At 37.8% G+C, this 72,089-nt stretch overlaps 2 protein-coding genes, 1 long non-coding RNA gene and 1 pseudogene across 6 annotated transcripts; 3 read left to right on the top strand and 1 right to left on the bottom strand.

The window, feature by feature from the left end:
• The first annotated feature begins 7,107 nt into the window (after positions 1–7,107).
• On the top strand, positions 7,108–11,862 carry LOC120082409 (universal stress protein PHOS32-like; annotated as a pseudogene). Its single transcript, XR_016531072.1, has 6 exons — positions 7,108–7,265; positions 7,456–8,247; positions 10,239–10,327; positions 10,429–10,517; positions 10,595–10,696; positions 11,429–11,862. The product of XR_016531072.1 is annotated as a universal stress protein PHOS32-like (transcript).
• Positions 11,863–20,692: 8,830 nt separating this feature from the next.
• LOC150034663 (uncharacterized) lies at positions 20,693–21,277 on the top strand. Its single transcript, XM_090316812.1, has one exon. The coding sequence runs from the start codon at positions 20,693–20,695 to the stop codon at positions 21,275–21,277; it is 585 nt and encodes a 194-aa protein (XP_090172938.1).
• Positions 21,278–26,398: 5,121 nt separating this feature from the next.
• LOC120083862 (uncharacterized) lies at positions 26,399–28,631 on the bottom strand. The gene has a single exon (XM_039039762.2). The coding sequence runs from the start codon at positions 27,613–27,615 to the stop codon at positions 26,539–26,541; it is 1,077 nt and encodes a 358-aa protein (XP_038895690.1). The 5' UTR covers positions 27,616–28,631; the 3' UTR covers positions 26,399–26,538.
• Positions 28,632–31,303: 2,672 nt separating this feature from the next.
• LOC120083883 (uncharacterized) lies at positions 31,304–52,143 on the top strand. 3 transcript variants are annotated; one of them, XR_016531067.1, is made up of 4 exons: positions 31,304–31,515; positions 31,725–31,848; positions 42,012–45,699; positions 51,740–52,143. It is a non-coding gene; the product is annotated as an uncharacterized LOC120083883 (long non-coding RNA). The 3 variants fall into 3 exon arrangements; XR_005483572.2 differs by having other exon boundaries at positions 50,204–52,143; XR_016531068.1 differs by lacking the exon at positions 42,012–45,699.
• Positions 52,144–72,089: the final 19,946 nt, after the last annotated feature.

Genomic DNA, 72,089 nt, shown 5'->3' with positions numbered 1-72,089 from the left:
TCGTTACTCATAATTACACACTTACATTCAAAACATTTTGACCATGAGGAAAATAAATTTCATTAAAATAATAAAGACAGTTTTCCAAAATAAATAACAAATAAGTAAAACCTTTGTTCGGGGCCCCTAAAATAATGAAGAAAAAAATAACTTAAACAAATAAAATTTTGACCAACATTGAGTCTCAAATCAAAACTTTTAAATAGCATGAAAACGAAAATTGAGTGAAAGCGATTTACATGTCTCATATGGCACGATCACAAGTCCCTCTCGTCACTCGTCGGTTCGTTCCTATCATTACCTAAAAAACATAAATTAAGAAAGGTTGAGTATAAAATACTCAGTAATTGATCCCATTACCGGGATCAGACTATGCATCCACGAGCAAAGAAAGATAGCCCGTGGGTCATACAGCTGCATCGGTTTTTTATGATGAAAGGAAAACCAAGAGACGTACTATCTTGCTTTGAAATGCATGTCTAGCGGCCCCTAGGCACACAGTCAAACATGATAATAACATGAACGTGAACCCATCAACTCACGCATGTCTAGCGACCTGTAGGCACACCATCAAACATGATAATAACATGAACGTAAACCTGTCGGTTCACGCATGTCTAGCGGCCCATAGGCTCGCCGTCAAAACATGAAACATGAAAATAAAAGTAACATAAATGTAAACCTGTCGGCTCACGCATGTCTAGCGGCCCGTAGGCACACCATCAAACATGATAATAACATGAATGTAAACCTGTCGCTTCACGCATGTCTAGCGGCCCATAGACACACCGTCAAACATGATATTAACATGAACGTAAACCTATTGGTTCACACATGTTTAGTGGCTCATAGGCACACCGTCAAACATGATAATAACATGAACGTAAACCTGTCAGTTCACGCATGTCTAACGGTCCGTAGGCATACCGTCAAACATGAAACTAGACCCATAGGTCTTTGAAATAAAACATGTATCAAGGTGAGACAATAAACCGCTCTACTAGTCTATTCATGCATCACATATATAATATCAGTATTGATTATAAATTTGAACATGCTCATAATACTTGTAACTGCCATGCAACAAGCAAAACATAATGACAAACAAAATCATGCTCTAGAGTCCACCAAGTAATTTTATAGGTCTAATCTAGGTCGCCTGGCACGAAGACACCAGTAATAGTATCACTTACCTCAACTTGGTCACAAAAGTCCACAAAAATAATTCCTTAAAACCTTTGGAAAACTTGAATCAACCCAAAGTTGTGGCTTGGTCCAAGACAAATTCCAAAACTTGATTCAATTAACCAATCTGATCAAGAATTAAATCTAAAATCAATAACTTACTTTTTCCACTATTACTCTCAATCCAAAAGAATAACCAACCAACAACTTACCCAAAACTTACCGATCTTTACCAATTTTCTGCAAAACGAAAAATGGTCTCTAGCTTGATGGTCAATGCCTCAAAACTTTCAAATCTGGAATCTAAGATTTTTCTCAAGATTCCGGCAAAGATCGGGAAGTGGCGGCTAATGGTGCATCAGCTCGTGGCTACCATAGATAGGCAGCGGGTGTTTCTATCAGACGACATAAATTGTTTAGGCTCGCGACTAGTAGTGAGGGTCTTGCATGAGGAGGGTTTGTGAGAGTGAGAGAGAAGGGGAATTTCTAGTTTTACAGATTTTATTCAGTAGCAATTACGAACAAACCAGAGCTTCAAACAACGATCCAACCGTTCAAAATAAACTCTATATGTCCCGAACAGACTGGCCAAATTTGAGCACAATCCAACGGTTCAAACTCCCGCAATCGACAATTTTGTGAAAGCTGCCGCTGAAAAACCGAATTGCTCTTTCCCCAATTTTTGGCCTTTTTCACTCTTATTTAATTTCAAAAAAAATCTCAATTCTTTTTTCTTTTTTCAAATTTTGAAAAGATAAATAAAATATTTATCACAATATCTCTAAAATCTCCAAAGATTCTATTAAATTTATAACTCAATTAACTTTTTAAATTATCTTAATTTAGGCTTCAAAAACCAACATTAAAGGGCAGATCCATCAATTTGATACAAATTAAATCCTTTCAAATATTTAAATCAATTCAAAATCACATGAAATTAATTATCTCTTTTAATTTTTTTTTTTAAGTTGGCCCTAAAATCCAAAATTAAAGGGGAGCAAAATTCAATATTTTCAAGATAATCAATTCGAATATCTAATCAATTAAATTCAATTTAATCAATAAAAGTTTTTCAATTATTTCAATTTAATCTCAATTTTCCAAATGAAAGGGAAATTTAAACTCAATAATTTTAGATAATTAACTTAAATTTTCCTAAAATTCAGGATGTTACATTAACAAATTAATTACAAATAGCTCATGATCTGTAGGTCCATTAGATCCCTTTATTAGCTCTTAAATTTAAATAACAAATTGAGTATTGATGTATGAAATTAGGATTATGAATTTGAAATGTTCAAATTCAATTTTTAGGGTTTTCAATTCATTGTATATGATACAATTAAAAATGTTTAATTTAAAGAGTTTAACGAATTAATTTTGACCCAACTATAATTACGAACAACCTATTAGATGGAATTCACTCATACCCATTTTAAGATTAGCAGATTGGTTGTTCTCTTAAGTGCTAATTTCAGGTCTTGAACAATCAAGGTCTCGTCTTCTCATAATAGAGAGACATGATTCATAAATAGTATTATGAATCAATTGTTCGGGTCAATGAGAACTTAAGGAACAAGATGTATTTACAGGGGTAAAACGACAATTTTGACCCAGTTGTAATTACGAACGACCTGTGAATGATCGACTTATTGATTATGGTTTACATGGACAAAAATATATCTATAGTGAGAAGAGTACAACTATCGAGCTATAATGGTGTGTCTTGATAGTTAACAAATAGTAATTAATTCGATTAAAGAGTGTAACGAATTAATTACAAATCCTTGCAGCTCATGATCTGTAGGTCCTTTAGGTGCCTCTATTAGCTCTTAAATTGGAATAATAAATTGAGTATTGATGTATGAAATTAGGATTATGATTTAAAATGTTCAAATTCAATTTTTAGGGTTTTCAATTAATTGTATATGATACAGTTAAAATGTTTAATTTAATTGAAATTAAACGAAATTGAAAAATCAATTAATTTTTAAATTATGATTTAAATATGAAACTGATTTATATCCGTGAACTTGGTGTTTTATTTAATTTAATATTAAGATATTAAATAAATATTCTTTTAATTAAAAAGTTTAATTAAAAATTAGAAATTAAAATTAGTTTTATTTAAATTAATTATATAAAACTAATTTTAAAATAAAATGAAATATTGATTTGAAATCATGTTAGTAGATTTTTCCAAATTTTGGGAAAAATCCAGTAACTTCATTTTAATGGATTTTCTCCAAAATCCAATTGAATTATGTAATAATCACCAAGTAGGTGGTGACATCCATGCAACCCTATTGGTTTGCATGATTTCTATCTATATATATAGAAGCTCCATGCAAAAAGATTATGGATTTATCTGAGTTTACTTGCTCAAGTGAAAAATCTGAAAATCCTACTCAACCTTCACTAGTTCATCCTCAATTCAACTTGATTTAAGTGTTTAACCACACATTCCTTCTTGTGCATAGTGCAGAAGATCTTGGTGGTGGTCATCTTGAAGATTCAAGCTCAATCTTGATGAAATTCTGCTGAATTCATGAAAAAGATCCTCAAAGGTAATATGTGTTTCAAACCCTTTTATGAATGTCATATGAATAATATGTTTTAAACTCAAATTTAATGTAGTTTAAGTGCTTATTGATTCTGAGGTCTTCCGTTCTATGTTATATTACTCCTTCATCATGTGCCGGCATGATTTTTTGGTGTGGGCTGGGCTTTCTTGGTATTTCACTAGCTATAGTTGGTTTCAACCAAATTTGTTAGATTTTGCTATGTTTTGTAAATAGTTTAGTTTATTTTTCTATATATGAAAAGTCATCTTTATATTTTGTGTTTTCCTTTATTTAAGGTAGGTTTGAATTTTTTAATTAGATTTTGCATTTAAATATTATTTAATTCTATTGGTTGGCAAAAAAAAGTACATATGTTCACATTTTTAAATAATTCCAGTGCATTTCATTTATATATTATACGTTTAGACATTTTTTAGATAAAAATTGGGGTTATTTAGATAGGGGTGGTTTTGAAAATTAATGGGGAAAATGGGTGGTTTTCAACTTATTTAGGGAAAAGGGGTAGTTCTTTTGTCCCCATCCGAATGTGCCTCTTGAAGACACGCATTCGATAATATTTTATTATTTTTTTACTCGTACGCCGCATTAAAAAAAATTAAACCAATAATTCAGGAATATTTTATTTTTTTCCCCGTATGCTGCATTAATGTGTCTGTTGAACAAGATCGTTTAGTAAATTATACACGATCACTTAGTAATTTATACACGATCGCTTAGTAATTTATACACGATCATTCACCTATCGATGATTTGTTTATCCAATTATAGATCAATGGCTCTACTTCACATCTTTGTACGATTTTGGTGGGGATTGGGATGAGTCAAGAAGAAATTATGTTGGTGGTCATATGAAAGGTTTGAAAGTCAGAAATGATATAACAGTAAGTGAATTAGTGAGTATGATGTTCCAACGACTGAATATTGATCTGGATATGTTTGATTTACACATCAATTGTAATTTTAGCACCAATTTTTGCACCAATTATATTCTGTACAACACCAATTATATTGTACAATATGTAATTTTAGCACAAATTTATCTATACGACCGCTTAGTTATTTATTTGCTTAGTTAAATGTACAACACCAATTGTATTCTACAAATTTAGCACAAATAATAGACATTAGGAACATATTAATAATTTTACATTAATAGCCATTAGGAACATATTATATTATTTTTATTAATAACTTTTTTAATATTTCTAAACTCTTACCTGTTAACTTTTTTATATGTTTTTTTTCTTTTCTCCACAAAATAAAATAATATCACTATTTTTTAAAATATCACTATTTAAATAAAACTTTTATATAACTTTTACATTTAAAAAGATTTATTTTTCCATTAAGACCATATTTAAATACCTATTTTTAGATTCCGTTAAAATTTTCTTTCAACGTGAATTAAGGATAATTTTTTATTTTTAAAAATTTGTGCTAGATTATTTTTACTAAAAGTATGAAAAAAACAACCATTATTTTTACTATGTAATATTTTTTTTAAATAATATCACTATTCTTTTCTCCACATATTCTTAATTTTACATTAAAAATTACTATAAAATTTTAAAATTTTGGTAAAATGAAAAAAGATTTAAATATAAATTTTACATTTAAAAAGATTTATTTTTTTCATCAAGAACATATTTAAATACCTATTTTTAGATTTCGTTAAAATTTTCTTTCAACCTATTTTTAGATTTATTTCTTTTTCCATTAAGAACATTAATTTTTTTTTATTAATGACTTTTTTATATGTTTAAACATAAATAATTTGAGACTATGATGTTATATTTAAAAAATCTAAATATCAACCAAATACCAACCAGAAAAGTAATAACAGAGAATATATCGACTTATTAAATATATCAACATACATACAGATATTGCACACTGTAAAAAATATATATTAACGGTAAAAAATATATCGACTTATTAAAAGAAAAATATTGCATACTGCCAAAAATACTTTGCACCTTACCAAGTATTCCAACTTACCAATAAAACTTAGAATAATATCCACTGTAAACAAAATAAACATTAAAAAAATCAGTAAAAATTATCAAAAACTTAATTCAAAGTTAAATAACAAAAATAAATCAACTTACCAAATAAAATACTACACTGAAACAAACGAAGGTAGAAAATGATCGGTATTTGAAAATAAATAAAAAATGTGGAAGAAATGAAGGAAATTTTGTTTTGGATGAAGATGAAATGAGGGCTTCGATGATGAAGGGGAGGATGAAATGAAGGTTTCGGTGAAGGAGAAGATGAAATCGGTGAAGGAGGATGAAATCTGTGAAGGAGAAGATGAAATCGGTAAAGGAAGAGAAATTTGTGAAATGAGAAGATGAAAACGATAGAATGAAGGTAAAATACGGGATTTTTTATGCTAAAACGGGGGGAAATGCCAAATTTGGCAAGAAACAAACGCATTCTGACTGCGGCGCATCAAAGTGAGTTGTCAACTCACTCTGACGTGTGCGTGCTATGTCAAAATGCGTCTGTTCAACAGACGTATTTTGACCGATTTAATTTTTTTTTAAATGCAGTGTACGGGGCTAAAAAATAATAAAATATTCACAAACATTCGGATGGGGACAAAAAAAACACCCCTTAAAGAACGTAGAGATAGAGAAGATCGATAAACAGATATATGTAGTTCACTAACGGTGTGTTAGCTACGTCCACGGGCAGAGGGAGAACTGAGAATGTTTTCAGAAAATTACATCAAAATGGCGCGGTTAGAGAGTTTATATAGCGCACTACTTTAAACCCTAAGGTCAAAATCGTAAATAACTACAAATAATTAAATATGCTAAATACGAATTCTGAATAGGTTTCGGGGGCGTTGCAACAATAACACTACAAATTCAAGGCATTCCAATATAACACTACAAGAAAATTAAGCTATTTCGACAATCTTTTATCGGAGGCTATAAAAAACATTCGAAAAAAATGTACATTTATTGAAGGTATTGGAAAAACCTTTGAGAAATATGTATTTTTATTGACGGTTAATAAAAACCTTTGAGAAAGACATACATTTATCGGAGGCTTTGATAAGTCATTTGAAAAATATGTACATTTTATTGAAGGTTAATAAAAACCTTTGAGAAAAATATACATTTATTGAAGGCATTGGAAAAAACTTTGAGAAATAAAAATATAACAATGTTATCATTTATCAAAGGATTTCAGAAAACATTTGAAAAAATTTATTCTTAATAAAATTATTAAAGATCAGATTTATTTTAATAAAAAATATATATTAACATTTATCAAAGGTCTTAAAATACCTTTGGAAATACTTATTTTATCAAAGGTTAGTAGAATCCTCTGAGAAAAATATGCATTTGTAATAATTTAGAAAACAAAAAAACCTCCATGGTTAATTTTTATGGGTTCGTGAACCTATTCTACAGTTTGCCATTTTCTTCATCATCTATTGGTAATCTCTCTGAGTTTGTGAACACACAAAAAAAACCTCAGGCATGGTTCAATTCTCACTTTCAATTCTCAATTATTGTGATTTATATCGTGGTTGTTCATTGTTTTTGGTTGATGAAAAAGGCACATTGTTTTTGGTTCTTCAATTCTCCATTTTCCCTCTGCATTTCGAGTTCCCGTTCTTCATTTCCCATTTTCTGGTGTATAAAATCTGTTTTCGATCGAATTTCAGTTTCCATCAACCGGCGATCACACCATAATTCCAAATTTCCCAGTATGAGTCTTCAACCCTCACGATCGGAGTCGGAGTCTACTGTTATCGACGGCGTGAAACCTAATGCCGTCGGTCAAATCCAACCGTCGTCTCCGGGCTCCTTTTTATCACCGCGTCATTCATTGGATTCTCAGCGGAGAATTGCAATTGCTGTTGATTTAAGCGATTAAAGCACATACGCTGTCCGCTGGGCTGTTCAGAACTACCTCCGTCCCAGGGTGTTTTTTCTTCACGTGCGACCTACTAGTGTTTTTTATGGAGCTGATTGGGGATCAGTTGACCTTCATCAAAGGAATAGCAGCAGCGATGAGGTTAGCGCTGAAGAATCGCAACGAAAGATGGAAGATGATTTCGACAACTTCACGACGACCAAGGCTAGTGACTTGGCTCAACCTCTAGTGGAAGCTAATATTCCTTTCAAGATTCACATAGTCAAAGACCACGACATGAAGGAAAGACTCTGCCTCGAAGTTGAACGATTAGGGCTTAATGCTGTTATCATGAGGAGCAGAGGATTTGGCGCCTCAAAGCGAATTACGAAGGGCCGACTTGGAAGTGTTACTGACTACTGCGTTCACCATTGTGCGTGTCCGGTGGTGGTGGTTAGGTATCCGGATGAAAAGGTTGGTTCTGGTGGTGGAGATTCTGATACCGGCAGCTCGGTGAAGAGTATTATTGGGGAGGAAGTGGAACTTGATCCTGTGCCTGAAGATGAGCAGGAGTATCATGATGCTGACGAGGAGGTCAAAGGTTCGAGTTCTTGAACATTCTTTACCTTGATCTTATTTGTGTTATGTTTGTGATCGGGTAAATATTTTGTGTTCATCAATTTCTTGATTTTTATGAAGCTTTTCCCCTGAGATTGGATCTTTCCATCTTTTATGTTCATCATAGGATTCTCTTCCTTTTCTGTTGTGAAGTAGATTGTATCTATTTCTTAGATTTCTGGGTGGTGAGGGTGATGTATTGCAGTCTTTTCAATGGCCATTTCTTAAGTGGGTCTGTCCATAATTCTGGACTGCGATGGACTAGTTTGCTTGGAATATAGAACATCAGATAGCATCTCATTTGTGTTATGATGTTGTTCTAAGCAGAGTTGAGATGAAATCAGGGGAATTATAGTACAGCTAATATTAGACTGCCATTTTTATAAAATCATGAGAAAATAAGAGGTGTATAATACCTAAAAAGCATGAGAAAATCCAATACTCATCCTCAAATTGGTTAAGATGTAGTTCCACATTCTGATCAAAGTAGTTTACTCAAAATGTAGATGATACCCAGTTTTCAACCACTCCTCTTGGGATTGCCACGATCTAATCATCAATAAAAATTCTTCCTTTCGAGAATATGATGATCGTACCACCCATGTTGAAACTTAGTACATCTTCCCTCTCATCAACAGTTGATGAAGTAGTGTTCTATTGAACACCAAGTCCATGTCGATAAACTGTCTGAAGATAGTTCTTCTGAACATATCAAGCTAGGTGGGTGTAAACTTTTTCTTTAGAATGTTGTTCACAGTACCAAAATGTGATAGACTCGTGACTTATTCAGGAAATAAACTAATGACAGGTATCTTTAGAACACATTTTATTTCAACACTTTAGACAAAGATAATAGGGTTATTTGTGAAATTCTAGATATATCACATCTCTCTTGTTCCCTAAACCATCCCCTAACACATACAACAACAAAAATAAATAAATAAAGCAAGATACTACCATTTTTATAACAATGAAAAATCATGAGGAATACTTATATTATTTAAACTACTTTTAAATACATTATTTACTTTTCTTTTATTGTCATTCTCTTCCTTCATTCTTTGAATTGTAAATTAGTTTAAAGTAATAATTTGAAGCTGTTAGATGTAATAATTTGTTTAAAGTAATATCTAGCTAAATGTGGATGGTTTTTTGAGGTAAAAATACTTCTTGAATCTCTATCTTCCCCATTTTTATTCTCTTACTATTTCATATTTTGAAGTGCATAAAAGTGTATAATGCAGAGTAACACTCTTTTGCCAACATCAACCCAAAAGTATAAAAAAAGAGAATAGAATGAATGATTCTCTATTTGTATTATGATAATCTTTATACTACTTTTAAATACATTATTTACTTTTCTTTTATTGTCATTCTCTGTCTTTTATTCTTTGAATTGTAAATTAGCTTAAAGTACTAATTTGGTTCAGGTAATCTCACACTTTTTAGAAAGAAGTGTATAACATGGATAGAAGTTGGATGCAAATTAGAAATCGAGTATTGCAAGAATATAGAAACAGAGTTAGAAGTTTTTCGGATTTTGCATTTATGCATGCAATGACTAGTCAAATATCTTATCCATGTAATAGATGCAATCATGCAGTACTTAAGACTCGAGATGATGTTGAAGCAAATTTGTTAATGTTTGGAATAGTTCCAAGTTACACTAGATGGACCATGCATGGTGAAGAAAGTTTTACTTATGAAGTAGGAGAAAATGATAATGACACTGATGATGAAGATGTTTTTTGAAATACTAGAGGATCATTTTGGTATTTTTAACACGGATAATTGGATTGATAAAGGAGAATCAAATAAGCATGTTTATGATGAAGAGCCTAATGAGAATGCTTCTCAATTTTATAGATTGTTGAATGATGTAGAAAAAAAGCTTCAGTATTGCTTCAAATTCACCGATCTTAAAATAATTAGAGATACAGTTTAAAGAAAAATGGTTGTATAAATATGATACAGTTGCAGAATCTTTAGTAAATAATCCACCAGGAATTACAAGAGAAGATGCAGAATATTTTTCAAAGTTGTGGAAGTCAACTGAATATCAGGTCGTATTCTAATATCTTTTTTTTGTACATAAAAAAATTGTACTTATTGTTTTTTTTTTTTTTTTTTTTATTGATGCTCATACTCTACTTTTAAAATACAGAAGATGTGTAAAAGAAACCAAAAGAACCGTTCTAAATTGAATGTATATCACACGTGGTTCACAAAGTATACAAAAGAGTTGAAAAAGTGGTAATTAGATGAAAGATTACATAAACTTCTTTTAATTTAGTCAAATTATCTAATATATAATATTTTCACTTAAATAGGTTCGAATCACTAATGAAGAACCGAGTCGAATTAGAATTTGAGAGCTAACTCACTTGAGCAATAATGGATTGGCTGTAAATGAAACTACACAGAAGAAAATGGTAAGTACAAAATAATGGATAGATGTGATGTTATTGGTTAGAGTTTGAGTAAAGTTCATTAATTTATCATCTTTGTTGCTCTGTTTTAGAAATGATTGATTTAAAGAAGTCTCTAGCTTATTTCCTCAGAATTCTTAGACTATTGTCTGATGAGCTATAGAACATATTAAACAAAGTCTTATCTATAGAAAACTCATATCATTGTCCTACCATGTTTAACATTGTGAAGTATGAATATTTTAAACTAGTAGTTTCTAAGTTTTCAACTTGTAGACTAATAAAAAATTATAGTTAGTTTAGACTATAGTGTCATTTTAGAGTTCAAGATTAGGAATTGGATCAAACTGATGCAGTCCAAGATCATTCTATATTATGGAGGTTTAAAACTTCTCCAAGATCTTATTTGTTTTACTTTCCATTTTCTTTCACTACTTCTTAGGAAAATTGCTTGTTATTTTATTTTTTGGTTTCAATTTTTCTTATGGTCTTCCACAAAATCTAACATTCCATAGATTTATGATGCAATTCAGATCAATAAAAGGAAAGAAATGAAAATGGAATTCCTAGAATTTGGTGAATCTGAAATGGGTTTCAAAGACATGTATTTATTTGTTATATAGATTTCAATCTATCAAATATTATGGTTCTAACAAAGACCGTGTTTGTTTGTTGTAAATATTTGAATTTATGTGTGTTAGTTTTGAATTATAATATGTGAATTTGTATTTGTAGTCGGAACTTAAATTATATGCTTCTCAAGTGATTGATGGTACACTTGACATGAACGAGGATGAGATTTTCGTACTAGTATTTGGACCGGAGAAACACAAGCGTGTTCGTGGTTATGGAATAGGTGTTACCCCTTCTGAGTTGTTTGGATCATCGTCTATTATACGCGATCTTAAGCATCGTCTTAATGAGTCCGAACAACAACTTCAAGAATCTGAACGACAAAGAAGAGAATCTGAACAACAAAGAGAGGTTGAGGTAGAACCACTTAGGCGTCAAATAAGCGAATTAGAAAATGGTTTTGAGGATAGATTTCAAAAAATGATGGTAGAGATGCGTAAAAAATTTGCTTCTAGTTGATCAATTGTAATTTGATGTTATAGAATTTCAATAGTCGTTTGGTGTACTTTTATGAATATAAGTTTACTTTTCATCCATGTCATTGTTTATTTTTTCTATTATATTTTTATACTTTGTAATTCATGGTATTACATGTAGATGAATTAGTAAAAATAACCTTCTAAGATTTGTCAATAAATGTGCTAAAAGATTTTTAAGGGAATTTTCGAAGGATATACAATTGTTGATAAATAAGTTTTTATGAAGATTTTAAAAATTTTGAAAATAACATGATAAGCCTTTAAAAATAATGAAAACTTTCAAAAAAGACTACTTGATAATAGATAATTATTGATAAATAATTTAACAATTATCAAAGATATATAACCTTTGAAAAATAATAATTTTCGAGAGTTAATTAATCTTTGAAAAATAATACTTTTTGAAGGTTAGTAACCCTTTGAAAAAGTTTTTTCGACGGAATCTATTTTGACAGTTTTCAAAAGTTGAGATAATCTTTGAAAAAAAAAATGTATCAAAGGTCTATTAAATAATTTTCTTGTAGTGTAAGTTGAAAACCACCCCTTTTTCCCAATTAACTTTCAAAACCATCCCTATCTAAATAATCCTAAAAATTGGATTGAGACATTTTTCAATATTATCTTTTAAAATTAGAAATTTGTCTAATCACCTTTTTTTTTTTTACATAAACTTTATTTAAACTTGACACAAGTTATTGTACTAAATCCTAGGCTAACCTAGTTTTCGGTTCAATCACCATGTGAAATAAATTGACGGGACAAGTTGCATTGCCCGATGAACAAGTGACACTAATTTGATTTGTAAATTGTTGTCTTTTAATTTAATTCAAGGGCATATATAAATTTATAGATGGTCTCAAATTTATCAATCATTAACTTTTTTTTCAGAATTATCAATCATTAATTTAAATTAATGACGTAATTTAAACAACATGTCAGATTTTAGTTAGAGGTGATAGGTCTCTAATTATGTTGCAATATCAAAAAAGAAAGAATAAAAGAGAAAAGGGAAAGTCGGTGGTTGAATCGGTTAAGGATTATTATCAATGTTGTTGGGAGAAGTTGAGGTTTAAAAAGAAGGAAGAAACCGGAAAGGAGGGCAGTGAAGTCTGAAATATCAAGAGTGAGGAAGGGGAGCTCTCGAGAGTGGGAGTTCGGAAGTCTCTGTCGTGGAGAAGTCATCGTAGTGTGTTGCCCATCGTTTTCTTCTACTAAGCGATCATGTAGCATTTGGTAGGCGATCGTGTAGCATTTGGTAAGCAATCATGTAGTAGTTAGTAAGCGATCGTATAGTATCTTGTAAGCGATCGCGGGGTGTTTGTAGGTGATCATCTAGTGTTACTCAGCGATCGTGTAGAGACTATAAACGATCGTATAGAGTTTTGTAATGATCATGGGGAATTTGATAAGCGATCATCTAGTCATTGTTTTACTCTTATCATTTAATAAAGAAATCGTTCATCGTCTGATTGCTCTTCTCGAAGATTGAACCAACTTGTTACATTAATAAAGACTTTCAAGAATCAATATCCTAACAAATTGGTATCAGAGCATCAGAGACTTCAAATCCTGTCTCCGCAAAATTTTTGTGTCTAAAAAATTGAGGTTTGATCTTGGTAACTATTAATTAATTACTATTAATATTAGCTTTTTTTCTTTCCAGATGGGAGGATCATTAATCCAAGACCCGAATAGTCGGAGGACTCTTCTGACCAAACAAACAATTGGCAGCAAAGTTGTTTCTTTTTTTTTTTCTTGAAATCCAAAGAATTTTTCTTACTTCAATCACCTGGGCAAGCATGGTTCAGAAACGTTTTGAGGAGAAACTGGAATTACTAGAACAAGAGATCTTGGAATTCCGAGTCGAATTACAGAAATTGCCAACAATGGAGGAGAATTTGGCGTCGTTAGCGAAGAGCATTAAGAGTTTGGGATTGCAAGCAGAGAAACATCACCAAATGCTCATTTTTTATGTTACGGAAATGGCCAAGGGAAAGGCAAAAATGATGGAAGAGGAAGAAAGATCGAATACTCATAATGTGTGCAAAGCACATAGTTCGGTGAAAGCTGTTAGAGAAGATGCAATTTTCGACCGAAGCAAATTCAAGAAAGTAGAAATGTCAGTATTTAGCGGAAGCGATCCAGACGCGTGGTTATTCAAAGAAGATCACTATTTTTAAATTCATAAGTTTACTGAATCTAAGAAGATGATGGTAGCGGTTGTGAGTTTCGATAGTGCCGCATTAGATTGATTAGGTAGAGAGTCATTCAAAGATTGGGAAGACTTAAAGAAAAGGATGTTAGTGCGATTCCGATCTTTAAGAGAGGGATCGATTTGTGGAAGATTCTTGGCTATTAAACAAGAAACAATGGTGGAGGCATATCAAAATCTGTTCGACAAGTTAGTAGTGTCGCTGCTGCATCTACCGAACGAAGTTCTTGAGGAGACATTCATGAAAGGTTTGGCGCCATAGGTAAAGGCGGAAGTTGAAAGCTAGGATCCCACTGGGTTAGTGCAAATGATGTCGCTGGCACAACGTGTTGAAGATAGAGAAAATGTGCAAATCGAAGCGGGACGAGCGCGAACATACAGAAATTTGAACTCTTCAAAACTCAACACTGAAAATGTGAGTAAATCAGTAAGCGAAAGTGAACCGAAAGAGGGAGAGAAGACCGGAGAGTCATTTCCGATGAGGACCATCACCTTGCAAGGAACATCGAATAATGATAACCGGAGAGAAATTCTGGCAAGAAGATTAATAAATGTTGAATTTTAGTTGAAGAGAGAAAAAAGGCTCTATTTCTGATGCAATGAAAAGTACACTGTTGGACATCGGTGCAAAGGGCGAGAGTTAAGAGAATTGAGATTGCTTGTGGTGCAGGTGTCCAGTGAGGAGTAGGAGTTGCGTGAAGACGATGAAGCAAGAGAAAAGACGTTAGAATTGCGTATGCTGACGTTGAGTGAGGAAATTTCATCTATTGCTTAATTGCCCGTGAACTCAGTTGTGGGATTGATAAACCCACGAACAATGATGATTAGAGGAGATTGATAACTTATAGAAATACAAGTTATTTATGCCACCTTATCTAGATATTGCGGCCAAAAGTTAGTAAATATGCGTCGATTGTATGAAAATTAGCCTAGTATTACAATAATTATAAATGTTTGCAATTACACCTACTAACACCATAAAGATGGAAGACAAGCTGATTGCAAGAGACCAAGTCACCGCTTGCGCTCAAGGCTCACAAGAAATTGATCAACGCATCTCTGTCACATTGTGCCCGTCAGTCAACGCATCCCTCCATCTTCGAAATTACCATAACGATCAAGTGGGGACCACAAGGCCGGAGTCAAAGATCTATACCTATAAATACCCTATTGATTTCAGAAAAATTTATGCTACGGGATACGAGGTAAATGCTGCAAAACTGTTAAGAAAAAAGGCTGAGCTAAGTGCTTAAGTGAAGAAATCTGAGAAGAAGACGAGATAAGGCCAAGAGGTGAATCTCATATCTAATCTGCCAAACACCCGATCGAAAGCTCTGTGCAAAGATCCCTGCTACGGTGGAGTAAGCCTGAGATGGAAGCTCTTCCTACCATCAAATCTATCCTATCCGACAAGCAGATTTCCATCGAATCGATGCTAAGACATTGGCACTTGTTTGTATCTGTTCTATCTCGTTCATCATTGTATTTCTCGTTTTCTTTATCTCTTCATTCATACCACGTATCAAACACTTAATAGAGATATTAAATGTTTCGATAGCTTTCATTTACCATTTTCTGTCTATTTCCGTTCACCCATCAATCACTTTCTTCATGATGTCTTCTTAATTCCCTGATAAGCAATATGAATTAACTAAGTACTTAGTCTATGTTAAAGATATAAAATGCGTTATCTAAGGCATGCTAGACGGCATCTTCACCTATGAAAGCAGAAGTGAAGATGCCATTCTAATCTATCGAGAGAAGGTCAGAAGAATGCGTTAACTAAAGTGAGTAGTACTTCCAGACATGGAAGAAACCTTGCGTTCATTATGTTAGTCTCTGTTTCACCACAGACATGTGGGAGCGCGGCCGATCACTGAAAGGTGTATGCTAAGAGAAGAGCGGAACAAAATTTGTAGCTTCAATGCAATTGAGAATTTGCGTTGTTTATATTATTTGTCTTTCTCTTTCTATTCTATTTATAAGACTTGCCGCCGCATCCCACGTCTTTGCATAACTTTCACAGCCAGCCTTGACCCCAGCATCTTGTACATGAAGCCTGTATCTTGTATCATTTAGCTTAGGTTTATTGTATTTCATTTTATTATCGCATCTTTACTTCTTTACTTTATTTTATCGCAATTTATATACCTGTACAAACAAATTTTTAAAGATTGAAAACCTGGTCGCATATATCATGAACATACCACAATAACCTAAATCAGTCCCCGTGTTCGATCTGGATCACACCGAGAAACTTGCGGTGGAATTACACTTGGTTCTATCGTAAGGAAACTTGTGACAACACATGGCATACTACGTGAACACCTATCATTAACGAATATCTAGCAGTAGTATCGCATCATTTCGAGCATAGAACATCATCAACTATACCTATCAAAACCTGTGTTACAAGTTTATGACGCCGTTGTCGGGGACTTGATTAACGGTTTATTGTTTGAGTGTGTTTTTGGTATTTTGCAGGACATGTAACACCCCGCACATTTTTTAGTAATAATGTAATTTCAGTAACTTTATTATTTAGAATTTCAGTAATTGCTTAGTCAGAGGGCATTTTTGGAATTTTGGATCTCAAGTATAAATGCGGGAATTTAAGTTTGGCGAAAAATTATTCAATTTTGAATTTCAATGTGAAAGTTATGGCAGAAATTAATTTCCCTTTCGAAACGGAAAGAATTTATTATAATTATATCTTCCTTTTTAGTTATTACATTTATTATTATTATTTTTTTAAACCCCCACCAACCCTTCTCCTTCTTCTTCCTCGCACCGCACGACAACACCACCATCCCCAATTTTTCTTTCTTCTTTCCTCCTAACCACATTCCGCCTCCGTCCAAACCCACGAACGCCGCGTCTCCCCTCTTCTGACCACGAGCATCTGTTTAGCAGCGTGTCTCCTAAGTCGACTCGACTCCCTTTAGTCATCTGGGCCACGAAGCAGTCGCCGCCACTCGATTCACGAGATCACTTGCGTCTCTGATCGTCGAACCTCGATGGTATCGCTCGCCAACTCGCGCTGGTCTCCGTGGGTTGCAGGTCGTCACGTAGAGTCTCGAGATTCCACAGTCACTCGCGCCCAGATCTGAAGATTCACAACCCGACGGCCAGGTCGCTCACCGTCAGTCACGTAAGGGTGCTTCGAATCCGTCGTTTCTCATCGTTTGTGCTGCCGATAGTAAAGGTCATCGAAACTTATGGATTTAGGGTAAGATTGTGCCATTTTTTTTCATTGGATTTATTGGCTAATGGTGTTCTGCTTCAATCTATTGACATATATTTGTTTGGGCTTTAAAAATCAAGTTTTGGAGAAGCTTTGAATTTAAAAGTGTGTTGTCAAGAGCATTTGGTTGTGGTTTCGACAAGCTTTTGGGCCTAATTCAAGATCCATCTAAGCTAGGAGGAAGATTAATTTGCTTGTCACTTAGACATAATTTTGACTTCGAGGTAAGTAATCTTACTACTGAAACTGCCCACAGGCCAGGCATTAGATGTATGCTAGCATGATAAATGAATGTTATAGCAGAATGACAGTATGATAGACTGATAGTATGACCTGAATCAAAGTATGTTCTGGTACGAGTTCTGAATTTTTTAAATACACACCTAAGCACTTGATCGTTAGTATGTGATGGTATGTGTTTTCATATGTCGACGTCTGGTCTGCTGGTGTTGAGGCATACTTGTATGTTGTAGAATTATGATGTAAGATTTACATGAATATTGTATAATATGTTGTTGAGGATTAGGTGTATGTGATGGAGACATGGTACCAAGGATTTCATGTATGTTTTAGAATTGTACGGTGTTGATTCTTTGAACGTTGAGACTATGTGAATATCCTCATTGATTAGTTAGATGCTCACCAGTTTTGTGTTTCCTTTGGGATTCACCAGTTTTGTGTTTCCTTCAGGATTCACCAATTTTGTCTTTCCTTCGGGATTCATCAGTTTTTTGTTTCCTTCGGGATTCACCAGTTTGTGTTTTCTTCGGGATTCACCAGTTTGTGTTTCCTTCGGGATTCACCAGTTTTGTGTTTCCTTCAGGATTCACCAGTTTTTTGTTTCCTTCGGGATTCACCAATTTCGTGTTTCCTTTGGGATTCACCAGTTTTGTGTTTCCTTCGGGATTCACCAGTTTTGTGGGCATACTTAACTACAATAGGATGGGACTCAGTCTCTTATCTATTTCATGTGTTTATGTGCCATAGGTGGGTACCTAGAGGACATAGATGCCTAGCCTGACCCCAATGGTGGGGTTACTTACTGATTATTTCATACTTATCCTTTCTTATGTTGATGTTTCAGAAAAAGGTAAAGAAGCACCGGTGATGGCGTAGTGACATTCGTGATCGTGTCACTGGGACTAGACTTTTTCGCTTCCGCACCTTAAAATTTGAGTCCTTATTTTCTCTTAATATTTAGTTTACTATTTAAAATGTATTACTAAGGATTATTTCTTCTTTTGTTAGTCTTTAAGAATTTTGGGTACCCTATTGTTTGTTTTAACAATTGCATTTAATAAATATCTTTTGAACTTCTCTTGTTTAATTAGCATTTATTTCAAATAACTGAGTGTCGTTTTAAATTCTATGCATGCATTTATTTTAGTAATGGCCTTACCTAAGTCCTAGGGGGCCGGGTCATTATAGGACAGATCTCTTTGTATTGACTGTTCAACGCAGAGAGCAGTCTGACGGCTTATGAGTGCTAGAGTGATCTGGTAATTCTAAGCGGACCCAGAGATCAAGTGTATTCTTCGCACAGAGTTCATCAGGGCTAACCTAATTGGTGAAGAAGTATGGCTAAAGAGAATGTGGCACCTGCTGGAAACCAGAGGGGAGATTTGCCAGTGCAAGATCCCGTTTTTCTTGCTGCTGACCAGAACATCCCTATGAGGGAATATGTGGCGCCAAGATTCTATAATTTTTCACCAGGAATTTCAAGACCAGTAGTTGAGGGGATTGCAAGCTTTGAAATAAAACCTATCATACAATTCGGTGGATTACAGGGAGAAGACCCACACGCACATTTGACAAATTTTGTAGACATGTGTAGCGCATTCTCCATGCCTGATATAACTCAAGAAAGTCTTAAACTATACCTATTCCCGTACACATTGCGGGATGAAGCAAAGAGGTGGGCCCAATCATTAGAGCCAGGCGAAATTAATGGATGGGAGCAGTTGGATGATAGGTTCATGAACAGATTCTTCCTTCCGTCTATCAACGCAAAAAGGTGGAGGGAGGTTTTGAATTTTGAACAAAAGGGTTATGAAACCTTGAGTATCGCCTGGGTGCGATTCCGGCAGTTAGTAAAGAATTGTCCGCATATCGGGATTCCTGATAGTATATTGATGAAAACCTTTTACAATGGCCTCGACCAATCGACGCAAGCAGTTGTCGATGCCTCCGCAGAAGGGGGATTAATGAATAAGTCATATACGGAAGCGAAGAACATATTGGATCACATCTCGTGATATTCTGACGAATGGATTGATACCGGGCTTAAGATAAGAGGTCAGGAGCAAGAAAGAGTAGAAAAGGCCAATGTGCCAACGGACACAATAAGCGTATTGGTCGAACAAATGACCACAATGACCTCGCTCCTCCAGACGATGGCTAATCAGCAGAGAACTCTCTCTCAAGGAACAGCGTAGGTTAAGGTGGTGACTCATGAGTCTGTAATGGATTGCATTCAATGGAGAGAGGTAATCTGGTAGACGTCTACCCATGGAATCAACAACTCGTATATGCTATTTATGATGAATCATTGGGCAATAACCACAACCCTGGTTGGTGGGGTCACCCACTTTTTGGTCTGGATGAGAATCTCAATCAGGAGGGCCACAGTTTCTATCAATTCAGCTATCAAGAGGATCGAGGCAACGTTCTGGTCTTCACTAATCCGGATTGCAGCCCAAGTGATTCGCAAGGTACGCCACCCTATGACCAACTATTTGCATATGATACCTTTCAGTACCTCGTCTCTGGAGACATCATTAAAACATTACATTGAAAAGAGTGAGGCAATGAGACAATCGCAAGCTGACTCTCTTAAAGAATTAGAAGATCAGATAGATCAGCTTACGAGGGAATTAAAGAAGAAAGCGCTTAGTACGTAGCATGGAAACTCAGGAATGCTGGGGCCAAGAGGAAAAGTCATGCAGTGACATTGAGGAGTGGCAAAACGACAGCCCCTATTATTCCAAAAGTACCAGATGCGGTAACAAAAGTACCAGCAAATTTGACTATTGCTTAATAATGGGAGCAACCCAGTTCAGAAGTAAGACCATCTACAAAAGATGAAGCTCTTCAAGACATGAATTCTCAATCAACACAACCTCCAATCAAATGATACACAGCAAGTACAGGACCTCACCCGACAACAAAGTGAATAAGAAACATGACGAGATCCTCCACCTTTCCCATCCAGGATGAAAAAGAAAGACGACAGCAAGCAGTTTCAGAGGTTTCTAGACGTTCTCCGATAGCTACACATTAATATTTCCCTAATAGAAGCATTAGAGCAGATGCCGAGTTATGTAAAATTTCTCAAGGATATTCTTGTCAACAAGAGAAAGATTGGGGAAAATGAAACAGTTGCACTAACATATGAGTGTAGCGCTCTGTTTCAAAATACTCTCCCTACTAAAATGAAGGACCCTGGGACTTTTACATTGCCCTGCACCATAGGAGGGAAGATGGTCGGAAACACACTGTGTGATTTAGGGACAAGCATAAATTTGATGCCCTTGTCAATTTTTAAGAAGCTGTATATCGACGAAGCAAGGCCAACCATGATCACATTACAACTAACCGATAGATCAATAAAGCTTCCGGAGGGCAAGATAGAAGATGTTCTCATGAAAGTGGACAATTTTATCTTCCCAGCATACTTTGTTATATTGGATTATGAGGCCGATAAAGAAATTCCTATCATCCTGGGATGCCCATTTCTCACCACAGAGCGAGTTTTAATCGATGTGCAAAAAGGAGAGTTGACCATCCGGGTCGATGATCAAGAAGTAAAATTCAACGTACTCAATGCATTGAAGTACCTAAGAGATATGGAGAACTGCCAATATATCGAAGAGCTGCAAGAAGAACAGTGGCATGAATCCCTAAAGGAAATGGAGAAGGAGGACTTTGAAATCGGCGCAATGTTGGAGGAGGATTACACTACAATTCATGCTGAATCTAATTTTGAACCGCTCAAGTTATCAGAACGGACATCGTAGTGCATTAAGCCATCTTTAGAAGAGCTACCTATGTTAGAGTTAAAGTCGTTGTCAATGCACCTAAAGTATGCTTACTTAGGAAGTAACGACACGTTACCAGTTATCATTTCTGCATCATTGAGCAAGGAGAAAGAAGATGCTCTCCTACGGATCCTAAGAAATAACGCAAAAGCCTTAGGATGGACCTTGGCAGACATTCGAGGAATCAGTCCCTCGTATTGCATGCACAAGATTCGTCTGGAAAAAGGAAAGAATGGATCAGTAGAAAGGCAACGTCGCTTGAACCTTGCCATGAAGAAGGTTGTAAAGAAGGAAATAGTAAAGTGGCTGGATGCCGGTGTCATCTACCCGATATCTGATAGCCGTTGGGTGAGCCCAGTGCAATGTGTTCCGGAGAAAGTGGGGATGACAGTCATCACTAATGACAAGAATGAATTGGTTCCCACGACAACTACGGGGTGAAGAATCTGCATGGATTATCGCAAGCTGAATTTGACCACTAAAAAGGACCACTTTCCACTCCCGTCCATTGATCAGATGTTAGACATACTTGCGGGGAATGAATTTTTCTACTTTCTTGATGGCTATTTAGGGTATAACCAAATAGCAATTGCGCCAGAGGACCAAGACAAGACAACCTTCACGTACCCATTTGGTACGTTCGTATTCCGATGCATGCCATTTGGACTTTGTAATGCACCAGGCACTTTTCAACGATGCATGATGGCAATATTTTCGGATTATTTGGAGGAGTTAGTCGAGGTATTCATAGATGATTTCTCAGTCTTTAGCAGTAATTATGACTCCTATTTGTCTAACCTTGAAAAAGTTTTAAAGAGATGCATGGTAACAAATCTTGTTTTGAACTGGGAAAAATGCCACTTTATGGTGGAAGAAGGAATAGTTCTGGGTCACAAAATCTCCAAGACAGGATTGGAAGTTGATCAGGAAAAAATCGACGCAATTTCCAAATTACCCCCACCTATGAACGTAAAAACACTTAGGAGCTTTCTGGGGCACGCAGGGTTTTATAGAAGATTTATTTGCAACTTCTCCCAGATCGTAAGACCCCTAAGTGCACTTCTTGAAGCTGACCGCGAGTATAATTGTGATGACGCCTATACCAAAGCATTTAACACATTGAAAGATGCGCTCATCACCACACCTATTTTGATTGCACCCTATTGGATGCAACCATTTGCATTGATGTGTGATGCTAGCGAATATATTGTGGGCGCAGTCTTGAGTCAGCACCGGGAAAAGGTGTTGCATCCTATTTATTATGCGAGCAAAACACTGAACGACGTGCAGAAGAACTATACGACCACAGAAAAGGAAATGCTTACAGTGGTATTTGCACTGAAGAAGTTCCGATAGTACTTAAACGGAATGAACATGGTGGTGTATACGGACCACTCTGCGATTAAGTATTTAATGACGAAGAAGGATGCAAAACCAAGGCTGATACGGTGGGTGTTGCTCCTACAAGAGTTCGACCTAGAAATCAAAGATCGGAAGGGCACCGAGAACCAAGTCATAGATCATTTGTCAAGATTGGAAAATTGCAAGGTTCAAGGGATAGAAAAAGATATTGAGGAAAGATTCCCCGATGAGCTGCTGATGGCAGTAGACATTGATGTTCCCTGGTATGCGGACATAGTAAACTTCATAGTTTGTGGTCAACTACCAGATGATTATACATACCAGCAGAAGAAGAAGTTAAGACATGATGCCAAATTTTATTTCTGGGATGACCCCTTCCTGTATTGACAAGGACTTGATCATATAATACGTCAATGTGTTCCTGAGCATGAAGCAAAGCACATTTTAGAGTTCTGTCATGAGTCTCCTTATGGAGGAAATTTTGGGGGGCAAAGGACGGCAATAAAAGTCTTACAGTGCGGCAACTTTTGGCCAACACTATTTAAGGATGCCCATGCCCATGTTGTGTAATGTGACAGGTGTCAACAGACGGGGAATATGTCTAAAAGAAATGACATGCCATTGACGTTAATCTTAGAAGTTGAATTATTTGATGTTTGAGGAATTGACTTCATGGGCCTGTTTCTACCATCAGAAGGTCATCAATATATTATGGTTGCAGTTGATTATGTATTGAAATGGATTGAAGCCATCGCATGTGCCAAGAATGACATGGCCACTATGGCAAAGTTTCTGAAGAAGAATATTTTTCCTGGATATAGGACGCCTCGGGCCTTAATCAGCGATGAGGGCTCTTACTTTATCAACTTCATAATTACCAACATGTTGACTACATTCAACGTCAGCCATCGAGTTGCAACTGCTTATCACCCCCAGACTAATGGGCAGACAAAGATTTCTAACAGAGAGATCAAAACTATCTTGGAAAAGGTAGTTAATACTGCTAGGAAGGATTGGTCACCCAAGCTTGATGAAGCACTATAGGCTTATAGGACTGCCTACAAAACACCAATTGGCATGTCTCCGTGTGCCCTGGTCTTCGAAAAAGCTTGTCATATGCCGCTTGAGTTGGAACATAAGGCGATGTGGGCATGCAAGAAGCTGAAGTTTGATTTAGCCAGTGTGGGGAAAGTCTGAAAGCTGCAATTGAATCAGTTGGTTGAATGGCGAAGGGATGCCTATGAAAATGCTAAGATATACAAGGAGAAGCCAAAGAAATGGCATGATGACCGCATACACGACCGGACATTCACCTAAGGTTAGCAGGTATTATTATTCAATGCATGTTTGCGATTGTTTCTAGGAAAGTTGAAGTCTCACTAGTCTGGGCCATTCCGAATCAAGACAATATTTCCTCACGACGCAGTGGAACTAACAACTTTAGATGAGAACAACGCATTCAAAGTCAATGGTCAACGGATTAAGCCCTACTATGGAGGCGACTTCGATCGACGCCTGGACACCATTGACTTGGGCAAGCAGGATTAAACTGCTTGCAGGGAAAGCAATTGCGGTAACTCTAAGAACTTCTTTCAATCGACTTTCTATCTATGTTTACTCGCTTTCTTTATAGCTTTCTTTTACCGTTTTCTAAATTCTGTCAATTACTGTCTAGTAGAATCAGTCTTTAATATTTTTGTATTTCCTTCCAATTTAATTTCGCATGTTTCTCCATATCTTAAATTTAGTAGCACCGATCATATAATTGTTTCGAATGATTGGATAAATCACCGCAAGGTCTTTTCGACTGGCGTTTTTTTATGAATTAAGAGGACAGGAAAGTAAACTATGAGGGGGGGGGGTGTAATAAGTAAGCGACATTGTGCATCCAGTACACCCAAATGTATTGTGGTGAGGGGTGTGTTGTACTCGCATATGTCCCTTGCCCGTCCTTAGCCAAATGCACTATGTTGAGGTATCCTCTAGAAATGCGTTCGTTAAGGGGTGTGTTGCGGGGATGTATGCGTGTTGCCCGTCCTCGGAAAAAAATGTATCTGCATTTATTGGAAGTAGGGTGTGATTTCTGAATCATGCACCCTTCTGAATTAAATTTGTAAAGTAATCAAATTCTTTGACTCTTGTACAGGAAATAGAAAATTTTGTAATGCGTTCATTTGTAATTTATTTGTATACTTTGTTAATAGTCAATACAATCAGAGTATATATTCACTCCCTTTTTACCTGTGCCTCTTTCTTTATCTTCCTTTGTCAATTTTTGTAATGTTCTAAATCTCTTATTTTTACGATCTTCATTGCGTTGCTATGATGTATTACATGTTTATACTTAGAAACATTTTCCACACTTAGTAAATTTTGACTAACACTTAGTTAATTTTTTGTTTAACAGTACTTTACCTTTTATCTTTCAAAGTTTTACTCAAACCTTCTTTTTGAAATTTTCTTCTAAGCGTTTGTCTATTCTCTCCAAACAACGCAATGAGGATCTTGCTCATCTTTAAATTTTGGGGTGGGGAAGGTCTGAGTAGATGAGATCAAATTTATGTTGTATTTAAGAAAATGTGTCCGTTTTTGGAAAAAAAAAATTATGCAAAACTCTAATGTCAGCGCAAGGGAAAACCTCAAAACTATCCCAACCTGATAAGAGTTTAGTTGCGAAAGGAGCTTGCTCATAGTTGGATGTTCGTATGACACCCGTAGGAGCAAGCCAAAACGAAAAGTGTAACCATGATCAACAGTCTCTAAATAAAGAAATGACGCAAATTTTTGCTCACCGCATATAGAAACATCAAGTTGTTTTGAAAAAGAAGAGATAAACATTCTATTTTGAAAACTAGAAAAGCAACTTTGAGCAAAATTTTGTCATGTAGAAGAATAAAGTAGGGCCTACTAAGAATTAGCAAGGATAGAAGGAAATTGCGATGTCAAGTAATGTGCCTAAGTGTAGCATTCGGAGCAACCAATCGTCGCAAAAATAGAGGATAGGAATTGAGCATGATTGCCTTAGTAGAAGATATGCTTGAGGAAAAATATATATCTAAATTTGGGGGTGTGATAACTTGTAGAAATACAAGTTATTTATGCCACCTTATCTAGATATTGCGGCCAAAAGTTAGTAAATATGCGCCGATTGTATGAAAATTAGCCTAGTATTACAATAATTATAAATGTTTGCAATTACACCCACTAACACCATAAAGATGGAAGACAAGCCGAATTTTAGTCTGTTTTGCAGGAGACCAAGTCACCACTTGCGCTCAAGGCTCACGAGAAATTGATCAACGCATCTCTGTCACATTGCGCTTGTCAGTCAACAATGAAGAGACGATTACAACAATGACGGCGCAATGCGACAGTCGGTCCAGAGCTGTGTTTCAATCGCATGCGGTAATAAAAACAACACCGCATGCAAACCCATGATCGAAAGATGCAGCTGAGCAACGCAAAAGCTGAGGATTGAAACACGTGTACAGCTAGTTGAGGATTAAGAATAGATATCAAAAGATGCATATTAGTGTATATGATAAAAGTTTATCAATATTTTGATAGATTTCTAAATTTTATTATATTTATAAATATTTTGATTTATTTTTACTATTTTTTAAAACAGCCTTACATATATAACTTTCTCGAACTTCGATTCTGTCCAAAGAGAACAAATCGATGATCAACGATGTAAGATGAAAAAAAAAAAAGAAAATTCAGCGAGAAACAAGCATGTCCCACAAGAGAATATTAATCCCTATCATTACCGGAAATAAATCCACTTATTAATAATTTTACATACAAAGTGGATGAGACAGAAAAAGAAATTACAGATCTTCTACAATTTGATACACATAAAAATCAGATCATCAGTATCAAACATCTTCACACCCATTGAAGTCATTTTGATTCAACCAAACGTAGCCATAAACAGGCTCCCCTTGAATCTGTCTTTGATAACCATAAACAGCATCTCCTTCCCCCCTTCCATCTGGATATGGATTATGGCTTCCGAACAGATACTCCGCCGCCGTCTGCCACTGGTTTCCGTAATTCCCATAGCAATAGCAATGGCCGTGGCAACGCCCACACCCGTTCTTGGGTTGCCTACAAGGTGTTTGTTTTTTTACCCGTGACAGACATGGCCAATACCCAAATAAACTTTCACAAAGATCCATCGCTTCCAGTCCATACCCACTTGGAAATTGATTCGCTTCCCTTCCATTTCCATACTCAATTCCCGGATCTGCCAATTGAATCGCTTTAACTTCCTCAATTTCTTCAGATTCAGAAGCTGTGTCGCTCTCACTTGAAGAACTGTGGTTAACTTTTTCGATCTGGGTCGGCTTGATTTCACTCGATGGCTTTGTTTGTTCTTCAATTTTTCCCTTTGGTGGTTCTTCTTCCTTGGGTATGGTGAAGATGGGAATGGCGGTGGCAGTCGGCGGTGAAGAAGAAGACGGTGGGTAACAAATTTCAGTTGAAGGTTGAAGGGGCTTACCGTAGGTTTCAGAAATGTCATAGCCGCCGCCGTAAGGGGTTGGATCGTACTCTTCAAATTCTGTCTCGTTGAATTCGGAAACAGAGTAAGAGATCACAAATTGGGTCGAGACCTCGCTGTAAAAGTCAGGGTCGTATTCGATTACTTTTGGCACAGTGAAACTCGGTGCAGAACAAGCATTGGCCGAGTAGCTAATTGCGTAGCCATAAGCGCCATGGTTAACGGTTTCACGTTCGATCAATTGGGGGAATTCATAGAAATTTGATCTGTAGGGAGCATTGGCAAAGTAGCCGACTTCAGAATCATAAACCTGTTCCAAATAACAAGGAGGTGGGTAGTCAAAGAGATTGTAGAAGGTCGGTTCGTTGCTGGATTGTGAAATTGGGGGTTCAATTTGAGCAGAATGGTAGTAGGAATCGTTGTAAGAATCATAAGAGTTGTAGACGGCCATTGTAGATCTGTTCTTAAGCTGGAGCAAATTGGGGTTTCTTCATATGGAAAATTTGTTTCAACGCTATGATCAAATGCAACACAAGTTCTTCCAACCACATAGCACTTATCTAATTGGGATTTTGGTAGCAAGAATAAATGCCACGCAACTTTTTGCTGCAATAGCAGCAGGGTTCAACATGTAGTCGTGAGTGGGGATACATACGACTCTGCCCTTTTGTTCTTTTGGGGTGTCAGGGTTTATCTTTGTGATTATGTAAGTTAATTAAGATTAACTTGATTAAACAATTCAAGCCAAACCACCATTAAGCATAGCTCAGCCCATCCCCTTTCTTTTTGGCCTCTGTCTTATTGAAAAATAAAAAATACGGTTGAAATGTCAAAAAGTACAGAGTTTGCTTTTTTAATGTATTGAAGCCATGCTTGGATAATCAATAGCACTAGAGATAGAAACTAATGGCACCAAATAAGGGGTGGTTGATGTTACGTAAGAACAAACGTTGATGTGACTGAAAAAGAATCCTAGGCAATAAAGCATGGAAAGTTACTAGTACTATTGTTACAACTAGTAGATATATTATTTTGATTTATTAGCCTTGTTGGCATTCCAATTTTATCTGTATTGGAAGATGCCTTCATGGCTTGACTTTTATCTGCTTCTCCTTGACCAGATCTTGAGTTGCTTTGTGTTGATCTGTGCAAGAGATCTTGCACCTATATGGTGACAAATAAAGAGGAAGCAATTGTTGCCGCGGCGATTGTGACGAAATACTAGTTGGGGATTTCGATATTGGGAGGTGGCTAAGACGAAGTGGAAGGAGAAACTGACAATAGAGATGATTTAGGTGCCGATTTTAATTGTTTTGATATGTTTAGTTGGTGGAATAGTTCGACCACCTTTGTATTGTACTGAATGCTTTGGTTATTGAGAAATAAAGTAATTTATTAAAAAAAAGTTAGTATAGAAAGTGTATAGTTCAACAAAGCTTATAAAAAGTAAAGTGAGGGCTCTCCTTTAGAAATTACTTACTCTCTTTCTAGGATCATCGATTGGGGCTATTCATATGTTTTTTCTTACTAACTTACCTCTGGTTACGTGTGATACTGACAATGTCATAGTTATTTTAGATGTTCAAGGATGTAAGGTGCCAAATTGAACGTAGCTCGATGATTTCTTGAGTGGTATATATTTACTAAATCGATTGGTTGGTTTGAACCTCGAGTCATTGACATTCCTCTTTTAGGACATGTGTTCCTCAATGCCTCTCAATATCCTATGGGCCTGGGTCTTGCCATTGGACAACTAACAACTATTTTTACTACGAAAATATTGCTTGTGTTGTATGGTTAATTTGAGGTTTTTATGTTTATAATCGCACAAGTTATATCACCTATTGCATCAAGGGTAATAGCAACTTTAAGAAAAAATAAATTGAAAACTTGGAGCATGTTCCCAGTTTATATTTTTTTGCAAACATGGCAAATCCCACCCATGCGCCCATGATTCACTAACTTTTATCTGAAATTTGATTGCTATTTGATTTTCATTTGATTGTTATATGATTACTATATGATATACTAATTTTCAATGATCCTGATTGTTGTTTGATTACTATTTGATTGCTATTTGATACTTATTATTATTGAATTGCTATCTTATATTGATTTGCTATCTAATGGTTGTTTGGTTACTATTTGATATTGAATGTTTTTTATTGTCAATTATACAAATTGCTATTTGATTGTTGTTTGAATACTATTTAATACTGGTCGTCAATGATACATATTGCTATATGATAATGATGGTAGAAAATTGTCAATACTGTCTACTGGTTGTCAATTAAGAATGGTTTGTATTTGGTCCGTGGGGTTTGAAATTTATACTGTTTTAAATACTCCTCAAAGACTCTTTCCGCTAATTGACTAACAGTAAAATGAATTAGCTGGCTGATTTAGCAAAAAAAAAAATTGTTTATTTAATACTGTTTTCTTAATGCGGTGGCTTCCTCCTCTTTTCATCTTCTCCATCTCTCCTTCATCCTCTTCGGTGAACCTTCGGCTTCCATCACCACGACCTTCCTTTTCTTTTCCTCTCAGAAAGCAATTTGTATTCAGTTATAAGGTACAGATCTTGGTTTTCAGCAGCGGCAAACTGCTCCTCAACCTAGTTGGAGCTTCCTTCCAATCCTCCAATTCGATTAAGCCTCTCACCCACAAAAGTGCTTCCCTGTGATTTAACTCTCAGCCTCATCGAAACTCTGTTCTGACGCGATTAATTTCAGATCCAATGCATTCGCCACTTCCGCTGCTCATCGCAGCTATTGATGATGCCATGAATGTTTTCAATCCTAGCCCTCGTCTTCTGCTTATCCTTTTGTTGACATTTCAAACATTCGCTGTGGTCTTGAATGATTGGAAGGAAATTATGGGAGGACAGGAAGTGTGGTGGTGCGAATTTCTTCGCCTAAATTCGGAGCAAATAATTTTAAATCGTCTCCATTAAAATTTGTTTTGATGCAAGAAAATTTAATTGTATAAAATAAAAGCAAAAAGTAAAAGTTTGAGATTCTATATGAGAAAGCCTAGTTTCGATTCTAATGGACTTCTCGTATTCATAGTATTTTCATTACTGAAATTAAGTAATGGTTTATACTAACCAACCAATGAATTCGTCGTAATCAATTAATTAGTCCAATTCGAATTTGATGAAAAACATATAAATTCAAGTTATCTTAATTACATTAAAATCTAGGGCAAAATTAGGTTGAATATCTAATTTTCAAGCGTCTAATTACATATTTGTTTTGTTTAGTTCTAGGTTGGTTAGAACAATACTAGTCTCATTCGATCACAAGCTACCTTAACCTATTGCTTTTTAGCAATTAATATAAAATTAAATGTCACCCATCCAATGTCAATCTAAAGCAATAATCATAAATCACAAAAGTGTTTGATTATTATGATCATAATATAAATTAAAACAAAATTGAATCTAACAATTATAAGAAACTTTGTTCGAAAACTCAAAAATACGTCATAATATCTAATTTTCAATCACCTAATTAAATACTCGTTTTGTTCAATTCTAAGTTGGTTAGAACAATACTAATATCATTCGATTCGCAAGCTACCATAACCTATTGCTTCTTAGCAATTAACATGTCGCGCATCCAATGTCAATCTAAAGCAATAATCATAAATCATAAAGCGTATGGTTGTATGATCATTATATAAATTAAAGCAAAATTAAATCCAACAATTACGAGAAACTTAGTTCAAAAACTCACAAATACATTAAAATAGGAAAAATATCCTAAAATCCAAACTAGAAAATGTTACCTTAACTCATAATCGACATGCCGATGAATGGATTTAAGTTTGTATACATCCATTGAACAGAAATAAGAGGAAAATAGAGAGAAATTGAGTTCCAATCGTAAAAAATTCTAACCTTCCTCCCTAGACGGCTAACAAACTATTTATAAAATAGAGAATCGCATAACATATTCTTTGAACACTACAACAAACATGGCCTTCCATGACTTTTATAAAACATGCTATGAAATATAAAAGGGAAAAAAAGGCGCTGAAGACTAAAAAGAAAAAAATTGGTTCGATACCAAAAATTCGGAAAATGAAGCTCGCCTTCAAAACCCTTCCTTTTATTTTGTTTTTTTCCTTTTCTTCTCGCCTGCCCTCCTCATTGCCCCTCAAATAAAAAATTGGTCTCTTTTCTCCTTTCCTTTTGCCCACAAATTTCTCATCAATAGTCTAAATTTAGTCTTCCATTTTCGCCAGCTCCCTTGTTTTCTTCCTCCTCTTTCTTCCATTCTGAATCAACTTTACATTAGGAAGGATTTTTTTTTTTCAGTCTTCAAGTTATGAGATACACATGAAAGAGGTATTTTATTTTCTCATCTTCCTCCATTATTACTGTCTTTCTAAATAAAAAATAATAATCGGCACCTTCACCTTCACCCTCTTCGTAACACCATACCCACTCTCTTCGCCTTTTTCAATCATTCTACCTAAATCTTCAAAACCGAAGATACAGGGAATCGATTTCTGATTCTGCTATTTCGACTATTTTTTTTCTTTTGGTTTCGCTAGAATGAGATCAGGAAAGTGCCTTTTTATTGGGTAATCACTACCATGCATACTTCGTATTTGCCGATGATGCTGGTCTTCTCAAAGGTGCTTTTTGACGATTTGGAAAAATTAGGCACAAATTCAGGTATATCGTTGTTTTCAATTTCAGAATTTTCTTCTCTACTGTAATGGATAAGATGCTATTATTGGGATTGATGTCCTAAATTTTGTAGGATCTTATACTTTGTAATTATAATATACAAACATCTTATTTATTTAATAAAATATATGATATTTTATTTCGATTTTAGTTAACCACAAACAAATAAACTAATATTCAAAGTTATATGTAGAGACGTACGGGTGGATCATATTTAAGTGATAACCTAAATGGGTTGTAGTAGATGTAAAGGCTGGATACCTTATCCTAGTGACATTATAAGTATGACCTACTTTGTAGATGTTATTATTGTTATAAAGTGCTACAAATGATCTGATCCTAATCATTCGTGTGGAGACATGTGAGTGGGAACATTCTATACAAAGGAGTTTGTATAAGACCGGACCATGAAATGTTTAGTATCATTATATAACGTCGTTCATAATAAAGACTAACATTTCACCAAGATAACCAAAAGTAACATGACCTAAATCTTGAGTGAGTTATGAACTCCTGCCTATGAAGCCGGTCCTTTGAATTGTATAGGTGAGAATGGTCAGATCACTGACTCAATAATCCTACAATTTTGGAGATTCATCTGATTGGGGAGCTGGTAACACAGCTACACACGAAATTCTCCCTTAAGGGCTAATTTCGGGGTTTGAACAATATGGTGTCACACCCTCCCCTAGCCCGAGAAGGGTTCATTCAAAGTTGGACTATGATTTATTATTCATTAGAGGGATCAATGGTACTTAAGGAGTTAGATGTAACTATAGAGCCAAAACGGTAATTTTGGCCTACCTGTATTTACGAGCAATTTGTGAAGAATCATCATACTGTTGACTGATTATATCCAATAAACATAGAAATATATTTGTAATGTGAAGAGTGCAGCTGTCTATCTTTATTGGAGTGTGATAACGGGCAGAAATGCACGTTATCATAGTACTAAATTCTTAAACAATGTTAGATTGTGTTGATGAAATATGTTAAATTGCGTCCATTAAGCATAAATTCTATAATACTGCAGTCGCACGCGTCCAACGCATTAGAGCAGTTGATCTTTATATTTTTGTGCAGAATATGCATTAACGCAATGTAGAGATTGCGATCATAAGAATACATTGGTCGAGCGCAACTTAACCACAAGACTTTACATTGATCGTGCTCGCAAACATTCGCCCAAGAAGAATTACTGCAAGTTGGTCGGCGCAACATGGTGAGCGCATCTGGGTGAAAGGATAATTAAGATCGATGGGACAGAAAACTGACGGTAGTCGGATCCAAATTAAGTTGACAGCCGATAATGGTCACAAAGTACATTCAGCTTTATCGGTGACAATTATCTGGTGCATTAGTCAGGAATTAAAGCTGTCCCATCTATACAACGAGAGAGAGAAGCCGCCTTTCACCATGGAAACTCTATAAATACCAAGTGCATTCTTCAGAGAAGGGGTTAAGTAGTCGATTACTTCATCACGTTACAAGTTCACGCCTCTGTCCATAGTTTTCTTCCATTTTAAGCCAGACGCGAGGAAAAAAGCGTGCTGATAGATCATTCCGGAAAGCTTGAAAAAGCACCAAAAGCTCCAAGACAGAGAGAGGGCCGATGCCTGCGGAAGCGGGAACATTTGTAGATCAGAATAGAGATTCAATGTAAAAAGCCTCGATCAGCAAGGAATTGCTACCAGGCTTTCTACCTTTATTTTTCATTATCATTTTGTACTCAACTCAGTTATAAGAATGGAATGTCTTTCTCTATATCTGTTCACTCTCTGTTATTTAAGTATGAGTAACTAAATTAGTTGAATGAGTTGAGAAGTAGTTAGGTAGCATAACGAGGGAATCTTCATATTTGCGATTATCTTGTTTATGTATACTTCATTCATCTATTAGAGATACTCGGGAGGGTAGTCTAAAGATAGGATTTAGACTTGGGAAGGTCAGGTCAAAATCTAGGTTTGGAAGAACTAGATTAGAACGCATAAACGGGAGATAGACGCTTAGGAATGAGCACAATTTGTTATTAACGCATCGCATGCATCTTAGCAATAAGGTATGATTGTATACGGTCACCTTGCTTTCATGCATTTTGCATCAACGCATAGGATAAGAGTAGAGACTTAGGGATAAGCTCTATGGACATTTTGCATTCAACACATGCGTCCTAAACTTAGAAGCATCGCATTTACATTGGGAAATGACTTGCTGTGCATGGTTGTAACATGATCGCAAGGGTTGACGCATTCCTGAGTAACGCTAGCTAAAGATCTTCTCAACCCGTTCATCACATACTCATTGCATCTATCAATGCAACTATCTTTCTCAAATCCGCCGCCTTTACTTACTTCTCTTTTTTCATCAACGTAACAACACACCCAACACTTTATTTATTTACTTGGTTATCACAAAGTTTTTATAAACATTACCAATGCAACTATTTTCATAAGTCCCTATGTTCGACCCTGGACTTACTAGGAAACTCAGGGGAATTTACACTTGAATTTTACTGGGGAAACTTGAGTGCACAACGCAATCCATCAATGCATATCATCCATATTTCCACTTAATAAAATTAACGCATCAAGTTTTCGGCGCCGTTGTCGGGGACTTCGGAAAAATAGTTGATTAACGAAAATTTTTGTGATTTCTTTGCAGAACTCTCAATCTCTGGCGAACTACGACTCGGAGATTGAGAGAACATTTTGAAGTAGACTACGAGACTACCAACAGCATCCACAAGAGAAAGAAGAGATGGCGGAGTAACCTAAAGGTGGAGCACCAAATGATAATAATGTCATGGTGAATCCGATTTTGTTGGCAAACGATCGCAATAGGCCCACTACTGACTATGCATCGCCAAACCTCTATGATTTCTCTCCGGGAATCATGAGGCCTGCCCTCGACGGAAGCAGATTCGAGATGAAACCGGTGATGTTGCAGATGATCCAGACTGCAGGTTAATTCGGAAGAAGGCGTGGTGAGGATCTGCACGCCTATCTCTGAAGTTTTATTGAAATTTGCAACACTTTTGTGTTCCCGAACATCTCTGTTGAAGAAGTTCGACTAACATTGTTCCCATTTTCTCTCTGTGATCAGGCTAGGAAATGGGCTTATTCGCTCAAACTAGGAGAGATTACTTCTTGGGAGCAGGTAATGGAGAAATTCATGAAAAAGTATTTTTCACCTACCGAGAACACAAGACGAAGAAAACTTATTACTAGTTTTGAACAAGATAAGGACGAATCGCTCAACGATGCTTGGACGAGATTCAAAAGGTTGGTCCGAGATTGTCTGCATAATGGGCTGCCAGACTACTTTCAAATGGAAATTTTCTATCACGGTTTGAATCCTGCTTTGCAGACTGCTGCCAATGCGGTAGCCGCTGGTGGTCTGCTTGACAAAACTTACGAGGAGGCGAGGAATATTCTGGACTGCATCTCCAAGAACCATGAAGACTAGAGGGAGAGTGACTAGAGATTGAGACTCAAAGATTCCGATGCAAATAATGGTGCCATTGTTTCGTTACAAAACTAAATGACTGCAATGATGAATTTGATTCAAGGAATGGCGATCAACAGCCCAACACTGCAAAGTGGGCAAATTAACGCAATAAGTCAAAACACCGCAAGGTGTGTGACTTGCAATGATGGACATGCGATGGAAGATTGCCCGCAAAATCCACAGTCTGTATATTTTGTAAAGAATAATCCATTTTCAAACACTTACAACCCCAGGTGGAGAAACCACCCCAATTTTTCTTGGATGAATCAATAACAAAATTTTCAATCTATGGCACAAAAAGAAGGGCCACCAGGATTCTTTCAAAGCAACAACGGTCAACAAAGAAACCAAGCAAGTAGTTCACAACAACCAATGCAATCTTCTTCTCTAGAGAGACTATTGAAGCAATACATAGAGAAAAATGAGGCAGTGCTTCAAAGTCAGGCTATGTCCATCCACAACCTCAAATTACAAATGGGCCAGATTGCAAATGAGCTCAAAAGTAGACCGCAAGGGGCGTTGCCAAGTTCAATTGAGCTCCACGCAACCCAAGGGATTAGGAAAAGAGCAATGTCAGGTTGTGACATTGTGCAGTGGAAAGACTGTGGAAGGAGAAAAGAAGGAGCAGAACAAATCAACTTCCATCACAACTGAGCCTGAGATTGCGGCAACGCAAGAAGAAGAAAAAGAAAATGAAGCAGTAGAACCTGAGGTTGCGTCAAACCTCAAAGTCAAATGAAACAGGAATCGTGAAGCCATAAACTTGTAACGCGTATTTATATATATATGCAAGGCGATGCCATAAACTTGATGACATAGATTCTATGTGATGATATGTGATACTGCTTCTAGATATGCGTTATTAATGAATGTTCTTGTAGTATGCTGTGCGTTGTCACAAGTTTCCTTGCATTGAAACCAAGTATAATTTCACCGCAAGTTTCTCGGTGTGATCCGAGGTCGAACATAGGGACTGTTTGAGGTTATTGCATTATGTTTGTGATATATACGACCAGGGGTCAATTTATAAAAGAGTTTTGTGTACAAGTGATTAAACATGTGATAAAGTAAATCTAAGCGGTAAAAATGCGATAATAACATAAATTGCAATAAAATAAATTGCGATAAAAGTAAATCTAAGCTAAAATGATATAAGATACAGGTTTTATGATACAAGATACTGAGGTCAAGGCTGGCTGTGAAGATTATACAACGATTGTGTAATGCGGTGGCAAGTCTTATGTGTGAAGCAGAAAGAGAAAAGATAATTAATACAAATAGCGCAAGTTCTTTAATTGCATTAAAGATATAAGTACTGTTCTGCTTTTCCCTTAGCGTACACCTCTCGGTAATCGGTCGCGTTCCCACATATCTGTGGTGAAACAGAGACGAATGTATGAACGCAAGGTTGCTTCCATCTCTGGAAGTCCTACTTGCTTTAGTTAACGCATTCTTTTAACCTTCTCTCGACAGATCAGAATGACATCTTCACTTCTACTCTCACAGTTGAAGATGCCGTCTAGCATGCCTTAGCTAAACACATTTATCTCTTTAGCACAGATTAAATTACTCGTTTAATCCATATTATTTAGCAAGGTATTAAGAAAACTTCATGGAGAAAACGATTAATGGAGGAACGGAAATAGATAGAGAAGTGGAAATGAAAGTGATCGAGACATTCAATAAAACTATTTAGCGTCTGATATATGATATATGAATGAAGAGATTAAGAGAATGAAATACAATTGATGGAATAGAGTTAGAAACAAATACAAATAAACACCAACGTCTTGGCAGCAATTTGGATGGAGATTTGCTTGCTGGTGTGGATGGATCGTGCGGAAGGATGAGCTTCCCTCTCAGGCTTGCTCAATCGGTAGTAGGGATCTAAGCACAGAGCTTCACGACGGGGATCTGGTAGAATCTCTTCTCTTCCCAGATTTCTTCTGATCAATACTCAGCTCAACCTCTCTCTCAATAATCTAGCAACAATTAGCCCTCGTATCAAGTATATCTTCTCTGAATTCTATGGGGGTATTTATAGGTGAAAAGCTTTGACTCTTGGCTTGTGGAGCCCACTTATTGTGATGGAAATTCCGAGATGGAGGAATAAATATTCCTTCTGTTATGTAATCAGATCGTCAAATCTACACAACGGTTAGTTGTACACGTGTCACAATCCTCCGTGTTTGCATTGCTCAGCTGCATCTTTCGATCGGTTGCTCGTATGCGGTGTTGTTTTTATTACCGCATGCAGTTGAAATTCAGCTCGGGATCGACTGTCGCATTACAAGTGGTGACTTGGTTTCCTTCATTGTTGATTGACAGGCACAATGTGACAGAGATGCGTTGTTCAGTTCTCGTTGAGCCTTGATCGCAAGTGGTGACTTGGTTTCCTGCAAAACAGAGAAGAAATATCCTCTTCTCTTATATTAATGATGTTAGTGGGTGTAATTGTGTTAATTTATATTTATTGTATTTCTGAGCTAATTTTCATACAATTGACATATATTCCTTCTCTTTTGGCCGTAATATCTGAATAAGGAAACATAAATAACTTGTATTTCTACAAGTTATCAAAAGTCCAATTACCACCTTTCCCTCAGAGGTTAAGAAAGAAGAAAAACGAAAAGGTACAGTACCAACGCTTCTTATCTATTTTAAAACAACTACATGTTAACATCCCTTTCAGTGAAGCGATTGAGGAAATGCTTGTCTATGCCAAGTTTTTGAAGGACATGGTAACTAAGAGGAGAGGTGCTGGAAAATTTCCACGGTGGCATTAACGCAAAGTTCCAAATATATTATTCCACCGAAGATGAGCGATCCTAGGAGCTTCACGATTCCTTGCTCCATAGAAGGACTCTATATTGGGCAAGCCCTGAGTGACTTGGGGGCCAACATAAATTTGATGTCGCTGTCAATCTTTCGACAATTAAATATGGGGCAACTTGTGCCCACATCAGTGACTCTCCTATTGGCTGACAGATCTTTGGTTCATCCAGAAGGTAAGGTGAAAGATGTGCTGATCACGACTGATTAATTTATTTTGCCAACTGACTTCATCATCCTAGATTATGAGGCCGAAAAGGATGTGTCCATCATTTTGAGGCGACCTTTCCTATCAACTGGTTGTGCTCAAATTGATGTGCACAAGGGAGAAATCACTTTGAGCATAAACGGACATAAGCTCAAATTTAATATAATTCGTGCCATGAAACTCTTGGATGAGGAGACCTATAAGATTCTGACGATGACCTGAATTTGATTGAAGAAGAAAAGTCTTATGAAGAGTGTGAGAAAGAGGATGCTAATGCATCCGTAGCTGCCTGCAATGCGATTGTAGCAAAAACAAACAAAGAAGAAGGAACGATCGCAATACAAGAAGAAGAACCAAAAGAAGAAAGAATAACAATGCAACCTTCCTTCGTGGAACGACCAATACTTGACCTAAAGACCCTACCAACACATTTGAAGTATGCATTTCTGAGGCAGAATGAGAAGCTGCCAGTGATAATTTCCTCTGCGCTCAATGCAGATTAAGAGAATGCATTGATGAGCATTCTCAAGAAACATGTGCGAGCAATTGGCTGGATGCTCACTGACATCAGAGGAATTAGACCCTCATACTACATGCATCATATTCGTCTCGAGGATGACCATAAAGCAACTATTGAAAATCAATGCAGACTTAACCCTGCGATGAAGGAGGTTGACAAAAAGGAGATTATCAAGTGGCTAGATATAGGCATTATCTATCCATTGCAGATAGAACGTGGGTTAGCCCCGTGCAATGTGTGCCGAAGAAGGGAGGAATGACAGTAGTCCCAAATAAGAACAATGAATTAATATCGTAAAGGACCATCACTGGATGGCGCATCTACATGGACTATCGCAAATTGAATGCGGCCATAAAGAAAGATCACTTCCCTTTGCCATTCATCGATCAAATGCTAGACAGATTAGCAGGGAACGATTTTTATTGTTTCTTGGATGGATATGCCGGGTACAATCAAATCATGATAGCTTCTGAAGACCAAGACAAGACCACATTCACCTGCCCATATGGGACATTTACTTTTCGCCGGCATGAGGTTTGGCCTCTGCCTAAGATATATGGGAAAACATTAATTAGCATAGCCAGTGATCTAAGATTGCTATGAGACCTCATGGATCGATGGGGGACCTCAAATAAAACATCGATGGTGAGCGTGGCAGAGGAACTGCTAGTCTTCTAAGACTCTTAGTTATTTAGTTATTATGCTAGCAATGCGCTAAGCACGTTCCAAAGGTGCATGATGGCGATCTTTTCAGATTATTTCGAGGACTTAGTGGAAATATTTATGGATGACTTCTCCATTTATGGGAACACGTATGAAGTTCGCCTAGTCAATTTGGAGAAAATTCTGAAGAGATATGAAGAGACGAATTTGGTGCTTAACTGGAAAAAATGTCACTTCATGGTAAAAGGGGGTAAAGTGTTGGGACACAAAGTCTCCGAGGAAGGGTTGGAGGTGGACAAAGCAAAGATCGACGCAATTGAAAAGCTTCCACCTCCAACCAACGTAAAGGTTGTGCGAAGCTTCTTGGTGCATGCTGGATTCTATAGACGATTCGTTAAAGATTTTTCTAAGATTGCACGACCACTGAGTGCATTGTTAGAGGCGGACAGAAAGTTTGAATTTGACAACAATTGCCTCAACGCATTCCGAGTTTTAAAAGATGCATTGATTACCGCGCCTGTCTTGATTATGCCGGATTGGACACTGCCGTTCGAAATCATGTATGGCGCAAGCGGATATGCGATGGGAGCCACATTAGCGCAAAAGAAGAAAACTATTTTGCACCCCATCGCATATGCGAGTAAAACTCTGAACCCTGCTCAAATCAATTATAACACCACTTAAAAAAAACTCCTGGCTGTGATTTTTGCGTTGGAAAAATTCCAGGCATATCTATTGGGAACCAAGGTACTCATTCACACTGATCACTCGACAATCAAATATTTGATGACAAAGAAGGACGCAAAGCTGAGGTTGATCAGGTGGGTTCTCCTCCTTCAAGAATTTGATATTGAAATAATTGATCGGAAGGGGACAGAGAATCAAGTTGCGGATCACTTGTCCAGATTGGAAAATCCTGAGGTTGACCGCAATGAATCTGAGGTGAGTGCTGTGTTTCTGGATGAGCAGCTATTCCACATAGAAGAATTTCCCTGGTATGCGGACATCGTTAACTATTTGGTTTGTGAACAATTTCCTGAAGATTACACATACCATCAACAGAAAAAGCTCAAGCATGAATGAAAGCATTATTATTGGGATGAGCCGAATTTGTATAAAAGAGGTGCAGACCAAATCATTCGATTATGCTACCAAACGTGGTTCAACAACACATATTGTCACAGTGCCACGATTCGCTATATGGAGGGCACTTTGGAGCACAACGTACTACAGCCAAAGTTTTGCAAAGTGGATTCTTTTGGCCTTCATTATTTAAGGATGTTGCTGACTACGCAATAAAATGTGATCGGTGTCAACGCACTGGTAGCATTTCATGGAAGAACACAATGCCAATATACACTATCTTAGAGATGGAATTATTTGACGTCTGGGGGATTGATTTCATGGGACCATTCCCTCCTTCGCATGGAAAACATTATATCTTATTGGTTGTCGATTACGTTTCCAAATGGGTAGAGGCAATTTCATGCGCCATAACTAATGCGGCGGTAGTCTCCCAGTTTCTCAAGAAAAATATTTTCACTCGTTTTGGCACTCCTTGTTCCATCATAAGTGATGAAGGATCACATTTTGTCAACCACAATATAAAGGAGTTGTTGCGCAAGTACAATATCCTCCACAAGGTGGCCACCGCATACCACCTACAAACAAATGGCCAGGCTGAAGTGTCCAATCATGAAATTAAATTGATACTTGAGAAGGTAGTAAAACCTTCATGGAAGGATTGGGCAATGAAGCTTGATGATTCGTTGTGGGCATACCGGACCGCATTTAAAACACCTATAGGTATGTCCTTTTATGCATTGTTATTCGGCAAGGCGTGTCATTTGCCTTTGAAGCTGGAGTATAAAGCATTGTGGGCAGTCAAGAAACTGAATTTTGATTTGAAGAAAGCAGGGGATGCGCAAAAACTGCAGCTGGTCGAGCTAGAAGAATGAAGGGTCAATGCATATGAGAATGCGAAGATTTACAAAGAGCACACCAAGCGCTGGCATGAAAAACGCATATGCGCTAGAAACCTTCAAATCGGGAAAAAGGTCTTACTCTTCAATTTGAGATTACGGCTCTTCCAAGGAAAATTAAAATTGCACTGGTCCGGACCCTTCATCATCAAAGCAATATTTCCACATGATGCGGTGGAGCTGATCACCGAGGATGATAGTCGAACATTTAAAGTTAATGGACAACGGATAAAGGCATATTGCGAAGGAGATTTCTAGCTAGAAACAGTCTCCGCAAAGTTGAAAAACCCGGACTATCCCTTACTCAACTCTTGAACATTTAACTCTTCGTCATTTTTCTATTATCAGTATTTCACTTATTTCTCTAAAAAAAAAAAACTTGTTGTTTTGTTTTAAAATCATTTAACCTTCTCTTTGTCTGTTTACAATGGTTAAGGCATAGGATTGCAGAGATATCACCAGAAGAAGAAAATGATCTCACTCCATCACCGCAATCCACAAAAGCAAGGATCACCGCAAGGATGGATGCATCAATACACAATGTGGGCGACAACGCAAAATTTGGGGGAGTACTCTTCTTTATTTCAAATTTTGCGTTATCACATTGCATTTTACTTTTCAAAGTTTTATCACCGCATCCTCCTTGATTACCACATTCATTTTACAAGTAGATAAATTTAGTAGTTTACCGCATTCTGTTTCTTCACCAAGCATGATTTCAATGATGACAAATATGCTTCTATGCCTTTCGTATATATCAGAATAATCTTAAGATAATCTTAAGATAGTCACCTCATGAAATATTTCTAGAATTTAGGGGTTTGCTAGCTTTCTCTCAAACTCTCTTTACAACGCATTCTATGACCATCGCATGACCTATTTTAATTTCCTTTGGCAATGAGAACATTACCGTATTTTACATTTGGGGGTGTGGTATTTATTTTCGACCTTGCTATATCTCAATATATATATATATATATATATATATATATATATTTGAGAATAACAACTCCACTGTCAACGCAATGGGAAACCCATGTTGATTAGAGTTAAGTTGTGAAAGGCACTTACTCGTAGTTGGATGTCTACATGACACACGTGGGGGCAAGCCAAAACGAAAGTAAGTCACCAAGCTCAATGCATAAATCAATAATCGCAACTTCACTACCAAATCGGTACGAGTTTAGTCTGAGAAAGAGTGCATTGCTAATAGTTGGATGTCCGCATGACACATGTGGGGGCAAGCAAAAACGAAGGCAAAACACTTGGATCAGCGCAACGTCAGAAAAAAATAGCAATGAAGAAAATTTTTGTGCAAGGATAAATCATTTGACACCCCAGTGGAAAATTTTCTTTTTTGAAATAAATCATGCGATGTTCCGGAATTTAGTAAAGTTCTTTTGAAAAACAGCTTGCAATCCCTAAGTCTTAGAAATATTTTAGGAAGAGACTTGAATAAGACTTAAGGAAATTATGGCATATAGGATTTGAACGAAGTATCCTTGAGAAATCTAGGGAAAGAACTTTTCGGTTAACTTGCTAAAGGAATCTTTAGCTTATGCTTGAGGACAAGTGATAACTTGTAGAAATACTAGTTACTTATACTGTTTTATTTAGATATTGCGGCTAAATGAAAGAAAAATTGCATTGATAGTATAGAAATTGGCTAAGAAATGCGATAATTATAAATTGCCATCGATACACCCACTAACACCATTGCGATAGTAGAATAGAGTATTTCAATTTCTGTTTTGCAGGAAATCAGTCACCACATGCGTTCATGGCTCAAAGATCAAATAAACAACGCATCTACGTCACATTGCATCAATCATTCAGGAATGAAGAAATGATCAACGCAATGATGGTGCATGCGATAATCGATCAAGAGCTTAGTGATCAATGCAAATTCAACCGCATACGGTAATAAAAAACAACACCGCATGCGGCGATCGATCGAAGATATAAAGAGCAATGCATTTGCGGAGGATTCTGACAAATGTACAGCTTTCAATTGTGCATTTCTGATAGGTTGATTTCATAATAGAAGGAATATTCACTTTCCCATTTCAGGAACTACCATAACCATAATGTGAGGACCACGAAGTCAAAGAGCCAAGCTTCACCTATAAATAGCTTCTGAAAATTAACTGAAAAATATACTTGAATAGATAGAGACGTGCATATATCGATTATGAGAGAGAGACTGGTCTGAATCGACTGTCTAAAGTAGATCTGGGATAATCAAGAGACAAGGCCGAGAGGTGAGTCTCCGAGTAAGGAATCCTTCCAATCTCCGCCGTTGAAGCTCTGTGCGAAGGTCATTTCTACTAGAAGAGCAAGCCTGAGAGGGAAGCTCTCCTCTCCATTTCTACCACACGCTGGCAAGCAAAACCTCCATTCGAAATCTGTGTCAAGTTCTTGACACTCCTTCTGTATTTGTTTCTAATCTCTATTTCATCACTTGTATTCATCTTCTTAATCTTTTATTCACACCACGTATCGAATGCTTAATCTTAGTATTAAATGTTATGATCATTACCATTATCATCTCTCTGTCTATTTCCGTTCATCCATATCCATTTTCTTCATGATGTTTTCCTAATTCCTTGGGTAGTTAGCAAGAATTAAGCGAGTGGGTTAATTTGTGTTAAGGAAATAATTAAGTTTAGCTAAAGCATGCTCAATGACATCTTCACCTATGAGAGCAGAAGTGAGATATTATTCCGCCTATCAGAAAAGGTTGGAAGAATGCGTTAATAAAAGTGAGAAGTACTTCCAGAGATGGAAGCAACCTTGCGTTCATCACGTTCATCCCTGTTTCACCATAGAGATATGGGAACGCGGCCGATCACTGAGAGGTGTACACCAAGGGAAAGCAGAACCTTAGTTTCTACGGGATCCCGAAACCACCAGCCACCCCGACCTAATTCATGGAATCAAAATCTTTAGTTGGATCGCTACCATGTGGGGGGGTTCGATACAATACAAAACACGGCTCGCTTCGCTTTTGTTAGGAGTAGGTGCTTCCCCTTAGTTGGGTTGGGGGAAGGAAGAGGGCATTTCCATCACGAAGGATTCAATCCAGCCACAGGTTCCCCTACGGCATCTTTAATGCAATTGACAAACTTGCGTTGTTTTTACTAATTACTCTTTCTATTTCTAATTCATCCATAAAGACTTGCCATCACATACTACGATCCTTTGTATAACTTCACAGTCAGTCTTGACCTCAGTATCATGTATCTTTTATCATATTAGCTTAGGATTTTATTTTATCAATGCAATTTTATTTCATCAACGCAATTTTAGTTCATTGCAATTTATATTACTGTATAAACAACCATTCTTTACTAATTGGAAAAATCGGTCACATATACCACAAGAGTAACACATTAACGAAAACAATCCCTATGTTCAACCTCGGATTATTCTGAGAAACTTGCATTGGAATTATACTTGGTTTCAGTGCAAGGAAACTTGTGACACGTACTACAGGCATATCATTAACAATGCATATATTTAGACGTAGTGTGCATAAGCGATAACACAACATAACATTCCATCTACATTCCATTTCTATGTCATTAAGTTTATGGAAACATGAGCTTGCATAATTCATTCATTCACATTCATATTTGTTCACATGCTTAAAGACATAAATTTAGTGTTACAACAAGCATTGTTTAAATTTGGGGGTGTGATAACAGGCAGAAATGTATGTTATCATAGTACTAAGTTCTTAAACAATGTTGGATTGCGTTGATGAAATATGTTAAATTGCTTCCATTAAGCATAAATTCTATAATATTGCGGTCGCATGCGTCCAACACATTAGAGCCATTAATCTCTATATTTTTGTGCATAATATGCGTTAACGCAATGCAGAGATTGCGATCATAGGAATACATTGCTCGAGCGTAACTTCACAGAAATGAATACACTGGAATGTTCTGTAAAATTTTATCTTCCTCTTCTTTTATTCCACTCTCTCAAAATCCATTTCATCCAAAATAGTCGGAGCCCACAACTCCTGGGTTCTCATCCTAGAGAATACCGAGGTTTCCTTCGTGGTGGTGCTCAATTGGAGATCGAGGGATTTTCCAGTGAAGATTAGATCTTCAAAGGTAAGGGTTCTTGAACCCATTTTTTATTCTACAATTTTTTTTTTTTTCCATGATGTAAATTCTATGTTTTAAATGCATAATTTTTGTTCTTCTCTGTAAAGTCTAAATTTTGTGAATTTTGAGAATTTGGAATGATTCGCTTTAGCCACGCATATTGCATGCATAGGATACATCTCGAGAAAATAAAAAAGGGTTGATTGAACATCAACGCAGACTAAACCCTACGATGAAGGAGGTCGTGGAAAAGGAGATAATCAAATGGTTAGATGAAGGCATTATTTATCCAATCGCCGACAGCACGTGGGTCAGTCCCGTGCAATGTGTGCTCAAGAAGGGAGGGATGACGGTATTCCCAAATGCAAATAATGAATTACCAATGAAGACCATCACTGGCTAGCGGATCTGCATGAACTATTGCAAACTGAATGCGATGATGAAGAAGGATCATTTCCCCTTGCCTTTTATTGAGCAGATGCTAGACCGCCTAGTAGGAAATGATTACTTCTGCTTTTTGGACGGATATGCAGACTACAACCAAATCATGATTGCTCCTGAAGGCCAAGAGAAAACCACATTCACCTGCCCCAACAGGACGTTTACTTTTCGACGCATGCCATTCGGATTATGCAATGCGTCGAGCACGTTCCAGAAGTGTATGATGGTCATCATCTCTGAGTATCTTGAAGACTCAGTGGAAATTTTTATGGACGACTTCTCGGTGTACGAGCAAACATATGAAGTCCGTCTAAACAATTTGGAGAAAATACTAAGAAGATGTGAGAGATGAACCTTGTGCTGAACTGGGAGAAGTGCCACTTCATGGTGAAGGAAGGTATTGTGCTCGGGCACAAAGTCTCTAAGGGTTGGAGGTGGATAAGGCGAAGATTGAGGCCATTGAAAAGCTCCCACCTCCAGCAAATGTGAAGGCTGTCAGAAGGTTCCTGGGGCATGCAGGATTTTATCGATGCTTTGTGAAGGACTTTTCAAAGATTACGCGACCATTGAGTGCATTGTTGGAAGCAGAGAGAACATTTGACTTTGATGAACAATGCCTCAACGCATTTAAGATACTGAAGAATGCATTAATAATTGCACTGTGTTGGTCGCACCAGACTGGACGAAGCCATTTGAGTTGATGTGCAACGCTAGTGGTTATGCCATGGGGGCAGTGCTAGACAAAAGAAGAAAACAATGCTACACCCTATCGCATATGCGAGTAAAACTTTGAACCTAGCCCAAAAAAATTACACTACCACGGAAAAAGAACTTCTTGCGGTGATCTTTGCGCTGGAGAAATTTATAGCCTACTTACTGGGATCCAAAGTGATTGTTCACACCAGCCACTTGGCAATCAAATATTTAATGACAAAGAAAGATGCAAAGTCGAGGTTGATTCGATGGGTTATCCTCCTTCAAGAATTCAACATGGAAATCATTGATCGCAAAGGGACGAAGAATTAGGTTGTAGACCACCTATCAAGATTAGAAAATCCAGAAGTTGACCGCAACCAGTCAGAGGTGAACGCAACCTTCCCAGATGAGTAGCTTTCAAAATTGAAGAATTACCATGGTACATAGATGTGGTAAATTATCTGGTCTGTGCACAATTCCCAGAAAATTACACAGCCCATTAAAAGAGGCAACTCATGCACGAATGTAAATCCTATTATTGGGACGAGCCAAATCTTTACAAAAGGGGGTCAGACCAGATTTTGCGCCTATGTGTACTAGAAGTTGCTCACCAGCACATACTATCCCAATGCCATGACTCACTATATGGTGGACATTTTAGAGGTCAACGCACTGCAACAAAGGTGTTACAAAGTGGATATTTTTGGCCAACTTTATTTAAGGATGCAAGAGACTACTTAATGAAATGCGACCGGTGCCAACGCACGGGAAACATTTCATGGAAGAATGCAATGGCCATGAATATCATCTTAGAATTAGAGCTATTCGACGTATGGGGCATAGAATTTATGGGGTCATTTCCACCATCAAATGGTCACAAATACATTCTGTTGGTCGTTGATTATGTTTCCAAATGGGTTGAAGCGGTATCGTGCATCGCAAGTGATGCGACGGTTGTCTCCAAGTTCTTGCGAAAAAATATCTTCACTCGTTTTGGCACCCGACGTGCCATAATAAGTGATGAAGGCTCCCACTTTGTTAATAACATCATCAACAAATTGCTGCACAAGTATAATATCCACTATAAGGTAGCCGCCGCATACCATCCACAGACAACGACCAAGCTAAGGTGTCCAATAGGGAAATCAAGCTGATCTTAGAGAAGGTGGTGAAGCCTTCACACAAAGATTGGGCAATGAAGCTGGACGATGCCTTGTGGGCATACATGACCACTTATAAAACACCTATAGGCATGTCTCTGTATGCGCTGGTGTTTGGAAAGGCATGCCACTTACCGCTTGAATTGGAGCATAAAGCAATGTGGGCAGTGAAAAAACTCAATTTTAATTTGAAGATGCAGGGGAGGCAAGGAAACTTCAGTTGGTCGAGCTTGACGAATGGAGGACTCAAGCATATGACAAGCCAAGATCTATAAGGAGTGCACAAAACTTTGGCATGACAAACAACTATGTGAGAAGAATCTCCAAGTTGGATAGAAGGTCTTGTTATACAATTCTCGGCTAAGACTTTTTCCTGAAAAATTAAAATCACGATGGTCAGGTCCATTTATAATCAAAGAGGTATTCTCGCATGGAGCGGTTGAGTTATCCAATGAGGACGGGACCAACGCATACAAAGTCAATGAGTAAAGAGTCAAGATATATCACAGAGAAGACTTGCATCACGAGAAAACCTCCGTGGACTTGATGCATTGTTTTATGCGATGAAATAATGGTGTAGAATGCGATGGTGGAATATGCATTGTGCATGCAAGTTTTCTTAGCAAGATCTAAGTATAAACTATACTAAGTTGCTTGGTAAGCCCAGGGTCGAACACAGGGACTAAGGAAACAGTATGCGATGGTAATTTTCGTTTACTTTGTGGTAACAAATAAATCAATGCATTGGTTGGTATGTTGTTAAATGTATAAAGTTTATGCGGTGGATTTGAGAAAAGAGTTAATAATATGAAAGTACAATGAGTATGCAAGGGAATGGGTTGAAAAGGGTTTTATTTAACACTTCCTAAGATTGCGTTCATGTTATGCGATCATGCTACATACATACAACAACAAGTCATCTCTCAATGCAAATGCTATGGCTTCTAGTTTTAGAATGCATGTGATGTATGCGATGATGTCTATAGGACCTACGTCTAAGCCTCTATTCTTGTCTATGCGATGAAGAATGGCACACACATACACAAGGCGACCGCATACTACCATAACCTATTTCTAGGGTGCATGCGATGTATGTTGGCAAACAAAGCTTATCTCTAAGTCTCTATCTCTTGCTTATGAAGATCTAATCTTGCTTTCTCAAGTCTAGATTCTAACCTAGCTCTCTCAAGTCCTAAGTTCTTTCTTTAGACTCTCTCTCGAGTAGCTCTAATGATGAGCGCAACATAAGACAAGATGATCGCATGCAATGAAGATCCTACGTCATGTTAGCTAAGTACTTCTCAACCCATTCGAAAGTTTAGTTACTCATGCGTATTGTAAAGAAAGTGAACTGATGTAGAAATTCAGGTTCCATTCTATAAATGAAATCGAAATACAAAATGACAATATGGAATAAAGATAAGGAGCCTGGTAGCAATTTCTTGCTTCCCAAGGCTTTTACATTGTTTTCTCTGCTCTGCTCAAAAGATATTCTTGCTTTCGCAAGAGTCAGCCCTCTCTCTGTTTTCCATGCTCCTTGGCACTCTCTCGAGCTGACCAGGACGATGTTCTGACTTTTTCTCTCATTTTTCGCTTCCGCCTTCTAAGTATGAGGAAACTATGAATAAAGGCTAACTATCTTCTATATGGCTCAGTTGGAATGAAAAACCGAACTCCTTCAATGAAGGTGACCTTCTGTATTTATAGAGCTTCAGGGTAAAGAGATTTTTTTCTCAAATGATTGCACTGATGGGATGTCATTAACTCTCTGTCTGATGCGCCGAATAATTGTCACCGACAAGTTGAGTGTACTTGCTATAGTGTCGTTAACAGCTTGTCAACTTAATTTGAAATCGACCGTCATCAGCTTTCTGTCCCATCGTGATTTATTAAAGCTTTCACCTTGATGCGCCGACTCTATGTGGCCACCTTCTTGAGCATATTTTCGCGAACACAAACGATCGCATAGCCTTGCGGTCACAATCTCTTAATGTGCTCGGACATTAATTTCTTTGGATCGCAATTCCGCCTTGCGCCAACACATTTTTTGCACAAAATACATAAGTTAGCTATTTTTAATGCAATGGACACATGTGATCACAATATTATAAACTTAATGCTTTTGGACGCAATTTTATATATTTTTATCATCGCAATCCTTCATTGTTTTATAACTTTGTGCTGTAATAAAGTGCATTTCTGCCCGTTATCAGGAACTGAGGAATTCCAACTAAAGAAGAAGTGGGCAGTCCCTGTGCAATCATACGATTCAAATTCATTAGGGACGCAATCTTTTTAAAGTATCCTTTGAAATCTTCATTTCATGAACTCACTCTACCTTTTTATATCCTTTATCCTTTTTATATCCTTTTTACACCTTCATTTCAAAAGAAAAAAATTTTTTTTTTTTTTTTTTTTTTTGGACCCTTTCGATGTTTTTAGCAACGATCGTGGTAAATGATTGCGGTGGAGCTACGTGATAACCAAAAAAAAAAAAAAAAGGCGACTAGTTCGTTCAGCCATTGCAATCAAAGAAATTGGCTCGCCACCAAGACGGATGCGATCACAGATGATGCGGGCAACAAAGCAAATTTGGGGGTTGTATCTTTCCTTGACTTTGTTTATTCCAAATTTTGCACTCTCGCATCTCATTCTTAACATTGATAATTTTATCATCGCATCCTCTTTAATGGCGCAATCATTAAATGTTGATTACTTTAGTTAATCATCGCATTGTTTTTCCATACCAATTATGATTTCAATGATGAAACACATGCCTTTATTTCTCATCGCATGTACTAGAATCAAATCAATTTCAGGACAGTCAATTCATGAAATATTTCTAGAAGTTAGTGGTCCACCAGCTTTCTTTCAAACTTACTTTTACGAAACCTCCTAAGAACATCGCATGAATCATTTCAGTCTATCAGCAATGAGGACATTGCTGCGTTTAAATTTGGGGGTGCCAGTATTTATTTTCAATCTTGCTACCTTTAGACATCTCAAAAAAAAAAAAAAAAAAAAGAAAAAGAAAAATCATAACGTTGAGATTGAATCTTACTCGTAGTTGGATGTCTGCATGACACCCGTGGGAGCAAGCCAAAACAAAGGTAGAAATCGTGATCAACGCATAAATAAAGTGATCGAAACTCCACTGCCAAATGGCCATGAGTTTAGACTGAGAAAGAGTGCCTTGCTCGTAGTTGGATATCTGCATGACACTCGTGGGGGTAAGCAAAAATGAAGGCTAGACACTTGGATCAGCGCAAGTTCATTAAAAAAAAAAGAATATCTAAACTACGCAAGGATAAAAATCATTTGGAAACACCCCAGTTGAAAAAGCTTTTGAAATAAATCATGCATGACTTGGAAACAAGTAAAGTCTTTTTGAAGGTTAAACTTGCGGTCCCTAAATTTTAGAAATATTTTAAGAAGAGACCAGGATAGAAATTAAGAAGATTTTAGTTCATAAGATTTGGCGGTAAGGAAATGCACCTCGAGAAATGTAGGTAAGGAAAAGGCGGCTGATTCTCTAAAGAAAATCTTTAGTTTATACTTGAAGACAAGCATTGTTTTAAATTTGGGGGTGTGATAATGGGTAGAAATGCACATTATTACAACGCAAAGATATAAAACAATGTGGGAATGCGACGGTAAAAATATGCAAAATCGTGTCCAAAAGCATTAAGTTGAGAATATTTTGATTGCATGCGCCCATCGCATTCAGCTAATTTACTTATTTTGTGCAGGAAAATGCGGTGGCGCAAAGTAATTTGCAATCCAAGGAATTCGGCGCTCGAGCGTATGAGAAGATTGTGACCACAAAGATACACAATCGTATGCGCTCGCGAAGATTTGCTCAAGAAGTTGGCTGCTGATGACTTGATTTTAGTATTTAAGCATGTGGACAAATATGAATGTGAATGAATGAACAAATCCATGTCCCCGACACGGCACCATAAACTTGATGATTTGAACTTGGTGAATGTAATGTGCATGCATGATAATGTGCTACAAGCTCATGTTGCCATAAACTTGTAATGCAAAATGTGATCTTATGCTGGGTTACTTCTCATGCACATTTTATGCGATACTACTTCTAGATGTATGTGTTATTAATGGAATGCTTATAGTATGCTATGTGTTGTCATAAGTTTCCTTGCATTGAAACCAATTATAATTCCACCACAAGTTTCTCGGAGTGATCCGAGGTCGAACACAGGGATTGCTTAGTTAATGCATTACGTTCGTGATATATGCAACTGATGTTTTTACAATTAATAAAGATTGTGTTTATATAGGTATCTAAAGTTGCGGTAAAGTAAAATTGTGCAGATAAACTAAAGTTGCGTTAATAACATAAAAGTGCATAAAAGTAAACCTAAGCTATTATGATATAAGATACAGGATACTGAGTTTGAGACTGACTGTAAAGATTATACAAAGGGTCATGGTATGCGGTGGCAACTCTTTATGTATGAAATAGAAATAGAAAAGATAACTAATATAAACATTGCAAGTTATTAATTGTGTTAAAGACATAACTATGGTTCCGCTTTCCCTTGGCGTACACCTTTCGGTGATCGGCCGTGTTCCCACATCTCTGTGGTGAAACAGGGATGAACGTAATGAACGCAAGGTTGCTTCCATCTCTGGAAGTACTTCTCGCTTTAGTTAAGGAATTCTTCCAACCTTCTCTCGACAGGAGGAATGGCATCTTCACTTCTGCTCTCACAGATGAAGATGTTGTCTAGCATGCTTTAGCTAAAAAAATTTATTTCCTTAACCCAATTAATTCACTTGCTCAATTCTTACTAATTACCAAGGGATTAAGAAAACATCATGGAGAAAGCGATTTACGGATGAACGAAAATAGACAGAAAGATGGAGATTGAAATGATCATGATATTCAATACTAAGATTTAGCATCTGATACATTGTGTGAATGATAGAGATTTAAGAAGATGAATACAATTGATGATAAAGAGATAAAAACAAATATAGAAGAGTGCCAATGTCTTGACACAGATCTGGACGGTGGATTTTCTTGCCGGCATATGAAATGGATGAAGAGAAGAGCTTTCCTCTCAGGCTTGCTCGTTTGGTAGAAGTAACCTTGGTACAAAGCTTTAATGGCGGGGATTGAAAGAATTTGCCCTGAGACTCACCTCTCGACCTTGTCTCTTAAATCTTCCTGGATCTTCTCCAATTAGGCTCTTCAGACCAGTCTCTATATACAAATATCAAAATATGCCCGTATCAAGTATATCTTCTCAGTGGAATGGTCGGAGCTATTATAAGGCTCAGCTTTGACTCTCTGACTTGTGGTCCAGACTGTATTGTTAAGGCCGTTCCGGAAATGGTGGAGTGAATATTCTTTCTGTTACACAATCAATCCCTTCAGAAATGCACAACGGTCAGCTGTACACGCGTCAGAATCCTCCACAATTGCGTTGCTCTTTACATCTTCGATCGTTTGCCCACATGCGGTGTTGATTTTGATTACCGCATGTGGTTGAGATTGCGTTGATCGCTTAGGTCTTGATCGATTGTCGCATGCGCCGTCATTGTGTTGATCGTCTATTCATTCCTGAATGATGGGCACAATACGATGTAGATGCGTTGTTCTTTTTATGTTGAGCCATGAACGCATATGGTGACTTGATTTCCTGCAAAACAGACTTGAATTATTCTTTTCTACCATCGCAATGGTGTCAGTGGGTGTATTGATGGCAATTTATAATTCTTTCATTCCTTAGCTAATTTCCATACAATTGACGCAACTTTCCTTCCTTTTGGCCACAATATCTAAATAAAACAGTATAAATAACTTGTATTTCTACCAGTTATCACACCCTCAAATTTAGATATATGCTTGTCCTCAAGCATATCTTCTACTAAGGCAATATTGCTAAATTTCTATCCTAAATTTTGTGCTAATTGGTTGCTCTGAATGCTCCACCTAGGCAACATTACTTAACATCGCAATTTCTTTCTATCCTTGAAAATTCATAACAAAGCCCTACTTTAGTCTTCTATACTACAAATTTCTGCTAAAAAATTCTTTTCTAGTTTTAAAAAGAATGTTTACCTCTTCTTGTGAAAATAACTTGATGCGTCTAGATATGGTGGTCAAAGATTGCGTCATTTATTTAGAGACTGTTGATCATGGTTACACCCTTCATTTTGGCTTGTTCCCACGGGTATCATGCGAACATCCAACTACGGTTGTGTGCCAATCTCAACTTTCACTCGTGAATTTCATAGGAGTTGTCTTTTGTTTCTTTTATTTTTCTTTCTAATATTTTTTGTTTTCATATTTCGTTGTTCTTGGAAACCCACCTTTGTTCTGGCTTGCTCCTACGGGTGTCATATGAATATCTAACTACGAGCAGGCTCTTTTCACAACTTAACTCTTATCAGGTTTGGATTGTTTTTGAGTTTCCCTTGCACTGACATTGGAGTTTATATAAATTTTTTTTTATTTTTTTATTTTTTTGTAGAAATAATAAGCGCATTTTTCTTAATGATCGAATCACTTGATCTCATCTGCCCAGACCTTCCCTACCCCCAAATTTAGAGATGCGCAAGGTCCTCATTGTGTTGTTTAGACAGACTAGACAAACACTTAGACAAAATTTCAAAAAGAAGGTTTAAGCAAAATTTTGAAGGATAAAAGGTAAAGCATTGCTATAGCATGAATTAACTAAGTGTGTGTTAGAAAATACAAAGTGTGGGAAATGTTTCTAAGTGTATGCATATTATACATTATGGCAGCGCAATGAATAATGCAAAATAAAAGATCAAGAATATTGCAAAATTGACAAAGGATGATAAAGAAAAGGCTATTGTGTACTTGAAAAAAATGTTACTTAGTTGTATTGAAAATTAAATAAGTATACAAAGAATTACAATTAACGCAATACAAAAATTTGAAGTACGTACAAAGAATCAAAGAATTGGCTTTTATCCATAGAGAAATAATAAATGAAGTTATAAATAAAAGAATGATTGCAATAAATAAAAATGTAAAGTTATTGAGGAGGAGGAGGTTCTGGTGGAGGATTTTGGTGAGGTACATGAGGAACTTCTTCAAAGTGTAGATGCTGCTGGAGATGTGGAGGCACCATGGGACCATGAAGATACGTGGTCAAGAAGATAAAGTACTCATGGTTGCGCTCCGCTAGTTGCCTCTGGTTTAGGTGGATCGTATAGATGTTGCGTTGAATATTGATCATCACCTTCCTAGTCATCGCAACATTGCGTTGTAAATCTTCTACTTGCTCGTGTACCGCATCTATTCTCTGGCATAAGAAGGCCTGTTGTTGGGAGAAGAGTTCTTGTGGTTGGGCAAGAAGGGTTCGCATACCTACTAGTTCAGTAGCTAAGAAGGCAATGGTAGTTTGTGTTTGCGATGTTTCACCATCGACGTTTTGGGGTGGGGCAGAAGTGCCTTCACCCAAATTGCATGGGTCATCAACATGCGGCGGTGGAAGGGGAGGTTACGGTGATGATGCTAAAGGTGAGGATGGAACTACTTGATATGCAGTTGGAGAACCAGGGGCAAGTAGAAGGTTGGTGAAATGCTCGGGAAGGGAAGAAGAAGGTTGTGCGGGAGGGCTTGGAGGGCGAATTATCAAAGGCAAAGGATCCAAGGGTTCTGATTCTTGCGTTGTTGAGTCTTGGACTTTCCCTCTTCCTTTGTCATCTTTGCGCTGTCTTTTTGGCTTGGGTTGATGCGGCGCATTCAAATCAATGATGAGCCTCTTCAATGGGAGTTTGGGGCAGTATGGGGAATCTTTGAGGAGCAACCTTAGAATCATGACGTTTATGAGGCCATAAACTTCAGGCATGGGTTCTTCCTCAATGCCTACACCCATTGATAAACATAAATTTAAGACAGTCCATGGGAAGAAATACTGACCTTTTATGTGCCCTATAAAACCTCGAATTTGTCTTGCGATCAACTGATCCACATCGATTGGAATGACGCACACAATGCAATATGCGGCCATGACTCGATCCCTCGAAATTGTTTTGTCATGGGAAGTCGGGATGAGTCATCGGTTTACCAAATATACCCAAAGCCGCATCTCAGGAAGCAGTGTCTTGGACGCCAGAGTCCTGATGCCTTTTAATGAAACCGTCCACTTAGTGCCCGGTTGCGTTAATGTTTGTAGCGCATCTTCCATCTGCTCTTCAGTAGGATCATCAATGATTTTATTACCCAGTGCATCTGGTTTGCTCTTCATCAGGAATAATTCATTGATGTTTTTTGCCTTTTATGGTCACCACATCCTTGGTGCCATGTAGCTATTCGTTGTAGAAGTTGCGCACTACGTTTGGAATGACAATTTCTGGGCACTGACAAAATTTTTCCCATCCGTGCTCCAGTATAACGCTTGTGATCAGGTCTGGTAGTGGTGTTGGCACGGGGAAAAATCCCATCTCCATTAGCATATCATCATTTTCTATCTTCCTCGATGGATGCTCCTTTGCCAACGTGGGCTCGCTACTTTCTACAACTACTTTGCCCTTTTCTTTAGTTAGTGTAAGGTGGGATTCTTGCCTTTGTTTCCTTTCCCTTGCCTTGCTTTGTTCCTCTTTCTCTTGTTCAGCAAGTTCCTTGCCCTTCTTCTCTCTGAATGTTTCCTCGATGCTTCCTTTCCTTATCCTCTTTCTTCTTCCTTTCTTTTTCTTATTTTTCTCTCTCTTCTTCTTCAATTTCTTTTTCAAACTGCTCGAAGGCCAGCAAAATGCGCTGTTCCTCTTCGAGCCTTTTTCTTTCTTCTTCTGTCGAAATCTCATTGTTGCTACACACCTTCTCATCTTGTAATTTTCTTCTTCGATTACCTTCTGCGATGATGAGTTTTGCTCGCAACATTTTCTCCAGTTTCTCTTCCTCCTTCTTTCTTCTCCTCTCCTGCTCATATAACGCATCTATCAAAATTGAGGGGTCGACTGTTGACCCTTGTGACACATTCTCCTTGCGACGCCGTGTCAAGGGGGTTATTTCTACATCTTCTCCTTCATCAGTCGCAACCGTTTGCAGTGTTGTAGGTTGTACTGATTCTCTTAGTTGCGCTGATTCCCCCTTGTCCTCCCTCATGGAGGTGGATTCTCCATCCAGCTCTGAGCTTGCAGCCCTCTTTCTTCTCTCTTCCTCCTTCTTCAGGCGCATTTCCTCCCGCCTGCTGATAACTTGTAGAAATAAAAGTTATTTATGCCACATTATCTAGATATTGCGGCCAAAAGTTAGTAATTATGCGCCAATTTTATGAAAATTAGCCCAGTATGACAGTAATTATAAATGTTTGTGATTACACCCATTAACGCCAAAAAGATGGAAGACAAGCCAAACTTTACTTTGTTTTGTAGAAGACCAAGTCAGCGCTTGCGCTCAAGGCTCATGAGAAACTAATCAACGCATCTATGTCACAATTGCGCCATTCAATCAACCATGAAGAGACGATTACTGAAGTGACTGCGCAAGGCGAAAGTAGGTCCAGAGCTATGTTTTGACCCATGCGGTAATAAAAACAAACACTGCATGCGAACCTATGATGGAAAGATGCAATTGAGCAACGCGAGAGCGGAGGATTGCGACACGTGTATAACTAACGGTTGTGCAGAATTGATGGTCTGATTGCATAACAGAAGGAATAATATCCCTCAATCTGTGGAATTACCATAACCATCAAATGGGGACCACAAGGCTGGAGTCAAGGATCTACTCCTATAAATACCCCATTGATTTCAGAGAAAAGCATGCTACTAGATACGGGACTAAGTGCTGTAAGATTTTAAAGAGAAAAGGCTGAGCTGAGTGCTGCAGAGAAGAAATCTAGGAAGAGAACGAGATAAGTTCGAAAGGTGAATCTCAGATCCGACCTACCATATACCCGATCGAAGCTCTGTACAGAGATCCCTACTACTGGTGGAGCAAGCCTGAGAGGGATGCTCTTCTTGCCATTGAAACCATCCGATCCGGCAAGCAGATCTCCACCGAATCTGTGCCAAGACATTGGCACTTGTTTGTATCTGTTCTATCTCTCTTTCATTGTATTCCATATTTTCTTTACCTCTTCATTCATAAATCATGTATCAAACGCTTAGTAGAAATATTAAATGTTTCGATAGATTCCATCTACCATTTTCTGTCTATTTCCATTAACCCATTAGTCACTTTCTTCATGATGTTTTCTTAATCTTCTGATGAGCAATACGAATCATCAAGAACTTAATCTGTATTAAATTTATAAAATACGTTTAGCTAAAGCATGTTAGACAACATCTGCACTTGTGAGAACAAAAGTGAAGATGCCATTCTGATCTATCGAGAGAGGGTCAGAAGAGTGCGTTAAATAAAGAGAGTAGTACTTCCAGATATGAAAGAAACCTCATGTTCATTACGTTAGACTCTGTTTCACCACAGACATGTGGGGAACACGGCCGATCACTGAGAGATGTACGCCAAGAGAAGAGCGGAACAGTATTTTTTTACCTTCAATCCAATTAAGAACTTGCGTTGTTTGTAATACTTATCTTTCTCTTTCTATTTTATTCATAAGAGTTGTTGCCACATCCCACATCTTTGCACAACCTTCACAGCTAGCCTTAATTAGCATCTTGTACATGAAGTCTGTATCTTGTAACATCTAGCTAGCCTTAGGTTTATTGTATTTTTATGTTTTATCGCTTCTTTACTACTTTCCTTTATTTTACAGCAATTTACATACATGTACAAACTCGTTTATAAAGAATTGGAAACCTGGTCGCATATACCATGAAATACCACAGTAACCGAAAACCATTTCCCCGTGTTCGACCTTGGATCATACCGAGAAACTTGCGGTGGAATTACACTTGGCTCCATTGTAAGGAAACTTGTGACGACGCAGAGCATACTACATGAATATTCCTAATTGATGCATAAATAGAAGTAGTATTGCATCATTTTGAGCATTTAATATCATATATACCTACGAGTCAACAAGTTTATGGCGTTGTTTCCTTGGACTTGGTTAACATTTAATGTTTAATATTTTTAAGTTACGTGCAGTACAGATCTCTTTGTACTGACTGTTCAACTGGAAGAGCAGTCTGACGACTTACAAGGCTGGATTAATCTGGTAATTCTAAATGAACCCATAGATCAAGTGTATTCTTCGTGCAGAGTTCAATAGGGCTAAATTTATTGGTGAAAAAGGAGGGCTGAAGAGAATATGACACCTGCTGGAAACCTGAGGGGTGATTTTCCAGTGCAAGATCCTGTTTATCTTGCTAATTAGAACATCCCTATGAGGGAATATCCAGCGCCAGATTTTTACAATTTTTCACCAGGGATTTGAAGACCAATAGTTGAGGGAAATGCAAGCTTCGAAATAAAACCTATCATGCTGCAAATGATTCAAAATGTGGGACAATTCGGAAGATTACCAGGAGAAGACCCACACACACATTTAACTAACTTCGCAGACATGTGTAACGTATTCTCCCTGGCTAGTGTAACTCAAGGACATCTTAAACTGTATCTATTCCTGTACACGTTACGGGATGAAGCAAAGAGGTGGGCTCAAGCATTAGAGCTGGGCGAAATTCATGGATGGGAATAGTTGGTTGATAGGTTCATGAACAGGTTCTTTCCTCCGTCCATCAACGCACAAAGGAGGAGGGAGATTTTAAATTTTGAACAAAGGAACTATGAAACCTTGAGCACCACCTGGGTGTGATTCTAGCAGTTGGTAAAGAACTGTCCGCATATAGGGATTCCTGATAGTATTTTGATTGAAACCTTTTACAATGGCCTAGACCAGTCAACACAAGCAGTTACCGACTCCTTCGCAGAAGGAGGATTTATGAATAAGACATATACGGAAGCAAAGAATGTATTGGATCGCATATCGTGAAATTTTGACGAATGGGTTGATACTGGGCTTGAGGAAGGAGGTCTAGAGCCAGAACAAGTAGAACGAGCCGATGTGTCGACAGACACAATGAGTGCATTGGTCGAACAAATGACCATGATGACCTCACTCCTCCAGACGGTAGCTAATCAGCAGAGAATTCTCTCCCAGGGCACAGTGCAAATTAAGGCGGTAAGTGACACAACCACAATGGATTGCATGCAATGGGAAGAAGAGCATCCGAGAGACGTGTGCCCATGGACTCAACAACCCGTATATACTGTTTATGATGAATCATGGGGCAATGACCACAACCATGGTTGGAGGGATCACCTAATTTTTGGATTGGGTGAGAATCTCGCTCATGAAGGCCATAGTTTTTATCAATTCAGTATCAAGAGGATCGAGGCAATCCTCCGATCTTCATTACCCCGAATTGCAACCCAAGTGATTCTCAAGGTATATAACCATGCGACCAACTATTTGCATATGATACCTCTTGCAGTACCTCGTCTCTGGAGACGTCATTAAAGCATTATATTGAAAAGCGCGAGGCGATGAGACAGTCGCAAGTTGACTCTCTCAAAGAATTAGAAGACCAAATAGATCAGCTTGCAAGAGAATTAAGGAAGAAAACGCCTGGTACACCACAGGGAAGTTAAGTAATGTTGGGGCCAAAAGGTAAAGAACAATGTCATGCCGTGACATTGTGGAGCAGTAGAACAACAACCTCCATTGCGCCGAAGGTACCAGATGCAGTAACAATATTGGCAGATTTAACTATTGATGATGACCAAGTACAAAATAACGAAAGCAACCCCAATTCAGAAGCAGGATTATTTAGAAAAGATGAAACCTCTCAAGACTTGAACTCTCAATCAATGCAACCTCCAGTCAATAACACACAGCAAGCACAAGACCTCACTAAGCAGCAAAGTGAGTAGAAAACACGACGAGATCCTCCACCTTTCCCGTCAAGGCTGGAAAAGAAAGACGATAGTAAGTAATTTCAGAGGTTCTTGGACGTTCTTCGACAGGTGTATATTAATATTCCTTTAATAGAAGCATTAGAATAGATGTCGAGTTATGTGAAATTCCTCAAGGATATTCTCGCCAACAAGAGAAAGATTGGAGAAAATGAAACAGTTACACTAACATATGAGTGTAGCGCCTTGTTTCAAAACAATCTTCCTGCTAAAATGAAGGATCCTGGGACTTTTACATTACCTTGCACCATAAGAGGGATGATGGTCAGAAACGCACTATGTTATTTGGGGATGAGCATAAATTTTATGCCCTTGTCAATCTTTAAGAAGCTGGACATCGGCGAAGCCAGGCCAACCACGATTACTTTACAATTAGCCGATAGGTCAATAAAGCTTCTAGAGGGCAAGATAGAAGATGTTCTCGTGCAAGTGGAAAAGTTTATCTTCCCCACAGATTTTGTTATATTGGATTATAAGGCAGATAGAGAAATTCCTATCATCCTAGGATACCCATTTCTCACCATAGGGTGAGCATTGATCGATGTGCAGAAAGAAGAGTTAACCATCTGGGTCGATGATCAAGAGGTAAAGTTCAATGTTCTCAATGTGTTGAAGTATCCAGGAGATATAGAAAACTGCCCATACATTGAAGAATTGCAGGGAGAACAGCTGCATAGGAAGATTTTGAAGACGGCGCAATATTGGAAGAAGATTACGCCGCAATTCATGCTGAATCTACTTTCGAACCACTCAAAGTATCTGAACGGACTTTGCAGTATATTAAGCCATCTTTAGAAGAGCCACCTATGTTAGAGTTAAAGTCGTTCCCAGTGCACTTAAAGTATGCTTGCTTAGGAAATAACGATACGTTACCAGTTATCATCTTTGCATCACTAAGTAAGGAGAAAAAACATGCTCTTATACGGACCCTAAGAAACAACACAAAAGGCTTAGGATGGACCTTGGCAGATATGCGAGGAATCAGTCCCTCGTTTTGCATGCACAAGATTCGTTTGGATGAAGGAGGTTGTAAAGAAGGAAATAGTAAAGTGGCTGGACACCGGTGTCATCTACCCGATATCTGATAGTAGTTGGGTGAGCCCAGTGCAATGTGTTCCAAAGAAAGGGGGGATGACAGTCATCACTAATGCAAGAATGAATTGGTTCCCACAAGGACAACCACGGGGTGGAGAATCTTCATGGAATATCGCAAGTTAAATTTGGCCACTAGAAAAGACCATTTTCCACTACCGTTCATTGACCAGATGTTGGACAGACTTGCGGGGAACAAATTTTTCTGCTTTCTTGATTTCTATTCAGGGTATAACCAAATAGCAATTGCACCGGAGGACCAAGATAAGACAACCTTCACATGCCCGTTTGGTACGTTCGCATTCCGACGCATGCCATTTGAACTCTATAATGCACCAGGCACTTTTCAATGATGCATGATGGAAATCTTTTCAGATTACTTGGAGGAGTCAGTCGAGGTTTTCATGGATGATTTTTCAGTTTTCGGCAGTAACTATGACTCCTGTTTGACTAATCTTGAGAAAGTCTTGAAGAGATGCGTGGAAACAAATCTTGTTCTGAATTGGGAAAAATGCCACTTTATGGTGGAGGAAGGAATAGTTATGGGTCACAAAATCTCCAAGGCAGGATTGGAAGTTGATCAAGCAAAAATCGATGCAATTTCCAAATTACCCCCACCGGTGAATGTAAAGACACTAAGAAGCTTTCTGGATCACGCGAGATTTTATAGAAGATTTATTCGCAACTTCTGTCAGATCGCAAGACCCTTTAGTGCACTTCTCGAAGTTGACCGCGAGTATAATTTTGATGACTCCTGTACTAAAGCATTTAACACATTAAAACATGCACTTATTTCTGCTCCGATTTTGGTTGCGTCAGATTGGACGCAACCCTTTGCTTCGACGTGTGACGCTAGCGGATATGCCATGGGTGCAGTTTTGAGTCAGCACTAGGAAAAGGTATTGCATCCCATTTATTATGCGATTAAAACACTGAACAACGCACAGGAGAATTATACGACCACAGAGAAAGAAATGCTTGCAGTGGTATTTGCACTGGAGAAGTTTCGACAGTACATAATTAGAACAAACGTGGTGGCTTATATGGATCACTCTGCGATTAAATATGTAATGACGAAGAAGGATGCAAAACCAAGATTGATACGGTGGGTGTTGATACCAAGTCGCAAATCATTTGTCAAGACTAGAAAACTGCAAGGTTTAAGGGACAGAAAAAGATATTGAGGAAAGATTCCCTGATGAGTTGCTGATGGCAGTAGGCATTAATGTCCCCTGATATGCGGATATAGTAGACTTTATAGTTTGCGGTCAATTATCGGATGATTATACCTACCAGTAGAAGAAGAAGTTAAGACATGACGCAAAATTTTATTTCTGGGATGATCTATTCCCATATGTCAAGGACTTGATCATATAATACGTCGATGTGTCCCTGGGCACGAAGCCAAGAGCATTTTAGAACTCTGTCATGAGTCCCTATATGGAGGACATTTTGGGGGGCAAAGGACTGCAACAAAAGTCTTATAGTGCGGCTATTTTGGCCAACTTTGTTCAAAGATGTCGATGCCCATGTTATGCAATGCAATAGGTGCCAAAGGACAAGGAATATGTCCAAAAGAAATGAAATGCCATTGACGTCAATCTTAGAAGTTGAATTATTTGATGTATGGGGAATTAACTTCATGGGCCCGTTTCACCATCTGAAGGTCATCAATATATTCTTGTTGGTTGATTATGTTTTGAAATGGGTTAAGGCCGTTGCATGTGCGAAGAACGACGCATCCACTGTGGTGAAGTTTTTGAAGAAGAATATTTTTGCACGCTATGGAATGCCACATGCCTTAATCTGCGATGAAGGCTCTCATTTCATCAACTGCATAATTGCTAACCTGCTGACTAAATTCAACGTCAGCCATTGAGTGACAACTGCTTACCACCCACAGACTAATGGGCAGGCAAAGATTTCTAACAGAGAGATCAAAACTATCTTGGAGAAGGTAGTTAATACTACCAGGAGGGATTGGTCATCCAAGCTTGACAAAGCACTATGGGCTTACAGGACTACCTACAAAACACCAATTGGCATGTCCCCGTATGCCCTGGTCTTCGGAAAGGCTTGTCATCTACCACTTAGTTAGAACACAAGACAATGCGAGCATGCAAGAAGCTGAAGTTCGATTTAGCTAGTGCAGGGAAAGTCTGAAAGTTACAATTGAATCAGTTGATCGAATGGCGAAGGGATGCCTATGAAAATTCCAAGATATATAAGGAGAAAACAAAGAAATGGCATGATGAACACATAAATGACCGAACATTCACCGAAGGTCAGTAGGTACTGCTATTCAACGCACGACTGTTCCCTGGGAAGCTGAAGTCTCGCTGATCCGGGCCATTCCAGATCAAGACCATTTTTCCCCTTGGCGCAGTGGAATTAACAACCTTAGATGGGAGCAGCACATTCAAAGTCAATGGTCAGCAGATCAAATCCTACTATGGAGGCAACTTCAATCGGCGCATGGACACCATTGATTTGGGCAAGCAGGATTAAAATGCTTGCAGGGAAAGCGATTGCGGTAACTCTGAGAACTTCTTTCAGTCGACCTTCCCATCTATGTTTACTTGCTTTCTTTACAACTTTCTTTTACCGTTTGTTTCATGTTGTGATTGTTATTTAGTAGGATTAGTCTTTAATGCTCTAGAAGTTTCATGTCGCATATGTTTCCTTACGTTACATGTAGTAGCACTAGGCACATGTTTTTGTGAATGTTGGATAAATCACCACAAGATCTTTTCAACTTGAGTTAGGAAGAGAGGAAAATAAACTGGCATACAATAAGAGGATGGGTGTAGTAAGTAGAAAGAAGGAGATATGCATCTAATACACCCAAATACATTGCGGTGAGGGGTGTGTTGCGCACATATGCGTCCTTTCCCCAGCCTTAGTTAAATGCACTATGTTGAGGCATCCTTCAAAAATGTATTTAGTTAAGGGGCGTGCTGCGGGGATGTATGTGTGTTGCCTATCCTCAGCAAAAATGTATCCGTGTTTATTGGAATCATGATATGCACTGCAAATCATGCACCCTTTCGAATCAAATTTGGTAACCAAATTCTTTGACTCTTGTACATGCATTAGAATTTTTTTTTTTTTTTTTGTAATGCGATTATTTGTAATATATTCGTATACTTTGTTAATAGTCAATACAATCAAAGTACATAATTCACTCTACTCTTTGCCTGTGCCTCTTTCTTTATCTTCCTTTGTTAATCTTTGCTATATTTTTACGATCTTCATTGCGTTGCTATGATGTATTATGTGTTACACATAGAAACATTTCCCATACTTAGTAAATTCTGACTAACACATAGTTAATTCTTAGTTTAGCAGTACTTTACCTTTTATCTTTCAAAGTTCTGCTCAAACCTTCTTTTTAAAATTTTCTCCTAAGTGTTTGTTTAGTCTGTCCAAACAACGCAATGAGGACCTTGCTCATCTTTAAATTTGGGGGTGGGGAAGGTCTGAGCAGATGAGATCAGAAATATGCAGTATTTAAGAAAATGCGTCCATTTTTTATACCGAAAAAATAAAAATAAAAATAAATTTTTTTTTTTTTGCAAAACTCCAATGTCAGCGCAAGGGAAAATTTCAAAACTGTTCCCAACCTGATAAGAGTTTAGTAGCCTGCTCGTAGTTGGATGCTCGTATGACACCTGTAGGAACAAGTCAAAACGAAGGTGGGTTTCCAAGAACAACGTAGTATAAACCAAAAAGAGAAAAGGAATGCAAGAGACGACTTCTCTGATTATCATGAGTTAAAAGTTGAAACTGGCACACAACCGTAGTTAGATGTTCACATGATACCTGTAGGGACAAGCCAAAATGAAGAGTGTAACCATGACCAACTGTCTCTAAGTGAATAAATGACGCAAAATTTTGCTCATCGCATATAGATACATCAAGTTGTTTTGATAAAGAAGAGATAAGTATTCTATTTTGAAAACTAGAAAAGTGTCTTTGAGCAGAATTTTGTTACATAGAAGAATAAAGTAAGGCTTGCTAAGAATTAGCAAGGATACAAGGATAGTGCGATGTCAGGTAATGTGCCTAAGTGTAACATTCGGAGCAACCAATCATCGCAGAAATATAGGATAGGAATGGAGCATGATTGCCTTGGTAGAAGATATGCTTGAGGACAAGCATATATCTAAATTTGGGGGTGTGATAACTTGTAGAAATCCAAGTTATTTATGCCACCTTATCTAGATATTGCGGCCAAAACTTAGTAATTATGCGCCAGTTGTATGAAAATTAGCCTAGTATGACAATAATTATAAATGTTTGCAATTACACCCATTAATGCCAAAAAGATGGAAGACAAGCCAAACTTTACTCTGTTTTGCAGGAGACCAAGTCACCGCTTGCACTTAAGGCTTATGAGAAACTAATCAATGCATCTATGTCACAATTGCACCAGTTGATCAACCATGAAGAGACGATTACCGAAGTGACGGCGCAAGGTGACAGTCGATCCAAAGCTATGCTTCGACCGCATGCGGTAATAAATACAAACACCGCATGAGAACCTATGATCGAAAGATGCAACTGAGCAATGCGAGAGCAGAGGATTGTGACACGTGTACAACTAACGGTTGTGTAGAATTGATGATATGATTGCATAACAGAAGGAATAATATTCCTCCATCTGCGGAATTACCATAAACATCAAGTGGGGACCACAAGGCCGAAGTCAAGGATCTACTCCTATAAATACCCCATTGATTTTAGAGAAAAGCATGCTACTGGATACGAGGCTAAGTGTTGTAATATTTTAGAGAGAAAAGGCTGAGTTGAGTGCTGTAGAGAAGAAATCCGGGAAGAGAATGAGATAAGGCCAAAAGGTGAATCTCAGATCCAACCTACCATATACCCAATTGAAGCTCTGTGTAGAGATCCCTGTATCGGTGGAGCAAGCCTGAGAGGGAAGCACTTCTTGCCATCGAAACCATCTGATCTAGCAAGCAGATCTCCATCGAATATGTGCCAAGACATTGGCACTTGTTTGTATCTGTTCTATCTCATTTTCATTGTATTCCATATTTTCTTTACCTCTTCATTCACAAATCATGTATCAAACGCTTAGTAGAAATATTAAATGTTTCGATAATTCCATCTACCATTTTCTGTCTATTTCCATTCACCCGTTAGTCACTTTCTTCATGATGTTTTCTTAATCTCCTGATGAGCAATACGAATCACCAAGAACTTAATCTATATTAAAGTTATAAAATACGTTTAACTAAAGCATGCTAGATGACATCTGCTCCTGTGAGAGTAAAAGTGAAGATGTCATTCTGATCTATCGAGAGAGGGTTAGAAGAATGCGTTAACTAAAGCAAGTAGTACTTCCAGACATGGAAGCAACCTCGCGTTCATTACGTCAGACTCTGTTTCACCACAGACATGTGGCGAACATGACCGATAATTGAGAGGTGTATGCTAAAAGAAGAGGGGAACAATATTTTTACCTTCAATCCAATTAAGAACTTGCATTGTTTGTAATACTTATCTTTCTCTTTCTATTTTGTTCATAAGACTTGTCGCCACATCCCACATATTTGCACAACCTTCACAACTAGCCTTAATCCTAGCATCTTGTACATGAAGTCCATATCTTGTAACATCTAGCTTAGGTTTATTGTATTTTTATGTTTTATCGCATCTTTACTGCTTTCCTTTATTTTACCATAATTTACATACCTATACAAACTCCTTTATAAAGAATTGGAAACCTGGTCACATATACCATGAACATACCACAGTAACTGAAAACCATTTCTCCGTGTTCGACTTCGGATCATACCGAGAAACTTGCGGTGGAATTAAAATTGGCTCCATCATAAGGAAACTTGTGACAACGCAGTGCATACTACATGAATATTCCTAATTGACGCATCAATAGAAGTAGTATTGCATCATTTTGAGAATTTAATATCATACATACCTACGAGTCAACACCTGCTTTCTTTTCTTTCACTCCTTTCTTTCTTCTTCTTCAGCTTAGCCTCCTCATCTTCTTCATCCTCCTTCTGTTTGATCTTCTTCTCTGCTTTGCTTTGATGGGCTTGCTCGTTTCCTTCAGCCCTCTTTTCTTTGCTCTTTTTCTTCTTCTTCTCTTCATCCCCTTCAAGCTGTTTCTCCGCCGCTGCTTACTTCAAAGCGACCCTGATGGGTTCTTCATAGGATTTTGCGTTAGCAGTTTCCTTAGGATCTAAGATGGCCAGAGCGTTTCTCCTTGACTCTTCCTCCATCGCCTCCTCCGAAGGCAGTGGTTGGTTCACAACCCTAGCTTTGGGCAGTCCTCCTCCTTTCTCCAAGTTGCTGAGAATGCTCCCAAACAACTCGTTATCGTCCTGTCTCTTCTTTTCACTCTCAGAGGAGAATGTTGGGAGTGGGGTGCTTTCAGAACTCTGCCCCCTTTTGAACTGGAGTGGCCTGGCTGCTAAGGAATTTTGCTGAGGTCTTCTGGTGACTTGAGAGATAGTGTGTGGTTGGGCAGCAAGATGACGACTGACTGTAAGAAATTCTACCTCTTGCATAGAGAGTTGGTCTTTCGAGGGTGATGAGGGTGAAGAAGATGGCTGGGAACATTGGTCAGCCATGGATGTTGGAGTAAAAGAAAACTGGAAAGTCTTTAGGGTTTTAGGAAGAAGGAAACAACCTGGTATGCAGAGTGCTCTAGGGTTTCTGTTTGTAAATGAGGTCAAATGGACTCATAGACAAAGGAGATGGAATTTCTAGGATGGGCCTTGGTGGGCCCATCGCAAATTCTGCGGTGGCAGGCCTCGAGCTACTAAAAAAGCCTGCCGTTTGCACTCCTCACATTTAGGAAGTTGCATAGTCGTGCGTCCTTTCGTCTGCAAAATCATCATTTCCTTGGAAGACGAAACGATTGGACTTCTCAGTTTGCAAAAAGAATTTTCTTTGGTATTTTATTCAAATGGGCACAAAGTGAAGAATTAACGCAATGAGTTCATCAATGCAAATGCATCTTTATAGAGGACGGGAAACAATTCATGTATCCCCGCAACACACCCCTTAACTCAACGCATTTCTGGAGGACGGGCACACGGTATTTCTACCTGTGCAACACTACCTCAAAATAGTGCATTTTTGCTAAAGATGGGCAAAAACACATACGAGCGCAACACACCCCTCAATGCAATGCATTTGAGTTGGATGAATGTAAAGTGTATCTTGTGGGTACAAGATTCACCTATCATCATAATGCATATCGGATGTTGATTGTTTTATTATTATTATTATTATTTTTCCATCAACGTAAGTCTCAAAGACTTTGCGGTAATAATTTTCTTCTTATTAAACAACCATTCACCAGGTTTTAAGAATAACACATTTATGACAGAAAAGTTAAAGAAATTAAAGAGAGTGTAGAGATAAATGCAAGAGAATTAAATGAAGCATAAATTCATAAAACATTGAAAGACAATTTAAATGAAGCAATAAATAACAAAGTTCATAAAGCAATAAAGACAGGAATTAAGAAAGCATGTAAACATAGAATTGAGATATGGACCGGAAGATAGTTTTCTTTGATGAACGCAATCCACACCTCCGTAGGTGATCCGACTTGCCTGTCCAATGTCTTCAGGGACATTGCTCCTTCCCATGAGATCCAGGGGCTTTAGAATTGCTTGGCAACATTCCAGGTGTTCTATTCCGAAGCTTGGATACCAGCTGCCCCACTTGAATCTCCAAATTTCTAATTGAAGATGCCTACGCCTGCATCACCGCATCATTTTTATCCATGTATTGCTTGAGTAGGGTCTCCAATGAATTGCTAGAGGTGTTTGAAGAGGATGGTTGGTTGTGTGGCTGTCTCTATTGACCCTGATTCTGATTGTGGTAAAAAGGTGGATGGTTCCCTCGATTCCCTGAGTTGCTATTCTGATGGTTACTTGGCCCACCATTGTTTTGATTCCCTCCCTAACCGAAGTTAGAGTGACTTCTCCAACCAGGATTATACGTGTTGCTATAGGGGTTGTTTTGGATTGCACATACTTGTTGTATGTTTGATGGGCACATTTCCGCTGCATGGTCTCCTCCACAATTAATGCAACCTATTGCGACCACTTGTGTCGGCCCATTGGGTTACGCTGATCCTTGGGAGAGGGAACCTTGATTAAGCGCCATCGACTGGAGGATAGAGGTTACTGTGGCCATTTGGGCGGCCAAAGTAGTCATTGTCTCCGCAGGGACAACGACAGTTTCATTTCTTCTTCTTTCAGAGCCTCTTCCTCTGTATCCATCATCAACTCAGTCATCCATATTTTGCGAGATGCGGTCAAGGATGACCTTGGCCTCAGTGTATGTTTTATCCATGAAACCTCCTGCCGCAGAGGCATTAGCAACAGCCTGCGTTGATCTGTTCAGGCCACTACAAAATGTTTTCATCAGGATGCAATTGGGTATCTCGATATGCGGGCAATTCTTCATCAGTCTTCTGAATTGCACCTAAGCGGTGCTAAGGGTCTCGTTATCCATCTGTTCAAAGTTCAACATGTCTTTCCGTTGCCTTGCGTTGATAGCCGGAGGGAAGAACTTCTTCATAATTCACTCAACCAACTGATCCCATGAAGTAATCTCATTTGGCTAAAGTGAATGAGCCTACCTCTTGGCCCACCTCTTGGCCTCATCCCTCAAGGTGTAAGGGAAGAGATATAATCTGATACCTTTTGGGGTAACACTAGGTATAGAGAAGTTACCGCACATCTCAACGAAACTGGTCAGATGTGCATGTGGTTCCTCACCTTGCAGACCACCAAACTGCCTCGCATTCTGAATCATTTGGAGCATGACCGGTTTAATTTCAAATCTTACATTCTCCTCAACTATCAGCCTTGAAATTCTGGGCGAAAAATCATATAGATTGGGCACCGCATAGTTCCTCATCGAAATATTGTGATCAGCTGTAAGAAAAACGGGATCTTGTGCTGGTCGTCTCACCCCGTGATTTACCTCGGGTGCCACATTATCATTGTTATTATCTGCCATGTTGGCCTTCTTTTGCCTAGCTCGGTTCTGGCGTACCCTTACGCGAAATGTATGCTCGATCTCTAGGTCAGCCTCGAATTTTGGGTCAGTCCCAGTGCTCATAAACTGCCCGACTACTTTCTGCGATAAACAACCAGTACAAAGAGATCTGTCCTGCAAAATATCACAAACACACTCAACAATAACCGTTACCAATCCCCGGCAATGGCGCCATAAATTTATGACTTGATTTTAGTCTTTAAGCATGTGGAAAAATATGAATGTGAATGAATGAACAAGTCCATGTCCCTGGCAACGGCGCCATAAACTTGATGACTTGAACTTGGTGAATGTAATGTGCATGCATGATGATATTCTACAAGCTCATGTTGCCATAAACTTGTAACGCAAAATGTGATCTTATCCTGTGTTGCTGCTCATGCACATTTTATGCGATACTACTTCTAGATGTATGCGTTATTAATGAAATGCTGGTAGTATGCTATGCATTGTCACAAGTTTCCTTGCATTGAAACCAAGTATAATTCCACCGCAAGTTTCTCAGAGTGATCCGAGGTCGAACACAGGGATTTCTTAGTTAATGCGTTACGTTCGTGATATAAGCGACTGGTGTTTTTACAATTAATAAAGATTGTGTTTATACAGGTATCTAAAGTTGCGGTAAAGTAAAATTGTACAGATAAACTAAAGTTGCATTAATAACATAAAAGTGCATAAAAGTAAACCTAAGCTATTATGATACAAGATACAGGATGTTGATACATGATATTGAGTTTGAGACTGACTCTGAAGATTATACAAAGGGTCGTGGTATGCAGTGGAAAGTCTTTATGTTTGAAACAGAAATAGAAAAGATAACTAATATAAACATCGCAAGTTATTAATTGTGTTAAAGACATAACTACAATTCCACTTTCCCTTGGCGTACCCTCTCAGTGATCGGCCATGTTCCCACATCTCTGTGGTGAAACAGGAATGAACGTAATGAACGCAAGGTTGCTTCCATCTCTGGAAGTACTTCTCACTTTAGTTAAGCATTCTTCCAACCTTCTCTCGACAGGAGGAATGACATCTTCACTTCT

The sequence above is a fragment of the Benincasa hispida genome, chromosome 8 (genome assembly GCF_027475165.1).
Source record: "Benincasa hispida cultivar pf3 chromosome 8, pf3_genome.v1.1, whole genome shotgun sequence".
Taxonomy (NCBI): domain Eukaryota; kingdom Viridiplantae; phylum Streptophyta; class Magnoliopsida; order Cucurbitales; family Cucurbitaceae; genus Benincasa; species Benincasa hispida.
The sequence above is the reverse complement of the archived record's forward strand: the minus strand, read 5'-3'. Positions and strand labels throughout refer to the sequence as shown.

Coding starts and splice junctions, on each gene's coding strand:
- LOC150034663 (XM_090316812.1), top strand. CDS start 20,693: ATGAAGGACCCTGGGACTTTTACATTGCCCTGCACCATAGGAGGGAAG.
- LOC120083862 (XM_039039762.2), bottom strand. CDS start 27,615: ATGGCCGTCTACAACTCTTATGATTCTTACAACGATTCCTACTACCAT.